The sequence below is a fragment of the Phyllobates terribilis genome, unplaced genomic scaffold (genome assembly GCF_046119375.1).
Source record: "Phyllobates terribilis strain yellow unplaced genomic scaffold, ASM4611937v1 Scaffold_243__1_contigs__length_2969482, whole genome shotgun sequence".
NCBI classification, from domain to species: domain Eukaryota; kingdom Metazoa; phylum Chordata; class Amphibia; order Anura; family Dendrobatidae; genus Phyllobates; species Phyllobates terribilis.
In genome coordinates, this window is record NW_027363003.1 from 305,637 (window position 1) to 377,725 (window position 72,089).

The 72,089-nt window shown below is 49.6% G+C and overlaps 1 protein-coding gene across 2 annotated transcripts; it reads right to left on the bottom strand.

The window, feature by feature from the left end:
* Window positions 1-6,546: 6,546 nt before the first annotated feature.
* On the bottom strand, window positions 6,547-44,993 carry LOC141217693 (isovaleryl-CoA dehydrogenase, mitochondrial-like). 2 transcript variants are annotated; one of them, XM_073665831.1, is made up of 4 exons: window positions 44,692-44,993; window positions 42,171-42,257; window positions 9,270-9,342; window positions 6,547-6,975 (listed from the first exon to the last, which is right to left on the bottom strand). In XM_073665831.1, exons 2-4 carry the CDS (start codon window positions 42,213-42,215, stop codon window positions 6,842-6,844), a joined length of 252 nt encoding a protein of 83 aa, XP_073521932.1. In that variant the 5' UTR covers window positions 42,216-42,257; window positions 44,692-44,993; the 3' UTR covers window positions 6,547-6,841. The 2 variants fall into 2 exon arrangements, 1 of the variants encoding a protein (XP_073521932.1); XR_012286493.1 differs by lacking the exons at window positions 42,171-42,257; window positions 44,692-44,993 and adding an exon at window positions 13,269-13,345.
* Window positions 44,994-72,089: the final 27,096 nt, after the last annotated feature.

The window sequence follows — 72,089 nt, forward strand, 5'->3', positions numbered from 1 at the left end:
CACCCCCCCCTCTGTATAATGCCCCATGCAGGATGTCACCCCCCCTCTGTATAATGCCCCATACAAGATGTCACCCCCCTCTCTTTATAATGTTCCATGCCGGATGTCACCCCCCTCTCTTTATAATGCCCCATGCAGGATGTCACCCCCCTCTTTATAATGCCCCATGCAGGATGTCACTCCCCTCTTTATAATGCCCCATGCAGGATGTCACCCCCCCTCTGTATAATGCCCCATGCAGGATGTCACCCCCCCTCTGTATAATGCCCCATGCAGGATGTCACCCCCCCTCTGTATAATGCCCCATGCAAGATGTCACCCCCCACTCTTTATAATGCCCCATGCAGGATGTCACCCCCCCCCTCTCTTTATAATGCCCCATGCAGGATGTCACCCCCCCCCCCATATAATGTCCCATGCCTCAGCTCCGGACTCCAGCGTCGCCGACTCGCCGGTATATTCCCGCTCTGCGCGGCCTGTGACGGCTCAGGGGAGGGCACGGTGTAAAGACGTCACCGCACCCTCTGACCTGAGACGTCACAGAGAGCATAGAGCAGGAAGACAGCAGATCTGCGGAGGCACGGGGAGAGGTAAGTATCCGGCTGCCGGGGCGCTGAGCAAGCGGCGGAGAAGGGCGGGCGCTGGCACAGCTCTCCTCCGCCCATAGCCCGGCGGGGTGCGCGACCGCCAGTGGGCCCCTCTACCTGCTCAGGGCCCCGGCATTTGCCCGGGTGCGTCGGGTGCTGACGCCGCCCTGATGGTGACTGTGGAGCTATTTTTTTTTTTTTATATGTAAGGAGGTTTGCTATTTACCTGGAGGATGGGCACCCACCCATTTACAAGTTGGTTGTTTGCTTGTGCTGCTCTTTTTCTTTTCTTTTTTTCTATATTATATATATATATATATATATATATATATATATATATATATATATATATATATATATATGTATATGTGTGTATATATATATATGTGTATATGTATATATACATATATATGTATATATGTGTATATATATATATATATATATATATATATATATATATATATATATATATATATACATACATACATACATACACACACACAACCATCAGTATTATTGCAAGTTAGCCCAGCGGATTATTAACAATGCCCCCTGGTCCTAGACCCTCACCATGTAGATCGTTTAATGGGCACACAGAGTTATTTATTCCTGTAGTCTTCTCACATAGACTATGGACTATTTGCAACTTCCAGGGGGTCAAACAAACCCCAATTGCAGCAATTTACAGGGGTCACAGAAACCCCAATTGCAGCAACTTACAGGGGTCACAGAAACCCCAATTGCAGCAACTTACATGGGTCACACAAACCCCAATTGCAGCAACTTCCAGGGGTCAAACTTCCAGTGGTCACACAAACCCCAATTGCAGCAACTTACAGGGGTCACACAACCCCAATAGCAACAATTACAGGGGTCAAACAAACCCCAATTGCAGCAATTTCCAGGGGTCACACGAACCCCAATTGCAGCAACTTATAAATACCATTAATACTGGACTAATAATATTACCTAATTAATAATAATAATACCATTTTTCTTACCCAAATTCAGATGTGGTCGACTCTCAATTCTCCTTGGCCTCTTTTGACGCCAATTCAGGCGGAGGACTTGTTCCACAGAGGGTATTTCCATCCCTCCTCGTGCGCGGTATCAGCACTTACCTCATGTTGGAGGAGATGATGAATTCCGGCTCGAAGGACCAAGATGACAGGAGAATTTCACCTTTTACCAAGAGGATAAGACGACACCTGAATTCTGAAGTAAAACTCTGTTTACCTGTTAACAAGGAGACAAACAAGCTGAGCGGCTGTCTGACCCTAATACATTGTGATCAAGGTTATACAGACAATGCAGAATCAGATAATAGTCAGTTACAATTAATTCTTGCTGCTGACTATAGAGAACATAACTAAGGATTCAAATCTCCACTAATGGACACAGTGAATATATATATACAACATGGATGACATGATATACTCATTACAGAAATTATTATAACTCTCCCTTACAGATCCAGGTCCAAGTCACAAGAAGTTGGACACTCGGTTACAGGGGTTGTTGGTTATGGATGACCCCTAATAGGATAAATCCCCCCTCCCCTCTACCCATCTCCCCACAGCACCCATGAAATTCATAGGTCTATCCATGTTCACCCTGAGGAGAGGGGCTGTATGTAGAGGGTCTCTCTATCCTCTGCTGCAGACCCCCATCTATTATCTTCATACACCCTGGGGGCGTCTAAAGCGGACAATCCCTCCCCCTGCTAGAACCTCCATATTACACCCAGGTGGGTACATTACGTGGGGGGCCGCGCTCCAGGTCCTCGGTCCATCAGTAATGGCGCTGATCGTGGCAGCGCGGCCTTCTCTCACGGAATCTTCTTTATGACATGTGTTTATGACCTCATAACAGTTGTCATGGTGACTACAGGGGCTATTACTGATGCAGGGCCCCAGTATTAACCCTTTCACCACAGGCCATTCTCTTCACTGTAGCGGCCATTAATCTGCACTTGTTACCAGGCAGGCGCCTTATCATTATGGCGTCCCTTACACGGCCTGAGAATACAGGTTACAGGCTCCATGTAGAGGTGTTTAGGTGACCTGTAACGCTGAGGTCCATAGACCGGGCTTATAACCAGCACCAGGGTCGCCGGCCCACCACAAACTCCAGCACAGAACAATACGGCACTTTATCGCCCGCTCTGGAGAAACAATTACATTTTCTGAAGCTGAAGAAACTTCTGCAGATTATTGTGAGTAATTCTCATCATGTTACAGATGACAGTGACTGCAGCTGACGTTACACATCAGGATTATGGGCTGTGGACATTTATCACTTATAATCACAAGCATTTATTATGGTTTTCCAATGTGTCCGTAATAAATATCGTCTGGCCGTGATTTTTTTCATAAATCGTCTAGAAATAGTAAAAGTGCAGTTTGTCATTTGCAAACAGGTAGTAAACTATTTTTTTAATTCAATTTCATTTTATTGCATAAAGTGTTTTAGGCTGCGTGCCCACGATGCGGATTTAATGCATTTCCACCACGAAAGTGCATTAAAAACGCTTGGTAATCTGCATGTGCTGTGCACATGCTGCAGAAATTTCCGCTGCGTATTATCATTGCGGAAAAATCGACAGCACGTCCATTTCTTGTGCGTAATTGCCGCCATTGACTTGCATTGAACTGCATAACATCCGCATGTATGCATGCGAATGTTATGCGGTTCAATGCGTGGATGGTACCCGGGTCTGGAGCAGAGGAGACTCTCATCCGACCCGGGTACCATTAGTAAAAAAAAAAAGAATTAAAACGTAAAAAAAAAAAAAAACATTATACTTACCTCTTCCGCGGTGTCCTCTGTAATTGGCGTCCTGCCGTGTTCTAAAAGGACCTGCGCTGACGTCATTTAGTCATGTGATGGTCACACGACCGCTGATGTCGGCGGTTGCATGACCCGTTTTTTACATGCGGAAATGCATGCAAAAATGCTTAAAAAACGCTTCTCCCTGGCAGAAAAAAACGCATGTAAAATCTGCATGTGTTTTTTTTTCTGCCAGGGAGAGGCAGAAACGCTCAGGAAAAATCTGCATCTATTCTGCATCGTGGGCACATAGCCTAAATCTGATTTTGATGTTACATACATCTACTGGAGTACGGAGGAGTTTCTGTACAATCAGTACCCATTGATAGGCAGAAGTGCTCACGGCAGCCTGCGTTGTAGGACGCAGATCACTCAGGATCCGGTTTATGGTGAATATATAATTATTTTACATTTTTGGGCCCTATTTTTTGTGGGCGACAGTGTCAATATAACTGTAAAAGGAATCCTCAGGGGGGCATTATTAGCAGTTCAGTGGACACCTAAAGGGCATTATTACACTATAGGGACACTCAGGGTATGATAACTTTCCAATGAATCCACAGGTAGCATTCATGTTTCTAGAAGGCAATTTTACCAACTATAGGGCACAACGGGGACATGAATACTATGTGACTCACGGAGAGGAGCACGTACAGTAATAGGGAAAAATAACTGGTATCTACCACTACATGGCCGCTATAGCAGAGACCTCGGTGCAGATACCTGCGAGCTAGTGAAGGCAACAGTGAAATGGACGTACAGACCCCCAAATTCGGCATATACTGCTGTGAGGGAGGCTCCAGATGAGAAATATTAAAACAGGCTGCAAATATTGTTCCTTTGTCAGTGGCCTTTAAAAGGGTTTTTCCTCATCTTCATAGATGGGCACTGTCAGATAGTGTTGGTAAAAACAAGCACTTTTGCATTTCATTGCTTATTAAACTTTTCAGTCGTTCTTGAGTTAACGCTTTTCTTTTGTTTACAGCTTGTTGCCTTGGAGACCGACCACCGCTGTGGTCTACCTTGTGCTGAAACTGGTTAGGAAGTTGTGGTGCGCTTCAGCGTTTCGGGACAGGTTCAATACAGCGCTTACAAGCTCAATGGAAAAGAGCATGTAAGCACTGCTTATGTTCTGCTGTCCAGCAGCAGTGGTCGGTCTCCAAAGCAATGAGCTGTAACTAAAAGAATAAAGTGTTAATATTTCAAGAACGACTGACAATTTTAATAAGCAGTAAATTGCAAAAATCACTTGTATTTACAAGAACTATCCAACAATACCCATTTGGGAATAACCCTTTTAAGGCCACGACCCCACTATCAGTATTCAGTCAGTATTTTTTCTCAGGAGTGGGAGACAAAACCAGGAGTGGGTGATAAATCCAGAATTGGTGACTTGTTTCTATTATACCTTTTCTCTGATTGTTCCTCATCTGGTTTTGGCTCCCACTCCAGAGGAAAGATACTAACCGAATACTGATAGTGGGGCCGTGGCCTAAGTGTGATTTCTGCCCCTGCCGCGGTCAGTCCGTCGGGTGTCTGGCAGGTTATTCATTTACTGCATATTAAACAATTCTGTGGTGATTATTTCCCATGTTAGGAGCATATGTGCTAATGGATAGAATAACTTTCTTTTAGATTTTAATAATATGCCCATAGGGGCGATCTATTAAATGTTTTATTTAGAAATCTGTCTTGTGCTAAAACTTGCAATTGTTTCTTTTTATAAAGTGTCTGTGATTAGGCCTGAGGGGCGGCCTATACATCTGATAGACTTTCTATAATATACCAGAATTCAGCACATAAAGCAGCTCTATGGCTGCTCACAGCAGATGGAGATTTCAATTTGCTTCAAGAACGGCTAAATCTTTACCTTATTTATTACATGGTGTTCCCCTCTTCATAAATCCAGCACAAATCAGACTGGACTGTGACTCGCCTGTCTTAGGAAATTTCCCTCCTTAGTATTTATTGTGAGATGCAGCAAGAATAGAATTAAAATACAATTGAAAACAAATCCCCACCACTACCAGCAGGGGTCACTAAAGTACATTGTGACACCTGCCTGCAATCTACTAAACCTCCACCGGGGGGATATATTTCTATTATTTTACTCCTCGTATCAACTCTTTCCCCATTTATTCCATGTGTATTTTATTTAGGACTACTGCTAAAGAGAACCTGTCGCTTGCTTAAAAACAAAAAATTGAGTTATATTCTTTGTAAAAATTCCAGATCTCCCCCTGATTCTGCCACAGAAGAATCAGTGATTTTTACAAGTAATTTAACTGAAATTTTCTATAATTTTTCTTAAGAGCTTATATTTTCTTAAAGCCCTTCACATAAATCCTGTAGAAAAGCAGAGTGAAGCCGACCACATACACCACAATAAGCTAAAACCGCCACTGGTGCTGATATAGTCTAATATGTCCAAAAACTCTCATACTCTGAATGTGCAGTATTTCATCAGCACTATAGGAGCTGGAACTGACTTCCTTTCACCTCCCAGCATGCATTTCTCCTGCCATTGCCTTCACTGGACTATGCAGGATGACAGACAGGACAGGAATGAAGAGATGAAGCATCCACTTTCTGTAATGCATCTCTGCTCTTACAGGGTGGGTTACACTTAGACAACCCCTTTAAGACTTACATTGGTGACAGGTCACTAATGTATGATTGGTGGGGGTGAGACACCCGGGACTCCCACCAGTCAGCTGTTCCTGATGTCGGCGGCGTCACAAAACTGCTCAGTTATGGATCTGCACAGCGCCTGTATAGTGGCCGCGGCCGGTACTGCACATCCGCCCCCTATTCAAATCAATAGCAGGTGGAGTGCAGTGCCCGGTGGAGTGCAGTGCCCGGTCGCACCCACTGTGCAGCTCTGTAACTGATCAGTCCTGGCCGCTGACACCAGGAACAGCAGATTGGCGGGGGTGCAGAGTGTCGCACCCCCACCGATCAGACATTGATGACCTATACTAAGGATAAGTCATCAATGTTAAATGTTTAAGTCCCAGACAACTCCTTTAACAGGCTGTAGATATCACTATAGACAGCACTGGGGAAAATAATGACAGATGATTGACGTATGCTTTATTTGTTCCTGGAGCAATACACACTCCATAAACAGTGATCAGTGGGGGTGATCAGAGCCCCCCATCTCTTGGATATAACTATACGGTTCATGGTTTCATGTCCCCGGTATAAGAATCTTCACATTCACTTGATAAAGAGTCGGTAGACAGAGCACTGGACCGGTCCGGTCTCCTAACAGTCCAGTCTGTGCGGCCACGAGGCTCGCAGCTACGAGGTAAGTGTTTTAGGCAGTGAGTGCCCATCGCTCCTCATCCACCCGGGTGCAGAGAGATTTTTGCGGATTGAGTTCGGAGTTAGAGCCATGATCGGTGATCTCCAAGGTCGGCAGGTTACTTGTACAGAGCATTGAAGGCTCTTCCTATGACCAGTCTCCGAACCTCGGTAGTACCAGCCCCTATTTCATAAAGCTTGGCATCACGAAGGAAGCGGCCCATCGGGTAGTCGTTTATATAGCCATTGCCCCCTGTGGAGAAATAAACATTTATAAAAGAACAGTGAACATGGGGTGGTCTCAGTCTTCATGGGTAAAATTGCAAAATACGGTAAAAACTTTTCAATTTACTTCTTATTAAAAATCCTCTCAGACCTAGAGAAGAGAGATATTTTTAGGTCACCAGCCACCTCTGCCAGTCTGTCAGAGGTGGTCGGTCTCCTAGGGAAGGAGTGCTGTCCGCTCTGGATCCGGCCGGCTTCATTATGCCTCTGTCCTCTGATTCTCCAGGAGGGAAGGCTGCTTCTGATTGCAGCACTGGAGAGCGCACAGGACGGGTGGCACCTCTGGTCCGAACTGTCAATCATCAGGAGCAAGCAGGAAGCCAGAGGATGGGGAGCAGAGGACGGGAAGAACCTTTTAATGGGAATCTGTCAGCAGGATTGTCTATGTAATCTGAGATCAGAATAATGTCCGGCCAGATTCCAGCAATGTGTTACTACAGGGCTGTGTGCTGCTGTATCAATAAAATCAGTCTTAAATCAGCAGGATATTATCATTACAGCACTAGGTGTCTGATCAGCAGCTTTCTATCAATATATAGTGTACACAGGAAGGTGCCAATCAGTAGTGTGGGTGGGGTTATACACAGCTGCCAATCAGTGGTGTGGGCAGGGGTTATACACAGCTGCCAATCAGTGGTGTGGGCGGGGGTTATACACAGCTGCCAATCAGTGCTGTGGGCGGGGGTTATACACAGCTGCCAATCAGTGGTGTGGGCGGGGGTTATACACAGCTGCCAATCAGTGGTGTGGGCGGGGGTTATACACAGCTGCCAATCAGTAGTGTGGGTGGGGTTATACACAGCTGCCAATCAGTGGTGTGGGCGGGGGTTATACACAGCTGCCAATCAGTGGTGTGGGCGGGGGTTATACACAGCTGCCAATCAGTGGTGTGGGCAGGGGTTATACACAGCTGCCAATCAGTGGTGTGGGCGGGGGTTATACACAGCTGCCAATCAGTAGTGTGGGTGGGGTTATACACAGCTGCCAATCAGTGGTGTGGGCGGGGGTTATACACAGCTGCCAATCAGTGGTGTGGGCGGGGGTTATACACAGCTGCCAATCAGTGGTGTGGGCGGGGGTTATACACAGCTGCCAATCAGTGGTGTGGGCGGGGATTATACACAGCTGCCAATCAGTGGTGTGGGCGGGGGTTATACACAGCTGCCAATCAGTAGTGTGGGCGGGGGTTATACACAGCTGCCAATCAGTAGTGTGGGCGGGTGTTATACACAGCTGCCAATCAGTGGTGTGGGCGGGGGTTATACACAGCTGCCAATCAGTAGTGTGGGCGGGGGTTATACACAGCTGCCAATCAGTAGTGTGGGCGGGGGTTATACACAGCTGCCAATCAGTAGTGTGGGCGGGGGTTATACACAGCTGCCAATCAGTAGTGTGGGCGGGGGTTATACACAGCTGCCAATCAGTAGTGTGGGCGGGTGTTATACACAGCTGCCAATCAGTGTTGTGGGAGGGGTTATACAGGGCTAAGCATTTAGAGCTCTGCAGCAGAGAAAACTGTTTTTGTATCAAAAATGACACATCGCTGGAATCAGGGTCTCTGCCCCTCCACCATGCTGCTCTCCGATTATATAACAAAAACCTACTTAAAGATTCCCTTAAAGTGAATACAGGCAACAATCTAAACCTGACACCTTTACTTGCACAAATCGCAACGCTTGTCAACACTGAATTCCTAAACATTGGAGATGCCTATATATGAAAACACAGCGGTGGTGGTGCGCTTGCTCCCAGAGCCATCCCAGTCTTTTCATACAGGTGAAGACACATAGGGCAAGTTTCATTTGCAGTTAAAATTTAAAGTCCTTTTCTCATTTTTTTTTTTTTTTTACATCTTGGATCATTACTTGATGGGGTTTTTTTTGCACCAAAATAATTCTTCAAAATGGCGCACACAGTACAATGAATTCTTTATTTTCGTCTTTAATCTTTTTTTTTTTGTGACTTTAATGAAAAAAAAATTGGATGCTCCTCTAACACAGCGCAAAATTTTGTGCGAGAAATGTATCATATAAAATCAATTATGGAGGTTATATTTTTCGGGCACAGAGTTTGCTCAATTGATGAATCGGCTGAAAACATTAGGCAAAAAAAAACCAAAAAAAACCCCCACAGCCGTAATGGTGATCGCTTTGTGTTGTGGACTGCTGGAAACATCGAGGGCAAAACTGAAGAATAAATATGTATCAGTAGTGCTGGTGGATTTAGGTGTTGGCCAAAAGGCACAGGTTAGACTCTCCTTACCTAGACACTGAATACCATCGAGGGCCACTTGGGTAGCAGATTCAGCAGAGTAAAGGATAACGCCAGCACAATCCTGTAAGTAAATGACATGTTCCCAATTTATCACATACAATAACCAGAATTGAAGAAGAACAAAAATTCTACTTTAAAGAGGACATGTCACCAAGTCAGAAGTGACCAGTGTTTGCCCTTACTTTATTCCCGCTGCTCCCCCGAGTATTACACTTTTTCATTTTTTTAAATCCACCATACGGTTGCAGAGATATGGGCCTTTTTATTTAGTGTTGATTGTGTGTAATCTTTATAAGGGGGCGTGGCCCACAGGATAATTATGCAGAGCAGCCTAAAGACACGCCCCTGAGGATCCTGTGAGCCACGCCCCCTTTGATATAGATCATAAAATTTAGCAGTAAGTAAAAAGGCCCATATCTCTGGAACAGTATGGCAGATTTAAAAAAAAATAAAAAATCATGTTCAGGGAAGAAGTAGGAATACAATAAAAGAAAGAAAGAAAAAAAAAAGCTCCCTTTTCATCTAAAGACAGGTCAATGTTTAATAAGACCCCTCTTCGGTGGGGTCTCCTCTTCGGTGGGGTCTCCTCTTCGGTGGGGTCTCCTCTTTGGTGGGCCTCCTCTTGGGTCTCCTCTTCGGTGGGGTCTCCTCTTTGGTGGGGTCTCCTCTTTGGTGGGTCTCCTCTTCGGTGGGTCTCCTCTTGGGTCTCCTCTTCGGTGGGTCTCCTCTTCGGTGGGGTCTCCTCTTCGGTGGGGTCTCCTCTTCGGTGGGGTCTCCTCTTCGGTGGGGTCTCCTCTTGGGTCTCCTCTTCGGTGGGGTCTCCTCTTCGGTGGGGTCTCCTCTTTGGTGGGTCTCCTCTTGGGTCTCCTCTTCGGTGGGTCTCCTCTTCGGTGGGGTCTCCTCTTCGGTGCCAATTCTGGTGTTCTTAACAGAAGCATACAGTCTAGATCACGTGAAGTCATTATCGGTCTTTACTCCTCTTTGGTCAGACCTCATCTGGAATACTGTGTACAGTTTTGGGCACCACATTTTAAAAAAGACATCGACAAACTGGAGCAAGTTCAGAGAAGAGCGACCAGAATGGTGACTGGTCTGCAAACCATGTCCTATGAGGAACGGTTGCAGGATTTGGGAATGTTTAGCTTGCAAAAAAGAAGACTGAGAGGAGACTTAATAGCTGTCTACAAATATGTCAAGGGCTGTCACATTGTAGAAGGATCATCTTTATTCTCATTTGCACAAGGAAAGACTAGAAGCAATGGGATGAAACTAAATGGGAGGAGACACAGATTAGATATTAGAAAAAACTTTTTGACAGTGAGGATGATCAATGAGTGGAACAGGCTGCCACGAGAGGTGGTGAGTTCCCCTTCAATGGACGTCTTCAAACAGAGGCTGGACAGACATCTGTCTGAGATGATCTAGTGAATCCTGCTTTGAGCAGGGGGTTGGACCAGATGACCCAGGAGGTCCCTTCCAACTCTACTATTCTATGATTCTATGATTCACATGCTGTTGTGCAAATGGAATAGACAATAGATGGAAATTATTGGCAATTATCAAGACACCCTCAATAAAGGAGTGGTTCTGCAGGTGGGGACCACAGACCACATCTCAGTACCAGTGCTTTCTGGCTGATGTTTTGGTCACTTTTCAATGTTGGTTGTGCTTTCACACACGTGGTAGCATGAGACGGACTCTACAACCCACAGAAGTTGCTCAGGTAGTGCAGCTCATCCAGGATGGCACATCAGTGAGAGCTGTGGCAAGAAGGTTTGCTGCATCTGTCAGCGTAGTGTCCAGAGGCTGGAGACACTACCAGGAGACAGGCCAGTACACCAGGAGACGTGGAGGGGGCCGTAGGAGGGAAACAACCCAGCAGCAGGACCGCTACCTCCGCCTTTGTGCAAGAAGCAACAGGAGGAGCACTTCCAGAGCCCTGCAAAATGACCTCCAGCAGGCCACAAATGTGCATGTGTCTGCACAAACTGTTAGAACTGACTCCATGAGGGTGGTATGAGGGCCCGACGTCCACACATGGGGGTTGTGCTCACAGCCCAACACTGTGCAGGACGCTTGGCATTTGCCACAGAACACCAGGATTGGCAAACTCGCCACTGGCTCCCTGTGCTCTTCACAGATGAAAGCAGGTTCACACTGAGCACATGTGACAGACGTGACAGAGTCTGGAGACGCCGTGGAGAGCGATCTGCTGCCTGCAACATCCTTCAGCACGACCGGTTTGGCAGTGGGTCAGTAATGGTGTGGGGTGGCATTTCTTTGAAGGGCCGCACAGTCCTCCATGTGCTCGCCAGAGGTAGCCTGACTGCCATTAGGTACCGAGATGAGATCCTCAGGCCCCTTGTGAGACAATATGCTGGTGCAGTGGGCCCTGAGTTCCTCCTAATGCAGGACATTGCAGTGTGTATTTTCTTATGTCCATGTATTTACTACTAAAAGTAATTTTTTACATTTAGATTTCATTTTTCACTGGTTATTACAGACTTATTGCTTCCCTGCACATTCAAGTTTCATGTTTTCTTTGGGCATAGATCAGCTAAAAGGCACTCAGGAAAAAAAAACAGATGAAAGATCTACAAACTCTCCCTTAAGACTGTCAGAAGGAGCTCACTGATAGATTCTCAGTTAGCTAATTTTGCAGCCAGGAATAGACAGTGCAGCACAGATGCTACAGAACGCAACATTTTTAATGAAACTCAATAACGGAAATCAATTTTAGCCCCAAATACTTGCATTAAAGTAAAAAAAACAAATGGCCGCAAAGCAGGACAACCGCTTTAACTCCTTACCAACATCTGCCGTACATGTATGGTATAAGTCAGTAGCGGGTGCATGGAGCAGAGTCAGCTCGCCCCGTACATGGCAGATAATGGCTGTGACAAACAACCAGGACCTGCCTCTAAGAGCTGCGAGTGGAGCGAAGATCTGCCCACCACTGTTAACCTGTTCAGTGCTGCTGTCAATCTCTAACAGCAGCATTAACAGCGCGCCGGCATTGGGACGCATCGTTCCATGCGCCCACCGGCGCTCCTGTGACGCGATCACAGGGCACACACGGACTGCTATGACATCCGGGGGTCTGCTGAAGCCTCCATGCCTGTCATCATAAAGCTTCATTTGGGCTGTAAAGAAGAAAGTGATTTTGCTATATGGAGCATTACTGTGGTATCGCTGTATATAGCACAAGCAATCAGATAATGTATACAAATGCAGTGAAAATTTAAAAAAAAAAAAAAAGTCTAAAATATTAAAACCCCACACGTTCAACTCACCTCCCACTAAAAATAAAGATAATAAAAATATACACATTTGTGGTATGGTCTCTTTCAGAGAAATACAATCTATCCAAATATAAAAAACAAACGATCAGAGAACACAGAAAAAAATTCAAAAAGACAAAATTGCATTTTTTTCGTTCGCCACAATACTACAGAAAACCCTGTAAGAAGCGATGACCATGACATATGTGTCCCAAAATGTTATCAATAAAGTCCTCTTGCCCTTCAAAAAATAAGCCCCCACACAGCTCCATCAACCCGAAAAACGAAAATGTTACGGGTCTCAGAAAAACTCTTGGAGAAGTTTGGTCTTGCTGTAATCACACTGAGGAGTAGGATCCTATTACCAGGTCATTTTTACCACACTATGTGCGCCGTTAAAATCCTTCCCAGAAAAACAAGGTCAGGCTTTTTATTTCGCACTTTTACTGCACTTGGAATGTTTTTCCCGTTTTCTAGTACTATGTGGTAAATGAATGGTGGGATTTATAAGTACCGCTCATCCTGCAAAATAACAAGACCTCACACTATGTGGACAGACATGAAAAAGTTATAGCCCTTGGAAAAAGCCAAGGAAAAAACAGAAAAAACCATCAATTGGTTCTGTTGGGAAGAGGTAAAGCTGAAGAAACACATGTAACAGCAGAATATGGAGGAAGGTGAGATATCACAGGCTGGTGGATACTACCTGCTCCATCGCTGGCAGAGTAACCCATCCCCATGGTGGCCGCTGAGATCTTCTCTTGTAGAAACGGATCCAAAATCTATAAAACATGGGGAACAGTCAGCAGAGGGTTTGGTGATTGGCTCATATTGGCGATATACCCAGGGGCATTACTGGGCACAGGGAAGATTGGGAATGAATAGGATTGGCTGTTAGATATGTGATCTCTTCAATTAAAGGGGATGTCTAGTTGGAACAAGTTCTCACTGATCTCTGGATAGGTGATGACTCTTAGATCGGTGGGTTTGGCCGCTATGACCCAATCAGCAGAACAGCACTTATAGATAGAAGTGAGCGAAGTGCAAATGTTCAGCCGCCGGTCCGTTCATTCTCTATGGGGGGCGCTGTACTCAGCTTTCTCCTGCATAGAGAATGAATGGAGCGGTGCTCCGGGGAGGTACTAGCAGGGATTAGTTGGGTTCCCAGCAGATCTAGAAGTTGTCACTTATCATGTGTTGGGGAATAATGACTTCTCCTCTGATAAATGTGCTGATTCCTGTCAGTTGTGGTCGCTGAGTGCGTGTGATGGGATGTGGCTCCGTCCGTTATATTATATCACGTCTTATACCTATAATCTCGCTGATCGCAGGTGTCTGTCTTCACACTCAGATGAGATGGAACAAACTGACCATATAGGACTTTTTTTTTTTCTTCAAATTCAAACCGAGCAATCCTATTGGCTGAGTATGAATGCAGTTACCATGGTGACAGAAGTAGCTGCAGATTTAAAGGGACAAGATACTAATATTGTACTAAAGTGTATTTTATTATATACTTCACATAACTGACTGGGTACACCTTGGTGCTGGTGGGATGGCTTTTTTTTTAATCAAACAACATGTTTACTAAGTACCCTATATTATATATATTTCCTATTGCTTTTTACTTACTTATAGCAGGGTATATGTTCATATTGTTTCTATCCTAAGTTTGTCTATTTTCTAATAAAGACATGACCAGTCCTCTTTAGAATTTTATAGTGACCCCATTGAGGTCATGGACTGATATTGGGGATTGCAGAGTTGGGGCAAGGTGTTGGTGCTAAGTAAGTGACATCAAATGAAGGCTATGGTGCATATGACTCGCCCCCTGGGCCGTGGGGCACTCGGATCCGGGCAGTAGGGGAACGATGGGAGTAGTAGTGGCAACTCGGTTCCGTGGCTCAGGGTGGTCAGGCCAGTGGTAGTCCGTTATGTGCTGATGTTTATGTCCGACTACGCCACCCGTGGATTTGCGGTTATTAGGAACCGCCGCTGCATGCAGACCGCTGGGGCTGATGAGGTGTGCAGCTAGGGTAGTGTGACTCCCCACGGGAAGAGTGCGGCCCCAGGGCAGTATAGTGGATGGTGGGAGTGATGGTAGTGAGGGTCCCAGTGCTGATAGTGCTGGAGAAGCAAGGAGCACACAGACAACAGGTTGCAGTCCAGGGTCTTTACTAGAACAGGTAAATTGACCCATAAACAGTCCCGGCTAGGAGGGGGACCTGGATGTCTGAGAGTAACGGGGAAATTGGCCCTGGTCAGGGTGAGGGTGTAGGCCTACCGTGCTTTCTGCGCTCCTTCTGGCTATCTCCTCCTGATAGGGTAACAGCCCACGTTTCCGAGCTTTCCGTGTATTCTCGCCTGTATGGCCTGCGACGTGGGTTCCTTTCTGCTCCCAGCCTTGTACGGCTTTACTGGTCCCTTCGGTTGTGGCAGGGCCTCCAGGCTTCTTAGGCCAAGGAATATACAGTCCCTTGCGGACTGGTTCTCTGCTGGGGGATGTGGAATCCTTCCAGCCTCAGACACCAAAGTCTGGTAAGGTCAGTCTCTGATTTGCCAAGACAGGCTCTCTTCGCCTCTCGTCTCTGGCTGGTGGCTCTCCTACTGCCACACTTCCTCTTAGGTGCAATCAACTTTCTGTCCCTGCTCCACTCTGGGACACGTCTCAGTGCTGAGACAGGCCATCCATTCTCTCTAACCCTGCCCCCAGTACCAGCTTTTATAGGGGCAGCCAGCTCCCCCTACTGGCCTGAGACAGGAGGCATTGCATGCTAATGTTCCCCTGACTAGAGAACCTCCCCCTTGCTCTCAGACACAGCTTTAATTACACTTGTGGCATCCAGGCCAGGGTGACACACATACATAGTAAATCAGTCTTGTTGTGCCACAGAAATCCTGTTCTATAACACAAAATATCTTCATATGATGAGGAGTTGTGTTGTGTTTTTCTCCATTTACATTCTAGCGTGGTGATCACATAAAATGTAAAATTCCTATTAAATAATTACTGAATGACAGTAGCCTGTATCCCTGGAGGACAAGTCATTTACCGCTTCACCAGGTTTGATGTTCTAATGCATTTAGATGTTTCAGTATTTGTATATATCTTTTTTTTCCCCCCTTAAGGGTATTCAAGCGCAGACTGTGGCAAACTTCTTCCTCGCCTTTGAAGCACAGCTTTCAATTATTCCTATCGTAAACCAGGTAAAAAGCTTCGAGCCGAGCGTGATCAGACTCCTTCAGTCCCGCAGCAGGTAAATCTGTGAACATCGCCGGCACTCCTGCTGTTCCTAGCACCGATCCCTCTATGAGCGGCTGTGCAGTAATGAAGGCAGGATTCACCCCAAACTTGCTCGTCTTTTTTTTCGATTTCCAGTTCTGGTAATTAGTGATACACATGTGTATATCCAGTGGTCAACTCAAAACCTATGTATGGAAAATCAATTGTTTGCTGTATGCATCTCATTTGTAGGATGCACACTATTCATTTCAATATGGAGCGGAGTAGGAGGAGACTTTCATTGCTGTCGCCCTTTACTTCCTCCCTGCTGATAGGAAATGCCATGCTGTTTGCTTGTGTCCTGTGATTACAGCAGCCTGCAACAGTTTTCAGCGTGCACTCCCCGGCTCAGGCATCAAGCAGTAAATGATAACATTAAAACGCTGCTACCCCTTTGTTAGTCACTTTTTTATCTTCTTCCCCTTCTACGAATGCTATAGTCCGTTATTCTAGAACTGCTCTGAAAATGGTTCTCTGGAGTGTTGGGATTTGGGTTTAGGGTGGGTTATGGGAATTGAAGTTCAGAATGATTTGATTAAAAAAAATATGAAATTAAAATTCCTCTGTTCTTGAGAAGGTCAGGAGAAAATGAAAGGATTCATCTAGTCTGTTCAGCGCTCCCAGGAGACAGGCACCAGGCGGAGGTATTAAAAGTCTTCAGAAATTTACTTAGATAAAAATCATCATAAAAAAACGATACATAGAACAACGCGTTTCGGCTATATATTGGTACAGAATAGCCTTCCTCAGGTAAGATATTGCTTTACAGTCTGTTAGAGTTATATAGTCTATATAGGTTCACTTGAATAAATTAATTAGGTTAAATGGTCAAGACCTGGTGGTTCTTCATTAGCTTAATTGCTGCTTGGTGGTTTTCAGTATGCTTGTTTCTTTTGTTGTTACAGGTATATTTGCAGTACATGATAAAATATATGGTGAAAAACACACACACATGAAAAACATTACAAACATTGATTTGCGTGTGTACAGTAGAGATGAGCGGTGTTCTACTCGAACTGTTCGCCAATCTCAAATTCGAGCTGTTTTGGGCGGTGTTCGAGCCGTTCGGCGAACACGAACGATTTGAGAAAAATTCGGCTGTTCGAGGTTATGTTCGATAACTGTTCGTGCACCAAAATCATAACTGGATTTTTTCTCAGTAATGATGAAAATTAATGTTAATACGCAGTTTGAGTGTACAGCGGGGTGGGGGGAGGGGCAGGGGATGGATCTCTGCAGGAATAATGAAGATCTCCATTTTTTTTTCTCTTTCCCGCATTTGCAGTGGGGAGGTGCAATCTGTCAGCCTATCAGCAGCGCACACACGGAGCGAAGTGCTTTTTTTCACACAAGCAAGGGCATGTGTGATTGGCAGTGTATGTCACATGTCCTTGCCCTATAAGACCAAGCCATTTTCCCCGTCGCCACCATTTTCTCACTGCTGCAGCTGCGTGTTAGACGGCACCGCTGTTGCTGTGTGCGCTATACCTTGTTAATTTCAAGCCAATTTTCGCACAAATCTACAGATAGCTTGGGAGTAGGGAATAGTTGTGATTGCAGTCCTTTTAAGGACTAGGTTACAGCATTTCCTACGACTTTTATCAGGCAGGTCTGTGCTCTTAAATAGATAGATTGTGGGAGTAAAGACTAATTGTAATTGCAGTCCTTTTCAGGACTAGGTTACATCAGTTCCTATCAGTTTTTGCCAGGCAGGTCTGTGCCAATGCTGTGCAAGTTTTTTTCACAGCATTTGGCTGAATCTAGCAAAGCTAATCCTTTTTGGCCTATTGCAGAGTGTGTTAGTCAGTGGAGTAGCCTATCTGTGTTGCAAGATATACCACCTGTGTATAGAATACCAATTTTTTTACTGCACCTAGTGAAGTAAAATCTTTTGGGCATAGCATCATTCTATTAGTCCATCTATACTGACCTCCATCAGGTTGCAAATTAAAAATAATTTTTATCTGCATCTACCTCTGAAAAAATATTTGGGCTTCTAGCTGTGTGTGGGACTTGTTCTATTAGTCCATCTATACTGACCTCCATCAGGTTGCAAATTGAATATAATTTTTATCTGCATCTAGCTCTGAAAAAATATTTGGGCTTCTAGCTGTGTGTGGGACTTGTTCTATTAGTCCATCTATACTGACCTCCATCAGGTTGCAAATTGAATATAATTTTTATCTGCATCTAGCTCTGAAAAAATATTTGGCCTTCTAGCAGTGTGTGGGACTTGTTCTATTAGTCCATCTATACTGACCTCCATCAGGTTGCAAATTAAAAATAATTTTTATCTGCATCTACCTCTGAAAAAATATTTGGCCTTCTAGCAGTGTGTGGGTCTCATTGTATTAGGCCATCTATACCAAGCTCCACCAGCTTTGAAATTAATAATAATTTTTAGCTGCATCTAGCCCTGAAAATAATTTTTCCCAATAGTGGTAGCAATAGAAATATGGGGCGCGCGCCTGGCTAACAAAAATATACGCTTAATAACACAAAACACCAGCCTAGCGCACTGCATTAATAAGATGGCATCATCGTCTCTCCCAGTGCTAGGCCTACTACGCAGGCTAGTATTCCTGTGCCTAAAACACAATGTATGGGTCCGCGCTAGCCACTATGTTGAGGGGTATAAAGCTGCTGCTAACGCTTTATAACAATTCAATTGGCAGATTTTCACAGAGCTCTTCCACAACGCCCACCCATCGGGCAACAGTTGCCCACCCTCCCTATGGGATCTAGTGGCGAATAGTTGATGCCATTAATCAGAGCGTCAGTTGCCCCGTCAACGTGGCAAGCATACGGTAAGGCATGGGAAGAGTGGACACGACTAGTAGCAGGCAGACGGGTTGACCAATGTGAACAAGCCAGATCACAAGTCACCATAGAATTTCTCCACCAGCTAATGATGAGGGGCATATCAGGGGCGTCAGCGCAGCGGTGGCGGACCGGAGTAGCATTTCACTTCCAACTACTGAATTGGGGAGATGTGACAAAGATTCATCATCAGACAATCCATAAAAGGGTGGAAAAGGGGTCAGCCAAGTCAGGAATGTAGACGTCCCGTCCCGTGTCACTAAAACTGATTTCTCACATCTTATCCCTAACACCATTAACATGACACTCACAATTTGAAGCAACACTAATGTCTACTGCATTTGTGATCGCCTTCTTCGGGGCGCTATGTATAAGCGAATTAGTCCCTCAATCCAAAATTACCACCAGTGGACGCTTATTACACCAGGAAGTAGTCATAGCCAATAATGCAATACGTGTACGCATACACCAATCGAAAACGGTTCCAGCGGGCAGGGGTACTTGGGTACTTCTACAACCCACAAACGGTACACTGAGTCGGGTAACAATAGTAAAAACATATCTAACCATCAGATCACAAAGTAATTTCTTCGTATCACACATTGATGGAACGCCATTATCAAGATACCTGTTCCAAGCTATATTTAATAAATGCATAACATCGGCAGGGAACCACCCCAAAGATTACGGGACACACTCATTTCGCATAGGTGCGGCCACGGAAGCAGCAAGAGCAGGACTGTCAGAAACGGAAGTTCAGAGGATAGGGAGATGGCGATCCACGTGTTTGGCGAGATACATAAGACCGGACTTGTTATCCTAACGTGGTTTGTTTCTTTTACAGGTGACGATAAGCCAACAGTGTGAGTGATAGGCCACTCGTATATATATTGGGCACAAAAAAGGGCGAAAGTCCGCCCAGGCGGGAGGAAATTAGAGTTTCATAACACATATTTCAACTGGAGAGGTATTAGAGGCCTGCTATGGCCACAGGTACTAATGGAGGTAATCAAGGTAGGGAGAGAGGCAAGAGGTCCGGTCATCTTAGTTATACAGGCCGGGGGAAACAACCTAGGTCATCACAAGAGCGCATAACTAATGGCAATAATGAAACTAGACACTGAGCGCTTCAGAGAATTTTTCACAAAATTAGCTATAGTATGGTCAGAGATTGTGCCGATAGCGGTATGGCAAGGTGCGCGAGACATCACGGCCATCGAATGGACAAGGCGGGTAATAAATATTCGGATGGCAAAATTTAGAAGAGACAGAGGCGGTGTAGTGATACGACACCGACAACTGGAAGGAGATAAAGCAGGCCTCATACGGCCCGACGGTGTTCACTTAATAGATATTGGACTGGACATATTCCTGTCAGGACTCCAGGACAGAGTGGAACAAGCGTTAAGAGTGATGGGTGGGGGTCAGAGTCCTGCATACGAGTACGCTGGATCCTCCGTGGCCTGGAAATAGAAAGGACATGTTGGAGAGTTACACTTGTTGGCCAACTTGCCGGAGTGGGGACCCAGGGCATGCTGCAACAAGCTGAATTATTTTAGAAATAAAATGCCTTTCTAATGGAATGAGTATAAAGAGTTAATAAAGCTGTGACCGATCCTCACCTATCCAGTTGTAAGAGTTACATTATTGGGTTGTCCATAAAAGGGGGGCGGTAGGGGGGCTGAGCATCTGGGTTTGGTTGGGGGTCCCCACAGTCTGCCTAGGCTAGATTAATTTAAAAATTCTTATTAGATACACAGGCGGTGCAGCTTGCTTCGCAGCTGGGCTACTATGCCCAAAGTATTGCCTAGGCTAGATACAGTTAAAAATTCTACGCTGACTAGCAGACACTGAAGATTTGGAGCAGACCTCTGAGTAAACAGCTCTTCAGACTCAACCATCTGTGTTACCCCAAGCCATAGTGTATGTAGTTTCTTACAGTTAAAAGGGGGGGTGCGACCCAACCCACCTGGAATTGACGATGCCAACGTCACGTAAGACACAGCAAGGGGACTCCCAAAATTGTGGCACAGACACCACTTAACCCTAGAACGCATACCTGTGGCCTTGCAGGCCCGCCCAGTTAATTGTTTTCTATTTTCTGCAAGATTGCTTTAGTTAGAATTTTGAAACTCTAGGTATTCTTCATGTATATAGTTGTTTGTCATTTGAGTTTGAGTTATTCCATGTTATTTGCACACGGGCCTAAAGGGCCCCAGGTATGTGAAAGTGTAGATTTTTATGGTCATGCGTTCTAGGGTTAAGTGGCATCAATTGCCCCACTGTTGCTTAAAACGGTTGGTGAGGTGATTTTACCAAATCCCCAAGCTTTTAGTCTCCCAAGGATGACACAGGGGTAGAAATGTCCTTGCGAATCCATGATTTGATCATCTTTATGAACGTGAGTCTGTCTACATTCTCAGTGGACAGCCGCGTGCGCTTATCTGTCAGCACACCACCAGCAGCGCTGAACACACGTTCAGAGAGAACGCTGGCTGCATGGCATGACAAGATCTCCAAGGCGTGAGTGGCGAGCTCCGGCGATTTTTCAAGATTGGAATACCAAAATGAGCAAGGGTCCAGTGACACAGTCATGGCTTCGATGTTCACATGGAGATTCTCCTGTACCATCCTCTCTAGGCATTGACTATGTGTCAGACTTCTTGTCTCCTGTGGCCTTGCAAAGGATGGTCTAAAAAAGTGGTGAAACGATTCCACAAAATTGCTGTTACCAGCAGATACTGTGTTACTGTTACTGTTTGAGTGATGAAGACTCGACAGTCCCACCGTTGGCAAGTTAGAACTGTGAGATTCACTACGTGCACCACTGGTGTTTTGTGGAAAAGCACATGTAAGATTCTGCAACAGATACTCCTGCATTCGTCAATACCTTTTTATGGCAGGAATTATTTCGGCAAATATACTTTTGTACCGGGGATCTAAGAGTGTGGCAACCCAGTAGTCGGGATTACTTCGAATTCTGACAATCCGGGGGTCATGTTGCAGGTAGTGCAGCAAGAAGGCACTCATGTGTCTTGCGCATCCAGAAGGACCAAGTCCTTGTTGTGTTGGTAGCGAGGTAAGAATCATGCTTCCTTCCTCTGCCCTCTCCCTCCAACCTCGCACAACAGAAATGTGATCAAGGTCTCCCTCATCTGATGAGTCTTCCATGCCCATTGCCAGTTCGTCCTCCACTTCTTCCTCGGCTCCTGCACCTTCCTCAACAGTTTGGCTGCTACCATGCGCCCTGGTTAATCCCTCTCCCCCACCCTCCCATGCCTGCCGCCTTGGTGCTGCCAACCGTCTGGACCTTGGAGATGTTATCCCTTCCGCATACGACTCCTCCTCTACTTCCTCCACCTCCTCTTGTCCCACCACCTGACTCCGAATTCTGTTTAACATGTGCTCCAGCATGTAAATCACCGTAATAGTCATGCTGATAATGGCATCGTCAGCACTAAACATCTTCGTCGCCATTTCAAGACTGTGCAGAAGGGTGCATAGGTCCCTGATCTGAGACCACTCCTCCAGCGTGATTTGCCCCACCTCTGGATCTCGTTGGCCCAGGCTATACGTCAGAACGTATTGCACCAGGGCTTGTCGGTGCTGCCACAGTCGCTGCAACATGTGCAGAGTTGAATTCCACCGTGTCGGCACATCGCATTTCAGCCGGTGAACTGGCAGGCCCAACGACTTCTGTAGAGATGTAAGTCGTTGAACTGCGGGATGCGAACGGCGGAAGTGAGCACACAGCGACCGTGCACTCTGCAGAAGGCCATCTAGTCCGGGATAATGGGCTAAAAATTGCTGGACAACCAGGTTCAACACGTGAGCCATACAAGGCACGTGTGTGACATTGCCCCTGCGAAGGGCCGCACCCAGGTTTGCAGCATTGTCGCACATGGCCTTCCCTGGTTGCAGGTCCAGTGGAGACAACCTTTCATGAAACTGGGTCTCCAGAGCTGACCAAAACTCCTCAGCTGTGTGACTCACATTTCCCAGACATTTCAAAGTAAACACTGATGCGTTGAGCCCAGCTGCCAGCATAGTAAGGAGGTGTGCAGGATTCCTTCTGCGCAGTTAGAAAGCAGGTGGCATTACCAGACAGGCTTTGGGTGCAGGTGGAGGACCGAGAGGAGGTTGAGGAGGCAGAAGCAGTGGAGGAAGTTTGAGATAAAGAGGATTAACACACAACTCGTGGGGACGGTAAGACTTGGACAGCAGCCCCTTGTCCTGCTGTCACCATAGTTACCCAGTGCCCAGTCAGCGACATGTAACGCCCCTGTCCATGCCTTCTCGTCCAAGTGTCTGTGGTGAAGTGCACCCTGTCACACACAGAGTTTCTCAAAGAAGCGGTGATGTTGTGTGCGACATGCTAGTGGAGTGCAGGCACACCTTTCTTTGAGAAGTAGTGCCGACTGGGCATCTGGTACTGGGGCACTGTGACGGACATAAGGTCTTGAAAATCCTCTGTGTCCTCCAGGTGGAAAGGCAGCATTTCTGTAGCCAACAGCTTGCAGATGGTGAAATTCAACCTCTTAGCTTTCTCATGGCTAGGAGGAAATGGTCTTTTACTTTTCCACATCTGAGGGACCGAGGGCTGGCTGTTGTGCTTAGACGGTGTTGAGTAGGGTGTCCCCGGCAACTGCCGATCTGTGAGAAAGATGCAGGCGGACATGTTAGGTTGCCTTGATCCAAAGGTGGTGCTCTCGATGTCGGAGAGCGCTCAACACTAGCAGGTGTTTCCACTTCCCAATGAACTGACGACCTGCCAATCACACTGGCTGTTGCGGGTAAAGAGGTGGCAGGTCTGCGTCCAAAAACATGTGTGACTGCTGTCCCCCCAGTCACAGAGGATGAAGAGGCTGCGGATGCACAAGATGGGGCAGACGGTGGTTGGCCCAGCCGGCTAGGCCGCATTGTAGCACAGTGAGCTTCCCACTGCAACTTATGCTTCATATCCATGTGACGGTACATGCATGAAGTACTCAAACTATGGATTTTTTGGCCTCTACTTAGCTTTTGCTGACAAATATTACAGATAACACGAGTTGGGTCATCCTTATCGATCTGAATAAATGCCCAGGCTATGCAAGGCTTAGAGCCCATGTGACCTGAAGAGCCACTACGACTTGTGGTCAGAGGCAGAGTTGTGGTTGAGGATGCAGTTGTTGACGTGCTTCCAGTACTCCGTCTCTGTTCAGGAAGGCGCAACCTAACCTCGTCGTCAATAGCATCTGTGATGCCCCGCTGCGCTTGGTATCACAGATCCTACAAGAGTGCATTGATGGAATCCTCCACATGAGGCCCCCATAAACATTTGTAGAGCCCCGAGGGCTCGGCCGCTACAGGGGTATTGCACCTCTGCCAGAGGTGTGGTATTCCACTCCCGGGTAAGGATGGAGTGTGGACCAGGGCTCAGTTAGCTGCATGCAGCACACACACCCCATTTCCGAGGGACAGCTCAACGGTGCTCCCACTAGACATAAGTGCAGGCACGACCGACCATGTCCCTGCTGGAGTGGGGAGGGAGGGGTGGAACACCCAGTGCTGTAGGGGCAGATAGTAGGCGGTTCCTGAGTGTAGGAAGGAGCCCATTGGTTGCTGGTCACCTGGGCTCATGGCTAGAGGGAGGTATAAAAGGTGGACACCATCTTAGTTCTGGGTCAGTTCAGCCAGAGGAGAAGACAGGGAGTAGAGGCTCTGTAGGAGCTCTACTCCAGGAGGGCCTAGTGAGAGGCCGAGGAGGAGGTGAAGGGGAGCTGAGATTCTGGCTCATCTCAGCTCCAAGAGAAAGGAACAGAAAGGAACAGAACAGGAACTGCAAAGAAGGAGAGACAGAGAAACAGAAGGGCTCAGGAACAAGAAGGTGGAAGGGACCCTAAGAACCCACGAGAATCCAGGGTGCAGGGTCAGGCAGATTAAGGGTACCGGATCCCAAGTTGGTGGAGGAGAAACAACCCTCAGCCAAAGACCGGTCGTCGTGATCATCTATTGGTGCGACACCTCATCAAACCTGCTAGGAAGGCACCATATAGGACAGCGGAGGACGGGGCCCACGTTTAACCGCACAAGTCCGCGGCAGCTGGACAAAAGTGGGTCACTGGTGAGGCAGGCCAGAGAAAGGATTAAAGGGGGTCCTGTGCCATGCTCCTGAGCTGCCTGGGAGTTGACCAAGCCCCTCACCTGGTGGACGCAGCACGGCTCGGGCGGTCACTGCTGACAGAAGTGACCCGGAACAAATGAACTGTGAGTAAAGACCCTGGACTGTAACTTGTTGTCTGTGTGCTCCTTCGCGCCTCCAGCACTATCAGCACCGGGACTCGCACTACCATCACTCCCACCATCCACTACACTGCCCTGGGGCTGCACTCTTCCCGTGGGGAGTCACATCACCTCAGCTGCACCCATCATCAGCCCCAGCGGACTGCCTTGCAGTGGCGGTTCCTAATAACCGCAATCCACGGGTGGCGTAGTCGGACATTATCTAAAGTACAGTAGCAGACTACCATTGGTCTGACCACCCTGAGCCGCGGGACCGGGCCGCCACTACTACTCCCAGCATCTCCCTATCGCCCGGATCCGCGTGCCCCACGGCCCAGGGGGCGAGTCAGCTTTGGCGTAGTCGGCAGGATTTCGTGCCCGCTAACCACGGGTACTGCGCGCCTGAAAAGAGACTGTTTCACGGTACTAAAGATGGCGCCCGCCCCAGAAGAACGAGCGCCATAATGTGCGCGCCAAAAGACCACAGGAGGCCGCCTCCCATCGTGGGCCGGGTCCCAGAATGGCGCCAAAGAGGAAGCCCGCCCCCAACAACCATGAGCACTGCTGTGGAAATGTCCGTCAACGTGGGGGGGCTGCCCCTGAGAGTGATTGTCAGCAGAATGCCCCAGGACCACCCCCCATGGGGGCGGATAGGAAAGAAAACTGCGGGGCAGGGAGTGGTCTGGATCAGTCCAGACAGACCGCACCCGGGAATGGACGCCCTGAGCAGCACCAGCCTCCTGGCCCGAAGCCTGCTGCAGGCCGAACCGTTCTGCAGCCTAGCAGAAGTCCTGGCGCAGCTCCCCAGAGATCCGGAGCGTGCGCAAGCTGCACTGGAGGACCTAGAGCGGAGGATGGTCCGGGCGCAGCGGAGTGCACTCACCGAGTGGAGAGAGGAACTGGCCCGGCAGGCCGAGACCCACCAGCGACAGGCTTCAGCCGCACCCCGCGGTTTGCCTGCCTCGGAGGACGGCGCAGGAGGAGAGAGGACCGGAGGCGACGCCGCAGAGGGAGCCACGAGGACTGAGGCAAGTGAAGGGGACGTCACCACCCCAAGCCCAGCACCCGCAAGCCTGCCCCAGCCTCCCGTCGCAGCACCAGAGGCCCCACTCACCGCACCTGTTGCCGCGCCGCCACTGCTCCCGGCTAGGCCTCAAGCGGCGAGCGCCGCGGCCACGCCCCGCCCAGCGCCATGCCCCTTGACCCCGGGTGCCGTAAAGCAGGAAGCATCATCGGCCCGGTCGCAAGGCCTGGATCATAGAATCATAGAATGTAGAGTTGGAAGGGACCTCCTGGGTCATCTGGTCCAACCCCCTGCTCAAAGCAGGATTCACTAAATCATCTCAAACAGATGTCTGTCCAGCCTCTGTTTGAAGACGTCCATTGAAGGGGAACTCACCACCTCTCGTGGCAGCCTGTTCCACTCATTGATCACCCTCACTGTCAAAAAGTTTTTTCTAATATCTAATCTGTGTCTCCTCCCATTTAGTTTCATCCCATTGCTTCTAGTCTTTCCTTGTGCAAATGAGAATAAAGATGATCCTTCTACAATGTGACAGCCCTTGACATATTTGTAGACAGCTATTAAGTCTCCTCTCAGTCTTCTTTTTTGCAAGCTAAACATTCCCAAATCCTGCAACCGTTCCTCATAGGACATGGTTTGCAGACCAGTCACCATTCTGGTCGCTCTTCTCTGAACTTGCTCCAGTTTGTCTATGTCTTTTTTAAAATGTGGTGCCCACATTTTATGACCCGGGCGCCATCGCCAAGCCTGCGCCCCTGTCCCGGATGGGACTGCCACCTAGCGCAGCCACAAGACCCCCGGCCTGGTCGCAAGGCCGAGTGCCCCCGGGCGCTGCTCCCAGATCAGGTCCCCCCACTATACCATCGCTGGGCGTGGACCTGTTTGCCCATCACACCGGTCCGGATGGACTGCCGCTGGAGTGGCCGGCTGAAGTGACCGGCAATCATCCATGGAAGGCCCAGCCCCCGCGCGAGCCTCTGATACCGGCTCCTGAACCCGTCGAGGTCACCCTACCCCCACTAGAAGACGTCCAATTTGCGTGGGACTCCACCGGCGAGAACTTGATGGGGTTCTCTCAAGAGACCCGGACAGACGCGGTCCGTCGTCTGGAGGCCTGTCACCAGCAACTGGCGACCTTTGAGCGGGAGCAACGAGAGAGGCGCGTCAGGGAGGAACGGCTCCAAGCCCAGAGTGCTGAACAAAAGCGCAAGGCCCGCCAAGACCCCCAAGCAGCCCGTGGTCCCCGAATCACCGGGACCGTAGTCAAGTTCCACATGGAGAACGGCTGGGGCTTCATCAGGGGCCCAGAAACCGCAGGCGATGGTCTTTGTGACCCGCAGGGACGTGGAGAGTCATCTACCTGAGGGGCATCGTGGCCGTGACCTGTACCCTGGTGATGTGGTCGCCTTTACCCGCCACGTGGGTGCAAAAGGACCATACGCCCTACATGTTCATCGGCTCACCGAGGAGGAGCTACAATACCGCGGCTATGAGGAGAGCCAAGAGGACCCGGACGGGTCTGAAGAACCATATGAGGAGGAAGAAGGAGCATATGGAGGACACCGCTACTAGTAAGTAGCAAAGTACCCGTGTACATAGTTACCCGTCAGGGTATCAGAACTGTTTTTGGGACTGTTCCCGTCTTGAAAGTGTGGTCCCCGTTGGGACAAATATTGAACTGCTACCTGTGTGCCCCTCATCCCCTATCAGGCTGAGGACTGTGAGCAGCCATTCCCTTCCCAAAACTGGCCGAGGACTGAGAGCGGTCAACCCTTTGTATATAGTTGCGCTTCCTAAAGCGCCCCCTACTGGTTTTATACAAAAACCGCAACGTCTACCTCAAGATTTACTGGACTGTTGCACCTTTACCTGGTTGCAAGTTGCACCGCAGCCAAGAATCCAAGAATGTGCTTTACTTAAAAATGTGTTACATGAGAAAGTTTTATATGCTGCTAGAAAATGTTTTACATAATTTTGAGACCGTTTTATATGATAAGTGACAAAAGAGTTCCAGAGGCATTAGCAAAGTGTTTTGTGGTAGTGGCAAGAGAAGAGGAGTGTTTCCCATAAAGGGAATTGAACCATGTTACCTGTTTTCTGATGTGAAAAGTTATTGAAAAAGTTTTTGCATGTCCTGTAATTATCTGTTTTTGCTCTTTTCCAGCCCGAGGACGTGCTGTGGTTTACCGGGGGGGAATGTAGCGCCCCGAGGGCTCGGCCGCTACAGGGGTATTGCACCTCTGCCAGAGGTGTGGTATTCCACTCCCGGGTAAGGATGGAGTGTGGACCAGGGCTCGGTTAGCTGCATGCAGCACACACACCCCATTTCCGAGGGACAGCTCAACGGTGCTCCCACTAGACATAAGTGCAGGCACGACCGACCATGTCCCTGCTGGAGTGGGGAGGGAGGGGTGGAACACCCAGTACTGTAGGGGCAGATAGGGGGCGGTTCCTGAGTGTAGGAAGGAGCCCATTGGTTGCTGGTCACCTGGGCTCATGGCTAGAGGGAGGTATAAAAGGTGGGCACCATCTTAGTTCTGGGTCAGTTCAGCCAGAGGAGAAGACAGGGAGTAGAGGCTCTGTAGGAGCTCTACTCCAGGAGGGCCTAGTGAGAGGCCGAGGAGGAGGTGAAGGGGAGCTGAGATTCTGGCTCATCTCAGCTCCAAGAGAAAGGAACAGAAAGGAACAGAACAGGAACTGCAAAGAAGGAGAGACAGAGAAACAGAAGGGCTCAGGAACAAGAAGGTGGAAGGGACCCTAAGAACTGACGAGAATCCAGGGTGCAGGGTCAGGCAGATTAAGGGTACCGGATCCCAAGTTGGTGGAGGAGAAACAACCCTCAGCCAAAGACCGGTCGTCGTGATCATCTATTGGTGCGACACCTCATCAAACCTGCTAGGAAGGCACCATATAGGACAGCGGAGGACGGGGCCCACGTTTAACCGCACAAGTCCGCGGCAGCTGGACAAAAGTGGGTCACTGGTAAGGCAGGCCAGAGAAAGGATTAAAGGGGGTCCTGTGCCATGTTCCTGAGCTGCCTGGGAGTTGACCGAGCCCCTCACCTGGTGGACGCAGCACGGCTCGGGCGGTCACTGCTGACAGAAGTGACCCGGAACAAACGAACTGTGAGTAAAGACCCTGGACTTTAACTTGTTGTCTGTGTGCTCCTTCGCGCCTCCAGCACTATCAGCACCGGGACTCGCACTACCATCACTCCCACCATCCACTACACTGCCCTGGGGCTGCACTCTTCCCGTGGGGAGTCACATCACCTCAGCTGCACCCATCATCAGCCCCAGCGGACTGCCTTGCAGCGGCGGTTCCTAATAACCGCAATCCACGGGTGGCGTAGTCGGACATTATCTAAAGTACAGTAGCAGACTACCATTGGTCTGACCACCCTGAGCCGCGGGACCGGGCCGCCACTACTACTCCCAGCATCTCCCTATCGCCCGGATCCGCGTGCCCCACGGCCCAGGGGGCGAGTCACATTCACACATCTCCACCTTCCACCTCAGTCCAGCAGAGGGAGCCCGTTAGGGATATAAATAGGGAAGGTGGAGCTAGGCAGTTCAGTTCCTCTGAAGAGTTCCTGCAGTAGAGAAGCCTAAGAGAGGTCAGTCTGCAGTGGAGCTCAGTCTAGTCTAGAGAACGCAGTTAATAGTTCAGCAGTGGAGCACGAAGCTCCTGCTTGCTAGATTCAGCGAGCCCAGATAGAGCTTAAGGTGTGCCGGTGCCGTAAGATCAATGAAGCGCGGCAAGCTGCCGTTAGTGTGTATAGCCTAGTGAGGGCCCGAGTAGGCCGAAGGCGAGTGGCGAGTTAGTACATAAGGGGCAGAGGAGCTTAACCAGCTCACCCCGAAGCATTTACCGGACACAGGATCCGAGCTTACCGGTATCTCTATGACCCAGTAAGGCATAACCGGAATCCCTGGAGAACTACAAGTCCCAGGATCGCTAAGGTGCTGATATGTAACAGAGCCAGGAGACGCTTAGGCCCCGCATACTGGGAGCGTGAACTCCAAGAGAAGGCCCTACCACAAGGTCAGCCAGCGCAGGACAGAGACAAAGTTAGGCCTAGCTCCAGGCAGGTCAGAAACTTACTGCGCAGAGGCAAGAAACAGGAGGCCCTACACCCGCTCATTGGGGAGGATCCTGATATGCACCCTTCACCCTACAGTGCTCCGGGATGTGCCTGAATTTCCACCAGTAAAAGGTACTGAAGTGACTACCGTGTCCGTTCCCGTTCTTGCTCTGATCCAGCTGGGTCTCGCCTGTCCTGCATTCCCCCTGCATACGCTGCCCTGAGACCTAGCTCCACCTGTGGGGAGCTATACCATCGAGCTGCCTTATCACCGGCCTCAGTGGACTGCTGCAGCGCTGGTGCTTGTCACCAGATACCACAGGTGGCGTCATGAACTCTTATAAAATTAACAATTATCCACCCTTTTAAAGAGAGACCCCAGGGTACGGGCCAGGGAGCCGACCACCGCGACATCCCCAAGGCCAGGCAAATGTCCGGGTACCGAGTCATCCCCATCCCCAGGGCTAGTCACATCCTCCTCCACCTCCTCTGCTGACCTCATCGACTGTCTGACTGTGGGTTGACAGTAAGTGGGATCTCCAACCTCGTCATCATCACCCTGTGTGTTATCACACCCGTCGCCCTCAGAGCCAACCTCTTCCTGCCCTGACCGAAAAGTCAAGTTGTCGCTCCAATCAGGTATTTGAGTCTCATCATCGTCTTCATCATTGTCTCCACCAACAGGAGTTACAGTTTGGGAACAAGGGTCTACATTATGCTCAGAACCTTCTTCATCTGGTCCTGGATCCAACTTATAAAGATTCTGGGCATCGGATCAGATCATTTCCTCATCTGGATTAACAGAAGCTCTGGAGCAGACCTCCGTTTCCCAGGCTATAGTATGAGTAAACAGCTGGGCAGACTCAGCCATCTGTGTTATCCCATACTCAGACGGGCAGCTGGAGACTTGGGAGCTGTGAGGAAGCAAGTGCGATTGGGGTGACACCTCTGAGGACTGGAGTATTTGTGATGTTGAAATTGAGGTGATGGAGAGCCCACTTGAAGGAGCACTTGATATCCGTTGAAGCACCTGCTGTTTTTGTGCCTCATCTAGAATTTGTAGCGATGGGCGTGTCCGTAAGAATGGGATCGTATCACATTGTCCACGAAAAGAAGTCGACATCTTAGTTTGGCTGGAAGATGGTCTTTCTTCTGCAGATGTTACTCCCCCCCCACCGTGGGGGGCCTCGACCCACCGGCGGACAGGCACCAGTATTGGGATAGGGGGGCTGGCCGTCAGGGTCCACCGCGGCTCTGGCACAAACCCGGCGACACGGAGGTGGCACAGGCAGGAACGGACTGGCCGTGTCGGCTTCTCACTTTTTGGATTTTAGAAGGGCATGACATGCCTATATCTGTGTCTCCCCCTCCTTTTACTCCTCCACCTCTTTTCTTTTCACATGACTATATGTACTTGTCACTTTTCCATGTGTTAGTTGTGTCTTCTGAGCAGTTTGTCAGCTTTTGGACACCTTTGAAGGTGTTTTCTATGTGTTTCTATGTGTTTTTGTTTGCCTGCCATTGGTTTTAACAGTGTTCGAAGGTGTTCGACGAACAGTTCGACGAACACACGGGTGTTCGACGAACCGAACCGAACTCGAACACTACGGGGGTGGCTCAACACTAGTGTACAGCATGAGTGGATGTATAAAAAAATGTAAATCTATGGCATTATCCACACATACAGCATATATTCAATGATCATATTAGGACTATTATATTATACTTCTTTTACTAGAAAAACTTTTCTTATGAGAGAAAACACAACACAAAAAAAAAATAATTAAAAAATAAAAAGAATAATCATATTACATTAATCTAATCATATTGTGAGTTCTATATCTTTAATTGCTGTGGGAACTTTTTAGATAAGTTAGTTTTTTCTATTGGGATTGAACTCGTGTAGTCCACACTCCAGGGTCTATTGTGTTTCTCTCATTGGTATTTACTTCTATGCTGTGGATGTCCTCATGATGCTGGCTTCACTAGTCAGGGGTTTATGGGCAAACCCAAGAATATATCATAAAAAATATCTAGCCTGGGTTACCATATATTCCATTCTTTCTATATATTTCTATTGGTCAGCATCGCTGTCCTGATCTAATTCGATGTTCTATATGTTCTCCAGTCTATCATTGAGGCCGTCCGGATGTAGAGAGCGCAATCTGTACATCCAGAAAGCCTCTTTCTTGTTCAGTAGATGGATTCTGTTTGATATATTCTGCGGAATTTCTTCGACAGGAGTCAAACTTATCTCAAAGCTCTTATTATGATTTAGTAAGAGATGTCTCGATAGGCTATGTGATAGTAGCCCAATTTTTGCATTATGTCGGTGTGCGTTTAAACGTGATCTGACCATCTGTGTCGTCCGGCCACCATATTGCATTCCGCAACTACATGTAATTACATATATAACATAGCTGCTAGTGCAAGTCAGGTGATGTTTTATGGGAAAGGTTTCTCCTGTACTATTGGAGGTGATAGATTGATGGCCATGGGTTATTGTTTGGCAGCATTGGCACTTTTTCTGGTTGCATTTAAAAGTGCCATTGAGTGCATTGGTTGTCTTTTTTATTATAGGATTAGTAGTTTTAGATTGGAGAGACGTTTGTTTTTTTCCAGAGCTTTTCACTACAGATTTTTTCAAGCGACTAGGTGCTATAATGTTTCTGAGTGTTTTACCCCTTCTAAAGGTGATGCCTGGTCTCTCTGGTAGTACATCCCGTAGAAGGGGATCTTGTCTCAGTATGTACCAGTATTTTTGTAATATTTCTCTAATTTTTTGGTTACCTTTATTACAAAGGTGAGTGTAACTTTTTTTTTTTTGTTTTTTTTTGTGTACAGTGTGAAAGGGATGAGGGGGCCACACATAAAAGGATTGTGAGGTGAGGGGACCATGTATATATCAGGATTGGGGGGTGAGGGGTACCACGCATACCAGGATTGGGGGGTGAGGGGTACCACGCATACCAGGATTGGGGGGTGAGGGGTACCACGCATACCAGGATTGGGGGGTGAGGGGTACCACGCATACCAGGATTGGGGGGGGTGAGGGGTAACACGCATACCAGGATTGGGGGGTGAGGGGACCATGCATACCAGGATTGAGGGTGAGGGGTGCCACCCATACCGGGATTGAGGGGTGCCATGCATACCGGGATTGGGGATGAGGGGTGCCACGCATACCGGGATTGGGGATGAGGGTTGCCACGCATACAAGGATTGGGGATGAGGGGTGCCACGCATGCCGGTATTGGGGGTGAGGGGTGCCACGCATGCCGGGATTGGGGATGAGGGGTGCCACGCATACCGGGATTGGGGATGAGGGGTGCCACGCATACCGGGATTGGGGATGAGGGATGGAATGCCATGCATACCGGGATGAGGGATGGGGTACCATGCATACCAGGATGAGGGATACCATACACACCAGGATAGTGATGATGGGTGCCATACATACCAGGATAGGGATGAGGGGTGCCACACATACCGGGATGAGGGGTGCCAAGCATAACGGGATTGGGGGTGAGGGGTGCCACGCATACCGGGATTGGGGGTGAGGGGTGCCACGCATACCGGGATTGGGGGTGAGGAGTGTCACGCATACCGGGATTGGGGGTGAGGAGTGCCACGCATACCGGGATTGGGGGTGAGGGGTACCACGCATAACAGGATTGGGGGGTTAGGGGTAACACGCATACCAGGATTGGGGGGTTAGGGGTAACACGCATACCAGGATTGGGGGGTTAGGGGTAACACGCATACCAGGATTGATGGTGAGGGGTGCCAAGCATACCGGGATTGGGGGTGAGGAGTGCCACGCATACCGGGATTGGGGGTGAGGGGTGCCACGCATGCCGGGATTGGGGGTGAGGGGTACCACACATACCGGGATTGGGGATGAGGGGTGCCACGCATACCGGGATTGGGGATGAGGGATGGAGTGCCATGCATACCGGGATGAGGGATGGGGCACCATGCATACCAGGATGAGGGATACCATACACACCAGGATAGTGATGAGGGGTGCCAAACATACCAGGATAGGGATGAGGGGTGCCATGCATACCGGGATGAGGGGTGCCAAGCTTAATGGGATTGGGGATGAGGGGTGCCACGCATACCGGGACTGGGGGTGAGGAGTGCCACGCATACCGGGACTGGGGGTGAGGGGTGCCACGCATACCGGGACTGGGGGTGAGGGGTGCCAGGCATACCGGGACTGGGGGTGAGGGGTGCCAGGCATACCGGGATTGGGGATGAGGGGTGCCACGCATACCGGGATTGGGGATGAGGGATGGGGTGCCATGCATACCAGGATGAGGGATACCATACACACCGGGATAGGGATGAGGGATGGGGTACCATGCATACCAGGATGAGGGATACCACACACACCAGGATAAGGATGAGGGGTGCCACGCATACCGGGATTGGGGGTGAGGGTGCCACGCATACCGGGATTGGGGGTGAGGGGTGCCACGCATACCGGGATGAGGGGTGCCATGCATACCGGGATTGGGGGTGAGGGGTGCCACGCATACCGGGATTGGGAGTGAGGGATAGGGTGCCAGGCATACCAGGATGAGGGATATCATACACACCAGGATAGGGATGAGGGGTGCCACACATACCAGGATTGGGGGTGAGGGGTGCCACGCATACCAGGATTGGGGGTGAGGGGTGCCATGCATACCAGGATTGGTGGTGAGGGGTGCCACGCATACCGGGATTGGATGGTGGGTACAGGATGGGGGCAGCACATACCAGCATGGGAGATGATATACCAATAAAAATGCTCACCACCAGGGCGTAGAACGGGTTCAATAGCTAGTATGTATATATATATATATATATATATATATATATATATATATATATATACACACACACACACAGAGTTGAAATCAGAAGTTTCCATACACTGTATAAATAGACACATCTGCAGGTTTTTCTCAATATCTGACATGAAATCAGAATAAATCTTTCCCGTTTTAGGTCAATTAGGATTACCATAATTTTTAATATTTGCTAAATGCCAGAATAATGAGAGAATGTTTTAAGGCATCATTTTTATTAGTTACTGCAAAGTCTGTAACATCTGTCCCTGCTGAAAAGACACTATGATTATCATCTTTATATATAAGTACAAAGTCAATAGGCTATAACATAATTGTGTGACAGGAGCCATGCAGTAATCATCAGTAACTGTAATAGGAGTTTTTAACCCCCTCGGTGGAGAACTTCAGTGGCCCCATATGGTGCCCCACAGCGTAATGGACCTATATGGTGAGCCACAGCGTAATGGCCCCATATGGTGAGCCACAGCGTAATGGCCACATATGGTGAGCCAAAGGCGTAATGGCCACATATGGTGAGCCAAAGGCGTAATGGCCGCATATGGTGAGCCAAAGGCGTAATGGCCCCATATAGTGCTCTACAGCGTAATGGTCCCATATATGCCCCACAGTATATGCCCTCCCCATACTTGTATATGGCCACATCTTCGTATATGGTACATGGTCCCCATCCTGGTTAGGTGTATATGCCCCTCCATCCATCCATTCTGGGTAGGTATATATGCCCTTCCATCCATCCATCCTGGGTAGGTGTATATGCCCCTCCATCCATCCATCCATGCTGGGTAGGTTTATATGCCCACCCATCCAGGCTAGATGTATATGCCCCTCCATCGATCCATCCATTCTGGGTAGGCGTAGATGCCCCTCCATCCATCCATCCTGGGCAGGTGTAGATGCCCCTCCATTCATCCATCCTAGGTAGGTGTAGATGCCTCTCCATCCATTCTGGGTAGGTGTATATGCCCCTCCATTCATCCTGGGTAACTGTTAATGCCCCTCCATCCATCCAGGGCAGAAGTATATGCCCCTCCATCTATCCTGGGTAGGTGTATATGCCCCTCCATTCATCCTGGATAGGTGTATGTGCCCCGTCATCCATCATGGGTAGGTGTATATGCCCCTCCATCCATCCATCCTGGGTAGGAGTATCTGCCCCTCCATCTTTCCTGGGTAGGTGTGTATGCCCCTCCATCCATCCATCCTGGGTAGGTGTATATGCCCCTCCATCCATCCTGGGTAGGTGTATATGCCCCTCCATCCATCCATGCATGCTGGGTAGGTTTATATGCCCCCCAATCCATCCATCCTGGGTAGATGTATAAGCCCCTCCATCGATCCATCCATTCTAGGTAGGCGTAGATGCCCCTCCATCCATCCTGGGCAGGTGTAGATGCCCCTCCATCCATCCTGGGTAGGTGTAGATGCCTCTCCATCCATTGTGGGTAGGTGTATATGCCCCTCCATTTATCCTGGGTAGGTGTTGATGCCCCTCCATCCATGCCGGGCAGAAGTATATGCCCCTCCATCCATCCATCCTGGGTAGGTGTATATGCCCCTCCATTCATCCTGGGTAGGTGTATGTGCCCCGCCATCCATCCTGGGTAGGTGTATATGCCCCTCCATCCATCCATCCTGGGTAGGAGTATCTGCCCCTCCATCTTTCCTGGGTAGGTGTGTATGCACCTCCATCCATCCATCCTGGGTAGGTGTAAATGCCCCTCCATCCATCCATGCTGGGTAGGTTTATATGCCCCCCCATCCATCCATCCTGGGTAGATGTATATGCCCCTCCATCGATCCATCCATTCTGAGTAGGCGTAGATGCCCCTCCATCCATCCATCCTGGGCAGGTGTAGATGCCCCTCCATCAATCCTGGGTAGGTGTATATGCCCCTCCATCCATCCATCCTGGGTAAATGTATATGCCCCTTCATCCATCCATCCTGGCTAGGTGTAAATGCCCATCCATCCATCCTGGGTAGTTGTAAATGCCCCTCCATCCATCCATCCTGGGTAGGTGTAAATGCCCCTCCATCCATCCATCCTGGGTAGGTGTAAATGCCCCTCCATCCATCCATCCTGGGTAGGTGTAAATGCCCCTCCATCCATCCATCCTGGGTAGATGTATATGCCCCTCCATCCATCCATCCTGGGTAGATGTATATGCCCCTACATCCATCCATCCATTCTGAGTAGGCGTAGATGCCTCTCCATCCATCCATCCTGGGCAGGTGTAGATGCCCCTCCATCAATCCTGGGTAGGTGTACAGTACAGACCAAAAGTTTGGACACACCTTCTCATTTAAAGATTTTTCTGTATTTTCATGACTATGAAAATTGTACATTCATACTGAAGGCATCAAAACTATGAATTAACACATGTGGAATTATATACTTTACAAAAAAGTGTGAAACAACTGAAAATATGTCTTATATTCTAGGTTCTTCAAAGTAGCCACCTTTTGCTTTGATGACTGCTTTGCACACTCTTGGCATTCTATTGATGAGCTTCAAGAGGTAGTCACCGGAAATGGTCTTCCAACAATCTTGAAGGAGTTCCCAGAGATGCTTAGCACTTGTTGGCCCTTTTGCCTTCACTCTGCGGTCCAGCTCACCCCAAACAATCTGGATTGGGTTCAGGTCTGATGACTGTGGAGGCCAGGTCATCTGGCGTAGCACCCCATCACTCTCCTTCTTGGTCAAATAGCCCTAACACAGCCTGTTGTCCTGTTGAAAAATAAATGATGGTCCAACTAAACGCAAACCGGATGGAATAGCATGCCACTGCCAGATGCTGTGGTAGCCATGCTGGTTCAGTATGCCTTCAATTTTGAATAAATGCCCAACAGTCTCACCAGCAAAGCACCCCCACACCATCACACCTCCTCTTCCATGCTTCACGGTGGGAACCAGGCATGTAGAGTCCATCCGTTCACCTTTTCTGCGACGCACAAAGACACGGTGGTTGGAACCAAAGATCTCAAATTTGGACTCATCAGACCAAAGCACAGATTTCCACTGGTCTAATGTCCATTCCTTGTGTTCTTTAGCCCAAACAAGTCTCTTCTGCTTGTTTCCTGTCCTTAGCAGTGGTTTCCTAGCAGCTATTTTACCATGAAGGCCTGCTGCACAAAGTATCCTTTTAACAGTTGTTGAAGAGATGTGTCTGCTGCTAGAACTCTGTGTGGCATTGACCTGGTCTCTAATCTGAGCTGCTGTTAAACTGCAATTTCTGAGGCTGGTGACTGGGATAAACTTATCCTCAGAAGCAGAGGTGACTCTTGGTCTTCCTTTCCTTGGGCGGTCCTCATGTGAGCCAGTTTCTTTGTAGCGCTTGATGGTTTTTGCAACTGCACTTGGGGACACTTTCAAAGTTTGCCCAATTTTTTGGACTGACTGACCTTCAGTTCTTAAAGTAATGATGGCCACTCGTTTTTCTTTACATAGCTGCTTTTTTCTTGCCATAATACAAATTCTAACAGTCTATTCAGTAGGACTGTCAGCTGTGTATCCACCTGACTTCTGCACAACACAACTGATGGTCCCAACCCCATTTATAAGGCAGGAAATCCCACTTATTAAACCTGACAGGGCACACCTGTGAAGTGAAGACCATTTCTGGTGACTCCCTCTTGAAGTTCATCAAGAGAATGCCAAGAGTGTGCAAAGCAGTCATCAAAGCAAAAGGTGGCTACTTTGAAGAACCTAGAATATAAGACATATTTTCAGTTGTTTCACACTTTTTTGTAAAGTATATAATTCCACATGTGTTAATTCATAGTTTTGATGCCTTCAGTGTGAATGTACAATTTTCATAGTCATGAAAATACAGAAAAATCTTTAAATGAGAAGGTGTGTCCAAACTTTTGGTCTATACTGTATATGCCCCTCCATCCATCCATCCTGGCTAGGTGTAAATGCCCCTCCATCCATCCATCCCTCCTGGGTAGGTGTAAATGCCCCTCCATCCATCTATCCATCCTGGGTAGGTGTAAATGCCCCTCCATCCTTCCATCCATGGTAGGTGTAAATGCCCCTCCATCCATCCATCCTGGGTAGGTGTAAATGCCCCTCCTTCCATCCATCCTGGGTAGGTGTAAATGCCCCTCCATCCATCCATCCTGGATAGGTGTATATGCCCCTCCATCCATCCTGGGTAGGAGTATCTGCCCCTCCATCTTTCCTGGGTAAGTGTATATGCCCCTCCATCCATCCTGGGTAGGTGTAAATGCCCATCCATCCATCCTGGGTAGGTGTAAATGCCTTTCCATCCATCCATCCATCCTGGGTAGGTGTAAATGCCCCTCCATCCATCCATCCTGGGTAGGTGTATATACCCTTCCATCCATCCATCCTGGGTAGGTGTATATGCCCCTCCATCCATCCATCCTGGGTAGGTGTATATACCCCTCCATCCATCCATCCTGGGTAAGTGTATATGCCTCTCCATCCATCCCGGTCAGTATATGCCCCCCTCCATCCATCCATCCTGGTGGGTATATCCCCCCCTCCATACTGGTGGGTATATGCCCCCCCTCCATCCATCCTAGTGGGTATGTGCCCCCCCCTACATCCATCATGGTGGGTATATGCCCCCCCTCCATCCATCCTGGTGGATATATGCCCCCCCTCCATCCTGGTGGGTATATGATTCCTCCTCCATCCTGGTGGGTTTATGACTCCTCCTCCATCCTGGTGGGTTTATGACTCCTCCTCCATCCTGGTGGGTTTATGCCCCCATATATTCAATGCAAAGGAGAAAAAAAAAAAACAATAAACGCTTCTACTCACCTTCCACGTTCCCACGCAGCGCTGTGTCTGTGTTGCCTGAAGATGTCGGCAGTGATAACAGCAGAGAAGCTGAGATCACCGCACGGCGCCGCCGCAGATACTCACTCGGGGCCTCCACTCCCAGGCATTTCCTCCCCGGCAGCTCCTGTCATGGCACGCTCTGACTGAGCAGTGCGTGCGACGACAGGGGGAATGTACAGCTTACACTGCAGGCTCCACAAAGATGGCTGCAATCTCCTCCCACGGCTGCGACCTTAACAGCCAAGGGGGCGTGCCCAGGTCACAGCTAGAGGCAGGAGGAGCGGCCTCTAATGTTAGAGATGGGGTCGGTGACAGACTACTGTCTCTTATGGCCAGGGCTGCTGTAAATGAGGTGTGTAAGAGCACTTTTTACACCCCCCCCCAAATAAAAATGGCAGCCCCCAGTGGCCAATGTCAGCATAAATAACTAAAAAACTAATAAAGTCGGACATTTAATTTTGTATTAAAAATAATTGATTACATAATCAATAATTATTAATACAAAACATAAAATGGTGGCCCCTTCCCTGTAAGAATAGCACATGGCTCTTTTCACGTCTGGTTATTTCTCTAGCAGGTAGAATATGCTCCGTTATAGACCGGGGACAGGTTTACAGCTCTATTTTTTGTGGACGATTGATCTGTAAATCAGAACTGAGACCGGTCCGATTTTCATCCGATTTGTAGATAAAGATCATCTATTGAAGTCAATGAGTCTGTCAGAAAAATGGCCAGAACCAACCATGTTGCCTGTACTGCTTGTTTTCCAGGGTCTATAGGCCGGGCAAGCGAGGCTAGGAAACCTTTAGCTTTTTACTTTACATATAAAAAAATATGCCCCACTGAGGAGAAAAACTGCCACACTGACCAAAATCAGATGAAAATGAGAAAAAAAACACTGATTAAAACCTGACATGTGAACGGGGCCTTAGGCCTTAATCAGATGTCAGCAGGGTCGGACTGGGGCGTCTGGGGCCACAGGGGACATTGACTCTAGGGGCCACCTACAGCAATATGCAGATGTCTTTTCTCTGCTCTCCCTGTTATAGTGGAGCAGTGACTGGCGGCTCCTCACATCTACTGTGCACAGACTAGAACAGGGACGGACAATTTCTGGAGTTTGCATGAAAGAGCTTCTGTGGTTAAAACAAGTGATCACAGATTCATGGGCTGCACAAGATAGGTGATCACTTATTGATTGGAAGAATGGGGAAGTTTTATCCCTGACAGGACACTTATCCCCATTTTACAATGCAGCGACAGGTGGGACGTATGACCACAGCCTCATTCGTTCTCTTGGGGGCTTCCAAAAAAGGGCTTCTTTGGTGAAAACAAGTTATCACCGATCCATGGGCTCCTCAGGATTGGTGATAACTTAATGATCGTTTGGGTCCGACCATTGGAAACTGCACTGATCAGAATTGGGAAGTTTTATCCCTGACAGGACACTTTTATCCCCATTTTAAAATGCAGCGGCAGGTGGGATGTCTGACCGCAGATTCATTCATTCTCTTTGGGGCTTCCAGAAAAAAACAAGAGCAGCGCTCGCAGCCTCTGAGGGAATGAATGGATCAGTGGTCGAGTCGCACATGAGCTCCAGTCTAATGGGGAGAAAAGCTCCACATTCTGCCGATCGGTGCAGGTCCCAGTAGTCAGACCTCCACCAATCAATAAGTTATCACTTATCCTGTGGAGAGATGATGACTTGTTTTCACCGGAGAACCCCTGTAAGTGCATCTCTGACGCTCTGCTCCAAGTATTTCATCTCTAAGGCCACAGCCCCACTATCAGTATTCAGTCAGGATTATTCTAAGGAGTGGGAGCCAAAACCAGGTGAGGAACAATCAGAGAAAGAGAATAATAGAAACAAGTCACCAATTCTGGATTTATCACCCACTCCTGCTTTTGCCTCTCACTACTGAGAAACAATACTGACCAAATACTGATAGTGAAGCCGTGGCCTCATGGAAAAAAATCTTTTCCTAGTTAATCTCAGCGAGAACAAATGACCGCCATACACAACATAATCCACTATAATAACACCAATAATACCACATACAAAAGGGACAAATATCGCCACACCATGACCAGACGACATATTACCACCACATAGTGACCAAATACTACAATACTGATCAGGAATACAAACCACAATACTAACAACACTGTCACTATACATATGAGCTCTGTATATAGTGTCAGTGTACAGGTAATACAGTGATCACCGGTGACATTATACACAGGAGCTCTGTATATAGTGTACAGGTAATACAGTGATCACCGGTGACATTATACACAGGAGCTCTGTATATAGTGTACAGGTAATACAGTGATTACCGATGACATTATACACAGGAGCTCTGTATATAGTGTATAGGTAATACACTGGTCACCAGTGACATACACAGGAGCTCTGAATATACTATATAGTGTAAGTGTACAGTAATACACTGACTCACCAGTGATGTCTCTAGGTGAAGTTCTTCATCTTCGCTTTTCTTCATCTGGCACAGTCCGCCATCACTTCTTCCAGCGAGGAATCATCTCTGCAGAAAATAACACACAGTTATCAATAACTGATCTCTTTTAGAGCACATTCCCACTTTTCCCCAGGCTTCTACACTACACCAGTTGAAGAAATAAAGCGACATAGTGGCGCCCTGCACAGTAACAGGACCCCCCTTTTGTCCCCTCTTATGGAAAACAGTTTCCTAAAAAGTAAATTATATTACAGAAGTAATAATGTCCCTAATTGGACTTTAAAGTAATAATGTTCCCCACTCGCCATCATAAACTAATAAAGTTCCTCAATCTGGCCACTAAACAGTAATAAAGTCCCTTGTCCAGCGAGGCCACCCATCTATCCATCCTGACCCCCCCCCACCCATATATCCATTCTGGTCTCCATGTGTCCAGCCTGCCCCTCCCATATATCCATCCAGGCCTCCATGTGTCCACCCTGTCCCCCCCATATATGCATCCCACCCCACCCCATATATCTATCCAGGTCCCCATGTGTCCAGCTTGCCGCCCTTCACCTCCATGTGTCCATCCAGGTCCCCAACTTGGCCACCTTCACCTCCATGTGTCTCCCCATGCGTCCAGCCAGCCCCCTCTTCAGCCCCGTGCCTCCATCCATAAGTCCCCCCATGCGTCCAGCCAGCCCCCCCTTCAGCCCCGTGCCTCCATCCATGTCCCCACGCGTCCAGCCAGCCCCCCCTTCAGCCCCATGTCTCCATCCATGTCCCCACGCGTCCAGCCAGCCCCCCCTTCAGCCCCATGTCTCCATCCATGTCCCCACGGGTCCAGCCAGCCCCCCCTTCAGCCCCATGTCTCCATCCATGGCCCCACGGGTCCAGCCAGCCCCCCCTTCAGCCCCATGTCTCCATCCATGGCCCCACGGGTCCAGCCAGCCCCCCCTTCAGCCCCATGTCTCCATCCATGGCCCCATGGGTCCAGCCAGCCCCCCCTTCAGCCCCATGTCTCCATCCATGGCCCCATGGGTCCAGCCAGCCCCCCCTTCAGCCCCATGTCTCCATCCATGGCCCCATGGGTCCAGCCAGCCCCCCCTTCAGCCCCATGTCTCCATCCATGGCCCCATGGGTCCAGCCAGCCCCCCCTTCAGCCCCATGTCTCCATCCATGGCCCCATGGGTCCAGCCAGCCCCCCCTTCAGCCCCATGTCTCCATCCATGGCCCCATGGGTCCAGCCAGCCCCCCCTTCAGCCCCATGTCTCCATCCATGGCCCCATGGGTCCAGCCAGCCCCCCCTTCAGCCCCATGTCTCCATCCATGGCCCCATGGGTCCAGCCAGCCCCCCCTTCAGCCCCATGTCTCCATCCATGGCCCCATGGGTCCAGCCAGCCCCCCCTTCAGCCCCATGTCTCCATCCATGGCCCCATGGGTCCAGCCAGCCCCCCCTTCAGCCCCATGTCTCCATCCATGTCCCCATGGGTCCAACCAGCCCCCCCTTCAGCCCCATGTCTCCATCCATGTCCCCATGGGTCCAGCCAGCCCCCCCTTCAGCCCCATGTCTCCATCCATGTCCCCATGGGTCCAGCCAGCCCCCCCTTCAGCCCCATGTCTCCATCCATGTCCCCATGGGTCCAGCCAGCCCCCCCTTCAGCCCCATGTCTCCATCCATGTCCCCATGGGTCCAGCCAGCCCCCCCTTCAGCCCCATGTCTCCATCCATGTCCCCATGGGTCCAGCCAGCCCCCCCTTCAGCCCCATGTCTCCATCCATGTCCCCATGGGTCCAGCCAGCCCCCCCTTCAGCCCCATGTCTCCATCCATGTCCCCATGGGTCCAGCCAGCCCCCCCTTCAGCCCCATGTCTCCATCCATGTCCCCATGGGTCCAGCCAGCCCCCCCTTCAGCCCCATGTCTCCATCCATGTCCCCATGGGTCCATCCAGCCCCCCCTTCAGCCCCATGTCTGTCCCCATGGGTCCAGCCAGCCCCCCCTTCAGCCCCATGTCCCCATGGGTCCAGCCAGCCCCCCCTTCAGCCCCATGTCCCCATGGGTCCAGCCAGCCCCCCCTTCAGCCCCATGTCCCCATGGGTCCAGCCAGCCTCCCCTTCAGCCCCATGTCCCCATGGGTCCAGCCAGCCCCCCCTTCAGCCCCATGTCCCCATGGGTCCAGCCAGCCCCCCCTTCAGCCCCATGTCCCCATGGGTCCAGCCAGCCCCCCCTTCAGCCCCATGTCTCCATCCATGTCCCCACGGGTGCAACCAGCCCCCCCTTCAGCCCCATGTCTCCATCCATGTCCCCACGGGTCCAACCAGCCCCCCCTTCAGCCCCATGTCTCCATCCATGTCGCCACGGGTCCAGCCAGACCCCCCCCTTTAGCCCCATGTCTCCATACATGTCCCCACGGGTCCATCCAGCCCCCCCTTCAGCCCCATGTCTCCATCCATGTCCCCATGTGACCAGCCTGCGACCCCTCCATATATGGATGATGACCAATGCTGGGAACACTCACCCAGAAAAATGTGGCTATTGCACTTGACTTGAAGTTGAAGCAGGGAGAGCTGTAGCCGGGGCCGGCAGCCTTGTTTCCAGGGTGATGGTGAGAGAGCAGAGTGCAGGTCACCGCATACTCAGCCCAGGAGCCGGCTTAAAAGGCCAAGAGAGCAGGAGAGAAGAGGGCGGTGCGCGGTGCTGGTGCGGTGTTACATACCCGGACGGGAGCCGGTGTTACAAGGCCAATTCCAAGGGAGCAGGAGCCGGGACTGGAGAGCAGAGCGCGGCGTCGGCGTATCAAAAACCGGCAGGGGAGCAGGGAGAGGAGAGCGTGACGTCAGCGTGTCACCTGACACCACACAACTGCCAGCCACCAGCGGGAAAGCAGAGCGCGGTGCGTGTCACCGCCCACCAAGAACACGTCCTCCTGTCATGTGACTATGCGCGTCACCCGCTGTCACCACTGAATAGTAGGAGCGCCGCACGCGACGCTACATTTCCTTCGGCTGCGCTTTTAAAGGGCCCGCACTTTTTAAGAGCCCCCGTTACCAATTCTCTCACTCTCTCATCGGGGCCCACCGGGAATTTATCACACCAGGCCAGTCCGAACCTGCATGGGCCCATCAGGTAAAGTGATGGAATGAAGTTTTCTCTCCTCATGTTGTAAAATGACATTTTCTGCCACCTATTGATGAGAGAAAAAAAGTGATGAAGATTTACAAACTTCTAACATTAGTCAGTGAAAAACATACAGAACAAGGATACAAATGGATCTTTTTTTGGCAATCCAATCATTTGAATGGGCCAGTTTTATCTGCAAATCAGATTACAATCAAACATGTCTCAAATTTCTTTTGTGAACCATCAGCATCAGAAAAGGTTCATAGACTATAATTATTATGTTTTTATAAGCTAAGAAAAGGAACACAATGCAAACTCTAAAATCAGACATTTAAATGGATCAGTTTGGTGGGCAAACAGGGTCTGACTGGAGCACCGGGACACTGGACGATTATCCGGTGGGCCAGGGTCCTTGGCAGGACCCTGAGCAGGACGTAGAGGGGGCCCACTGGTTTCAACTGAATGTGCATCCGAGGACATTTCATTAATGATCAGTATTGTAATATTCGGTCACTATGTTGTAATATCTGGTCCGGTCATGGTGTGGTATTTATCCCTGTATGTGTTATTATTTGGTCACTATGTGGTGTGGACATGGTGTGGTGGTATTTCTCCTTTGTATGTGGAATTATTTGGTCGCTATATGTTGGTAATATCTGGTCTGGTCATGGTGTGGCGATATTTCTCCCTTTTACAGTATGAGGTATTGTTCGGTCACTATGTGGTGGTCATATGTGGTCTGCTCACGGTGTGACGGTAGTTCTCCCTTCTATGTGGAATAATTTGGTCGCTATATGCTGCTAAAATCTGGTCTGGTCATGGTGTGGCGATATTTGTCCCTTATACTATATGTGGTATTGTTCGGTCACTATGTGGTGGTAATATGTGGTCTGGTCACGGTGTGGCTGTATTTCTCCCTTCTACGTGGGATTATTCGGTCGCTTTATGCTGGTAATATGTGGTCTGGTCACAGTGTCACGTTAGTTCTCCCTTGAATGTGGTATTATTGGTCTTGAAAAAGTGGATTGTGTTGTGTATAGCAGTCAATTGTTCTCTCTGATATTAGGAGAATAATCTTTATTTAGATTTGTGATTAAATACTTGGAACAAGATGCACTTACAGGAATTCTACTGTGAAAACAAGTAATCACCTTTCCAAAGGATAAGTGATAAGGTATTGATTGGTGGGGGTCTGACTGCTGGGACCCGCACCGATTTGTAGAATGTGGAGCTTTTATCCCCACTAGACTGGAGCAGCATGTGCGACTTCACCACTGATCCATTCATTCCCTCAATGGCTGCGAGCGCTGCTCTTGTTTTTTTCTGGAAGCCCCATAGAGAATGAATGGATCTGCGGTCAGACATCCCACCTATAAAATTGTCCTGTCAGGGATAAAACTTCCCAATTCTGATCAGTGCGGTTTCCAATGGTCGGACCCAAACGATCATTAAGTTATCACCAATCCTGAGGAGCCCAGGGATCGGTGATAACTTGTTTTCACCAAAGAAGCCCTTTAATGCAAACGACCGTAATTGTACATCCCAGTTGTGCTGTGCGCACAGTAGATGTGCAGGAGCCGCCTGTGTTTTACAGTCGAGGTCCCACTATAACGGGGATAACGGCTAACAGGTATCTGCATCTAGCTGTAGGGTGGGCCCCAGTCTCCCCAGTCCGACGCTGTGGGCAAATATAACCTGTCTGGGCAATTGTAGCCAATTTTGCTGCAAAAAAAGAAAAGTCTTTTTACCTTTTTAACCATAACTTTCAATGTCTTGGATAAATGTGTAACCCTTTATTAAATTCTGCCTTTATTATGGGGATCTCATGGTAGTAGAGCATACCAGAGGTTGACTATATTTTATTTTTTATTTATTTATTTTTTACAGATCCACGTAAAGAAAAAAAAGAAGAAAAGTAAAAAAAAATGGAAACCAAAAGAAAATAAACAGAACACACCTTTTTGGTAAATTTTTATACTCTGAGCAGCCCCATGATATAAGCTGGTGCAGGTCACTAATCAGACAAATCCACATGAATGAGTGTAAGAAGTGAATGCGGCACTCACCGCTATAATAAAACATTGTATTCCATCATTAATAACCATCAGCTTCTCACAGAGGGAGGTCAGCGAGTGGTAGATACAGGGCATTGTGAAAGGATTTGGCCCCCTTGAACTTTTCCACCTTTTGCCACATTTCTGGCTTCAAACATAAAGATATAAAATTCACATTTTTTGGGGAAGAATCAACAAGTGGGAATGAAATTTATTGGATATTTTAAACTTAAAAATAAAAAATGAAAAGTGGGGCGTGCAATATTATTCGGCCCCTTTACTTTCAGTGCAGCAAACTCACTCCAGAAGTTCAGTGAGGATCTCTGAATGATCCAATGTTGTCCTAAATGACTGGTAACGATAACTAGAATCCACTGATCCAATGTTGTCCTAAATGACTGGTAACGATAACTAGAATCCACCTGTGTGTAATCAAGTCTCTGTATAAATGCACCTGCTCTGTGATAGTCTCAGGGTTCTGTTTCAAGTGCAGAGAGCACCATGAAGACCAAGGAACACACCAGGCAGGTCCGAGATACTGTTGTGGCGAAGTTCAAAGCCGGATTTGGATACAAAAAGATTTCCCAAGTTTTAAACATCTCAAGGAGCACTGTGCAAGCGATCATATTGAAATGGAAGGAGTATCAGACCAATGCTAATCTACCAAGACCCGGCCGTCCCTCTAAACCAGTGTTTCCCAAACTCCAGTCCTCACGGACCACCACAGGTCATGTTTTCAGGATTTCCTTAGTATTGCATAGGTGATGGAAGTATCATCAAGGCATCAGGAATTTTCTCACCTGTGCAATACTATGGAAATCCTGAAAACATGACCTGTGGGGTCTGTGAGGACTGGAGTATGGGAAACACTGCTCTAAACTTTCATCTCGAACAAGGAGAAGACTGATCAGAGATGCCGCCAAAAGGCCCATGATCACTCTGGATGAACTGCAGAGATCTAGAGCTGAGGTGGGTTAGTCTGTCCATAGGACAACAATCAGTTATACACTGCACAAATCTGGGCTTTATGGAAGAATGGCAAGAAGAAAGCCATTTCTCAAAGATATCTATAAAAAGTCTCGTTTGAAGTTTGCCACAAGCCATCTGGGAGACACACTAAACATGTGGAATAAGGTGCTCTGGTCAGATGAAACCAAAATCAAACTTTTTGGCCACAATGCAAAACGATATGTTTGGCGTAAAAGCAACACAGCTCATCACCCTCAAAACACCATCCCCACTGTCGAACATGGTGGTGGCAGCATCATGGTTTGGGCCTGCTTTTCTTCAGTAGGGACAGAGAAGATGGTTAAAATTGATGGGAAGATGGATGGAGCCAAATACAGGACCATTCTGGAAGAAAACCTGTTGGAGTCTGCAAAAGACCTGAGACTGGGACGGAGATTTATCTTCCAACAAGACAATGATCCCAAACATAAAGCAAAATCTACAATGGAATGGTTCAAAAATAAACATATGCAGGTGTTAGAATGGCCAAGTCAAAGTCCAGACCTGAATCCAAACGAGAATCTGTGGAAAGAGCTGAAAACTGCTGTTCACAAACGCCCTCCATCCAACCTCAATGAGCTCGAGCTGTTTTGCAAGGAAGTATGGGCAAGAATTTCAGCCACTCGATGTGCAAAACTGATAGAGGCATACCCCTACCACTACAAAGTATTAACTCAAGGGGGCCGAATAATATTGCACGCCCCACTTTTCAGTTTTTAATTTGTTAAAAAAGTTTAAAATAGCAAATAAATTTCATTCCACTTCACGATTGTGCCCCACTTGTTGTTGATTCTTCCCCCAAAAAATAGAATTTTATATCTTTATGTTTAAAGCCAGAAATGTGGCAAAAGGTAGAAAAGTTCAAGGGGGCCAAATCCTTTCACAATGCAGTGTATAGGCGACGGCAGTACTGTGTATCTACAGGATTCCAGGCCAGTATCTGCCACCCGCTGGATTTCCCATGTGAGAAGCTCTGGGATTTTATTACAGGGAAACTGTCATCAGGTTTTTGCTATGTAATCTAAAAGCAACAAGTCGGGGCAGAGGACCTTATCCCAGCGATGTGTCACTTGCTGGTCTGCATGATGTCATTTTGATATAATCCCTCTTTTATCTGCCGCAGATCTAGCAGTTCCCTGAATTCACAGATCATGTAGAGACCAATGCGGGAAAGTTACCCCAAATGTTCTAGAAGTCAGCACTGGATTTTCTGCTTTCAGATCACCTCACAGACCAATGTAAGTTAAGGGACAAGTTCAGATGACTGTTTATCCCACTGTTTTTTGAAAGAATTTCGCCATTAAAACTCATGCATACAGTACAAAAAGAAATAGATGCCACAACCAGGGCCGCTCCAGGATTTCATGGGCCCCGGGCAAAAGTCTCAGTGGGCCCCTTTCACACCTACCACGATTCATGATGCACAGAAATATAGGTATAGTACAATGCTAAAGATTTCACTGACTTCTCACATTACATGAGTGATATCTATTGTAAAGTCTACAACAGCTCAGAAACCGGCGAATCCTCCCAGCGCACAGTTCAGACCAGACAATATAGTCCTCTATACAGTATTATGGGCCCCACGTAGTCCTCCATATACAGTATTATGGGCCCCACGTAGTCCTCCATATACAGTATTATGGGCCCCACGTGGTCCTCCATATACAGTATTATGGACACCACGTGGTCCTCCATTTTCAGTAGTATGGGCACCACGTGGTCCTCCACATACAGTATTATGGGCACCACATGGTCCTCCATATACAGTATTATGGGCACCACGTGGTCCTCCATACAGTATTATGGGCACCACGTGGTCCTCCATATACAGTATTATGGGCACCACATGGTCCTGCATCCAGTACTATGGGCACCATATATTGCTCCATACAGAATAACGGATCGTATATAATGCTCCATACAGTATGATCCCCATATATTGCTCCATTCAGTATAATGGATCCCATATATTGCTCCATAAAGTAAAATGAGCCCCATATATTGCTCCATACATAATGGGTACCATATAATGCTCCATACAGAATAATGGAGCCCAAATATTGCTCCATACAGTATGGGCCCTATATATTGCTCCATAAATAGTGGGACCAATATATTGCTCCATAAAGAATAGGCCCCATATAATGCTCCATAGATAATGGGCCCTATATAATACTCCATACATAATGGGCCCCATATATTGTTCAATAGATAATGAGCCCCATATAATACTACATACATAATGAGCCCCATATATTGTTCAATAGATAATAAGCCCTATATAATACTCCATACATAATGGGCCCCATATATTGTTCAATAGATAATGAGCCCCATATAATACTCATAACATAAAAAAAAAAAATCAAATACTCACCGCTCCTTGCTGGAAGCAGGCCTGTCTCATCAGCGTCTTCTGACTCTCTGCACTGGGACTGCTCAGCAGAGGGTGCTCTGTAGTGACGTCATTGCGCCCTCTGCCCTGAGATGTCACAGAGTAAGAAGACGCAGAAGACAGAGGAGCAGCAGAGGAACAGGGAGAGGTAAGTATTGCAAACAGTTTAAAGCACTGGGGAAGTCCCAGTGCAAGTGCCCATTCGCTGGCATCAGGCCCCGCCGACTCATGGGCCCCATAGCGCGCTGGTGTCCCAGAGGGTGAGTGGGCCCCCTGCTCGCTCAGGACCCAGGCACTTGCCCGGGTGGTGATGCCGGCCCTGGGTACAACACATACGGCACCCGTTTTTAACTGATCCGCTGCAATGATTATGTAGGAAACTGTATTCATTTACAATCATCCACAGCGTGAGAGAAAACAGCTACAACATTACTGAATAAACAGAAACCCTGCAAGTATACGAAAATGATTTTATTAAAAATATTTTGCATATCAATCCAGTTTGAAAAAAAATAACTCATTAAGCATTTTTTGGAACGTAGCAGTCCACATCTGACAGACTCCTGTAACTCTGGACACAGTATAATAGTGTGGCCGCTGTTCTCTAGCAGGACCCTCTAATGATAGAAGCAGGACGGCATACTGGATCTCGCACAACGCTACCTGCATGCCATCTGATTGGCTACTGTAAGTGCTCCAGCCGTATAAAGATCACTATGTGTACAATATACTCCGAAAAGATGTCAGTGATTACTGTGAAGTAAAAATATTGTGGCCCCCATTGAGCAGGAATGATTAGAGATGGACAAGCTCCAGTTGGCAGACAGTCAGTGATGGCGGAGAGCTGATCATCTTTACTCGCTGCTCATTAGGAAAGTGCTCGCTTTCTGAAACCATTTGACTCTGAACTCGGCGTCAGACGGCATTATGTAAGAGGCCAATGTCTGAGTGGTTTTTGTGTCCGTTTGTCCTTCCTCTGTTCTTTCTGCCAAAAGATCCTCACCCATAACCTAAGGATTAAAATAAAGTTGAATTGTTACTAATATTTTTTTACATTTATCACATGAATTGAATTTCATAAATTAAAAGAAAACTTTCCCTCCGATGTCCACAAAACTGAGCGCCACTACATAAGCCACAAATAGTCTCCCCTCTCTCTCCCAGTCTGTGCAGCGGACGGGAACCATTTAAATGGGTGCCGGGTCGATTTTAGATAAAGTGGGGCCCTGGGGAAAAGTTTAAAGTGGGGTCCCAAATGCTGACATACAGCACCACACAAACATTTAGCTTGTATGTACATGCGCTGAGATCAGGCCGCTAAACGAGCGCAATCCACAATACTGAAGCCGTTCGACGCTTGTTTCCCGACCTCTTTACACCAGCTGAGGAAGAATGATGGATACAGAACAATCACTAATAGATCAATCTGTCCCCATACAGCATCATGTTATCAGCAGCACATCTGCAGGTTACACCGGCCGATGTGCTGCTGAGAACAAGGATTTTTGTTCTGGCATAAACAATCCAATTACTCGATGAATAGGCAGCATTTTGCTTGTTTAGTATAATACATGCCATAGTCCTCCATATTTTATAATGTGCACCACACCCCCCCATATTGTATAATGAGGCCCATAGTCCTCCATATAGTATAATACACTCCCGATAGCCCTACATATAGTATAATGCACTCCCCATAACCCTCTATATAGTATAATATACTCCCCATAGTCCTCCATATTGTATAATGTGCCCCACAGCCCTCCATATTGTATAATGTGGCCCATATTCCTCCAAATAGTATAATACACTCCCCATAGCTCTCTATATAGTATAATGCACCTCATAGTCCTCCATATAGTATAATGCACCTCATAGCCCTCCATATAGTATAATATACTCCACATAGTCCTTCATATAGTATAATGCACTCCCCATAGTCTTTCATATTGTATAATGTGCCCCACAGCCCTCCATATTGTATAATGTGGCCCATATTCCTCAATATAGTAAATACATTCCCCATAGCTCTCTATATAGTATAATGCACCTCATAGTCCTCCATATAGTATAGTACACTCCCCATAGCCCTCCATATAGTATAATACACTGCCCCATAGCCCTCCATATAGCATAATACACTGCCCCATAGCCCTCCATATAGTATAATACACTGCCCCATAGCCCTCCATATAGTATAATACACTGCCCCATAGCCCTCCATATAGTATAATACACTGCCCCATAGCCCTCTATATAGTATAATATACTGCCCCATAGCCCTCCGTATAGTATAATACACTCCCTATAGTATAATGCACTCCCCCAAAGTCTTCAATATAGTATAATGTGCCCCACAGAGCTCCATATTGTATAATGTGACCGATATTCCTCCAAATAGTATAATACACTCCCCGTAGCCCTCCACATAGTATAATGCACCTCATAGTCCTCCATATAGTATAATGAACCTCATAGTCCGCCATATAGTATAATACACTCCCCATAGCCCTCCATATAGTATAATGCACTCCTCATAGCCCTCCATATAGTATAATGCACTTCATAGTCCTCCATATAGTATAATACACTCCCTATAGCCCTCTAAATAGTATAATGCACTCCCCATAGTCCTCCATATAGTATAATATACTCCCCATAGTCCTCCATATAGTATAATGCACTCCCAATAGTCCTCAATATAGTATAATGTGCCCCACAGCCCTCCATATTGTATAATGTGGCCCATATTCCTCAATATAGTATACTACATTCCCCATAGTCCTCCATATAGTATAATACACTTCCCATAGCCCTCCATATAGTATAATACACTCCCCATAGCCCTCCATATAGTATAATACACTCCCCATAGCCCTCCATATAGTATAATGCACCTCATTGTCCTCCATATAGTATAATTTACTCCCCATAGTCCTCCATATAATGGAATGCACCTCATAGTCCTCCATATAGTATAATGCACTCCCCATAGCCCTCCATATAGTATAATACACTCCCCATAGCCCTCCATATAGTATAATACACTCCCCATAGCCCCCCATATAGTATAATGCACCTCATAGTCCTCCATATAGTATAATACACTCCCCATAGCCCTCCATATAGTATAATGCACCTCATAGTCCTCCATATAGTATAATACACTCCCCATAGCCCTCCATATAGTATAATGCACCTCATAGTCCTCCATATAGTATAATACACTCCCCATAGCCCTCCATATAGTATAATATACTCCCCATAGTCCTCCATATAATGGAATGCACCTCATAGTCCTCCATATAGTATAATACACTCCCCATAGCCCTCCATATAGTATAATATACTTCCCATAGTCCTCCATATAATGGAATGCACCTCATAGTCCTCCATATAGTATAATGCAATCCCTATAGCCCTCCATATAGTATAATGCACTCCCTATAGCCCTCCCTATAGTATAATGCACTCCCCATAGCCCTCCCTATAGTATAATGCACTCTCCATAGTTCTTCATAGTGTATAATGCACTCCCCATAGTCCTTCATATAGTATAATGCATTCTCCTCAGTCCTTAATAGAGTATAATGCAGCCTCCCTATAGTATAATGCAGCCAAACATATAGTACATATAATATAATGAAACCCATAGTCCTCGTAATGTATAATTCGGCCCCAACCATAGAGTATAATTCAGCCACTCCATACAGTATAATGCAGCCCCCCAGTTCTGCAGTATTATGGTCACCACGTATAAAAAACAAATACATACAATACTCACCTCTCCTCGTTCTCCAGCTGCTCCATGCTCTGCAGAGCGTCTCAGCAGCTCCACTCTGCAGGCACAGTCATTCCCCCGCTACCGATACAGTTCAATGCCCAATGCGGGGGAACGAACTCACGGGCCCTATAGCGGCACGCCACGGGCTGGAGGCCCCAGGCAGATGCCTAGTCTGCCTGCCCTTACATCGGCCCTGAATGGGTGTCTCATATTGGGGACGTGTTTTTCTGCTTTTTTTCTTGCCATAGTACAAATTCTATTCAGTAGGACTATCAGCTGTGTATCCACCAGACTTCTGCACAACAAAACTGATGGTCCCAACCCCATTAATAAGGCAAGAAATCTCACTTATTAAACCTGAAGTGAAAACCATTTCCGGTGACTACCTCTTGAAGCTCATCAAGAGAATGCCAAGAGTGTGCAAAGCAGTCATCAAAGCAAAAAGTGGCTACTTTGAATAACCTAGAATATAAGACATATTTTCAGTTGTTTCACACTTTTTGTTAAGTATATAATTCCACATGTGTTAATTCATAGTTTTGATGCCTTCAGTGTGAATGTACAATTTTCATAGTCATTGAAAATACAGAAAAATCTTTAAATGAGAAGGTGTGTCCAAACTTTTGGTCTGTTACTGTATATATCCAGGATGTGTGATCAAGGGGTGCCATACATACCAGAATGGGGGATCAAGGGGTGTCATGCATACCAGGATGGGTGATCAAGGGATGCCATTCATAACAGGATGGGGGATCAAGGGGTGCCATGCATAGCAGGATGGGGGATCAAGGGGTGCCATGAAAACTAGGATGGGGATCAGGGGGTGCCATGCATACCAGGATGGTAGATCAAAGGGGTGCCATGAATACCAGGATGGGGGATCAAGGGGTGCCATGCATTCCAGGATGGGGATGAGGGCCACGTATACCAAGATGGGATGGGAGCCACATATAACCAGGAAGGAGGGACCATACATACCAGGATGGAGGATATTAACAGAATTGGGGGACATTACCCCAATACCAATGTCAGCAGCAGACTCCTATTAGACAAAGATAGCACAAGTATACAGAAAATGCAGTTTTTAAAAGGAAGGTTTTTATGATTAAGGGAAAAGGAAATCCAAACCTACAGGGCCCTGTGTGAAAAAGTGATGCACCTCCCTCCTTAAAACATAAATTAACTGTAATTTGTCACATCTTTGGGAAGCTGAGTTCAATTTCCGTAGCCCCACACAGCCCTGTTTACTCCCACACGTGTTCTCAATCAAGAAATCACTTAAATAGGACATGCCTGACAAAGTGAAGTAGAACAAAAGATCCTCTAAAGCTAGACATCATGCTGCGATCCAAAGAAATTCAGGACCAAATGAGAAACAAAGTAATTGAGATCTATCAGTCTGGAAAAAGTTCTAAAGCCATTTCTAAAGCTTTGGGACTCCAGCGAACCACAGTGGGAGTCATTATCCACAATAGGCGAAAATATGGAACAATGGTGAACTTTCCTAGGTGTGGCCGGCTGATCAAAATTACCCCAAGAGCGCAGCAACGACTCATCCAAGAGGTCACAAAAGACCCCACAACAACATCCAGAGAACTGCAGGTCTCACTTGCCTCAGTTAAGGACAGTGTTCATGACTACACCATAAGAAAGAGACTGGGCAAAAATGACACGTATAGCAGAGTTCCAAGACGAAAACCACTGCTGAGCAATAAGAACAAAGGCTCATCTCAGTTTTGGCAGAAAACATCTTGATGATCGCCAAGACTTTTGGGAGAATACTCTGTGGACTGACAAGACAAAAGTTGAACTTTTTGGAAGGCGTATGTCCCATTACATCTGGCGTAGAAGTAACACTGCATTTCAAAAAAGGAACATCATACCAACAGTAAAATATGGTGGCGGTAGCTTGATGGTCTGGGACTGTTATGCTGCTTCAGGACCTGGAAGACTTGCTGTGGTAAATGGAACCATGAATTCTGCTGGTTAACCAAAAAATCCTGAAAGAGAATGTCCGGCCATCTGTTCATGACCTCAAGCTGAAGTGCACTTGGGTTATGCAGCAGGACAATGATCCAAAACACACTATTAAGTCCACCTCTGAATGGCTTAAGGAAAACAAAATTAAGACTTTGCAGTGGCTTAGTCAAAGTCCTGACCTTAAGAAAGCGGTTCATGCTTGGAAACCCTCCAATGTGGCTAAATTACAACAATTTTGCAAAGATGAGTGGGCAAAAATTCCTCCAGAGTGTTGTAAAAGACTCATTGCCAATTATCCCAAACACTTGATTGTAGTTGTTGTTGCTGAGGGTGCTTCAACCAGTTATTAGGTTTAGAGGGCAATCACTTTTTCACACAGGGCCCTGTAGGTTTGGATTTCTTTTTCCCTTAATAATTAGGATCTTCATTTAAAAACTGCATTTTGTGGTTACTTGTGTTATCTTTGTCTAATATTAAAATTTGTTTTGAGATCTGAAATATTTAAGTATGACAAACATGCAAAAGAATGAGAAATCAGGAAGGGGCAAACAACTTTTCACACATACACATATACATATATATATATTCATCCCACAATGTCCCATTCATGGTAGAAGAGAGGGATTGGTAAGATGGGACAACCATTACAAACCAGCCACCTGATCAGACGTTATTGAACACCTTTCCAGAAGCTTTAATCAATCTTATCTACTGTTATTTTCTGAAGAGAGGAAACAAATGTCCTAAAAATAAAAAAATATAAAAAAAAGTTAAAAAATAAAAATAAAAAAAAATAATCGGCTCACCTCCACTATGAGCATTTTTTGCTCTTCTAATAATCCAAGCTTTCCTAATTGTTCTTCTATTTGCTCCTGCGTCTTCATATTCCTCTCCAGCACAAATGATGCATGCTGGGGCTGTAAGAGCTGTAATAGAAGCCTAGAAGAACCATCAGAGGTCAGGCCCATCTGGTTACAGAAAGAACACAGATACACGCTGTATAAGACAATGGGATGGAAACAAGATTTATCAAACACTTTTATACTCCACTGGATAGGTCATTAATATAAGATAGGTGGGGGTCCAACCATCGGCCCCCCGATGATCAGCTGTCATCACCTCTGGCAAGATGCAGGCAATGTTCAAAGTGGAACAAAACCGCTCCGTACACTGCGGCCGCTGCCGGGTGCAGACCAGCTATTGAGGAGTACCGGAGGTGATCTGCAGCACCAGGCAGTGGCCACTGGGGTGCGCTCTGTTCACAAGTTACATCCGGCCGTTGCCAGAGCTATAAACAGCTTATTGGTGGGGAGCCAAGAGTCGGACCTACAACGATCTGATATAGACCACCTATTTTATGCATAAATCATCTGCATTAAAGCATTAGAGAACGTCTTTAAGAGCCCTGCATTTTCAGAGCCAAACTTCAGTCAACATCTAATAACCAATTCCAATGTCTTTCTTAGGACTCGTTCACACGAATGTATTTTCAGTAGGAAAGTTGTCTGTGGAACAAATGGACGGCACTCAGACCAATGGGATTCAATGGGAAAGTGCAGAGGAGTCATTTTTCTTTTTTGTCACTGATCGAATCTGTGTGTGAGCAAAAAATAAAGAAAGAAAATGGCAGCATGTCCTCGTTTCATCCGTCAGACAAGATTCACCCATTCAAGTCTATGGGTACAGAAAAAAATCTGCTTTTTACAGATACATTGCAATCCTGTAGCCCTGGAAACTGTAAATGGTTAAAAAGCCAGATTAGATCTGGACTGCACATGGATGACAAGTGAGAAAAGAATTCTCCCACTTTTCTGGATGAAACTCTGAATGATATTTTATCTGCTTGTGTGAACCGGCCCTTAGAGGTCTCGACAAGACGGAGGAGCTGATCCAGAGTGTCCAGGTAAAGCTAGCAGTCCAGGTAATGGCGGATACGGAGGCAACCATCCACATCGTGCTCCATGCCCTTCTAATCTGACCTCCGTGACAGTGATGCTCAGTGTAAAGCCTGAGCTCAGGAGATGTGGGCTCGGACCCTGTTCAGACACACTGGAACTGATCAATCTCCATTCAACATTATGAAGGTAAACCTGGAGCACTGGCCCCACTCAAATATATTGTATTATGGTCAAATCATTCCCTTTAGGAGCTGAGTGCTGTGTAATAGAGGAGGATAAGGCCCCCCGTATACAGCCATCTATTCTCTGATAGGCGAGAGGGCAGAGACGTCATCTCCTCCTTTCTGATAATGTCCCCTGTATCCTGCTGACAGTGATTGTGCCATCCCAGCAGGTGACACTAGAGCCGCTCCCCGCTCTTAGGCTATGTGCCCATGTAAAACCGTCTGCCATGCAAAGCAATGTGAATTGGGATGTGCTGTGCACATGATGCGCTAATTAGAGCGCCGAATTCGCATTGCGTTGCAAAACGCAGCATGACCATTTCTACCGCGATTACACGGCCATTGAAAAGCAGCAAACCCGCAGGTATATGTGGATTTACTGCGTTTCAATTAAATTCAATGGCCGAGAATTTGCAGCGTAATCGGGGTGCGTGTGGTACCCAGGATGAAGAAGAGACTACAACTCCTCTTCATCCCGGCTACCAAGCGGTGAAAAAAAGAAATAAATAAGTTAAAAATAAAAAACCCTGTATACTCCCCTCTCCGGTCTGCTCCCGGCGGCGATCCTCTCTCCTCGGCGTCCAGCGGTGTACTGGCAGGACCTGCGGTGACGTCATCTAGTCAGCTGATGGTCACTCGACCGCTGACGTCAGAGGTCAGGTGATGGTCGCGTGACCATCAGCTGACTAAATGACGTCACCGCAGGTCCTGCCAGTATACCGCTGGACGCTGAAGAGAGAGAACGCCGCCGGGAGGAGACTGGAGAGGTGAGTATACAGGGTTTTTTTTATTTTTAACTTCTTTTTTTTTTTTACTATAGATGCAGCATTTAAAGCATCTAAGTTGGTCACACAATATAAATCCATGCCGGTTGCCGGTTCCATGGATTTATATTGTGTGACCAACTTGTCAAGCACTTTCCAGGTGATGCTCAAAATCACTTGGAAAAGTGCTTGAAAAAACGCTGAAAAAATGCTGAAAAAACACTTCTCTCTGGCAGAAAAAATGCATGTAAATCTGCTACGTGGGCACATAGCCTTAGCGTGTATGTGCTGTACTTATCATTCAGGACTGTGCAAAGACCTGCCTGTGACCAAAAGAACAACAAGGCTGTGTGCACACGCTGCAGATTTGGTGCGTTTTTCAATGGAACAGGCTGCCACGAGAGGTGGTGAATTCTCCTTCAATGGAAGTCTTCAAACAGAGGCTGGACAGACATTTGTCTGAGATGGTTTAGTGAATCCTGCATTGAGCAGGGGTTGGACACTAGGACCCTGGAGGTTCCTCCAATTCTAATGTTCTGGGATTCTATGTATAAACACCAGCTGCAATCTTCCATGGAGAAGTAACTGTGGTTTCAGGAGAACTTGCAGCAGAAGGTCTGTGCCTTCCGCTAGCTCCTCCCCCTTCCACTAGCTCCTCCCCCTTCCTTCTGTAAAGAGTATTAATAGCACTAACTGTCATTTATCTCACTAATAGGAAAGTTTGTCTTCACTGAATACAGATTTTACAGATGTTACCGCGAATTGAGACTGAAAGATCAATCCAGCAGGAAAAAGAAGACTTCTCTGATAAGATTATAAAATTACTTATTTTCATGTGTAATATTAATTTACAGAACAAAAATTAAAACAACGGTTATTCCTTAACTAATAAAGCACTTAGGACAGGGATTCATTAAGACTGGCCATATTCAAGCTGCTCTTGATGAGGGAGCGTGCTGGAGTCAGACGGTCCAGATTCATTAAGTGGAGCATGAATTATGCACTTCTGACAAGTGGTGTGTGCACCTTGCCACAAATCTTACTCCAGTCACGGACTGGAGTAAGATTTCTGGTGTAAGGGAAGCCACAGTTCGCTATGAATTAGACAAGCTGTGGTGCCACACTTCCATCCTGCCCCAACTCTGCCCATTTTGGTGAAGCTGGGCAAAACTGACGTGAAAACACCAAACGTCACAACATTTTTGATCAACTCAACAATGTACGAGGTGTATGAAGCGGAGCCGCGCGTGTACGAGGTGTGTGGAGCGGAGCCGCGCATGTACGAGGTGTGTGGAGCGGAGCCGCGCGTGTAGGAGGTGTACGGAGCAGAGCCGCGCGTGTACTAGGTGTGCGGAGCGGAGCCGCGGGTGTACGAGGTGTATGGAGCGGAGCCGCGCGTGTACTAGGTGTGCGGAGCGGAGCCGCGCGTGTACTAGGTGTGCGGAGCGGAGCCGCGCGTGTACGAGGTGTGCGGAGCGGAGCCGCGCGTGTACTAGGTGTGCGGAGCGGAGCCGCGCGTGTACGAGGTGTGCAGAGCGGAGCCGCGCGTGTACGAGGTGTGTGGAGCAGAGCCCCGCGTGTACGAGGTGTGCGGAGCGGAGCCGCGCGTGTACTAGGTGTGCGGAGCGGAGCCGCGCGTGTACGAGGTGTGCGGAGCGGAGCCGCGCGTGTACTAGGTGTGCGGAGCGGAGCCGCGGGTGTACGAGCTGTACAGAGCAAAGCCGCGCTTGTATGAGGTGTGCGGAGTGGAGTCGAGCGTGTACGAGGTGTGCGGAGCGGAGCCGCGCGTGTACGAGGTGTGCAGAGCAGAGCAGCGCATGTACGACGTGTAAGGAGCGGAGACGCGCGTGTACGAGGTGTGCGGAGCAGAGTCGCGCGTTTACGAGGTGTGCAGAGCAGCGCATGTACGACGTGTAAGGAGCGGAGACGCATGTGTACGAGGTGTGCAGAGCAGAGCCGTGAATGTACGAGGTGTACGGAGCGGAGCCGCACGTGTCCGAGGTGTGTGGAGCGGAGTGGAGCCGCACGTGTACAATGTGTACGGAGCGAGGCCGCGCAAGTACGAGGTGTACGGAGCGAAACTGCGCAAGTACGAGGTGTACGGAGCGGAGCCGCGTGTGTACGACGTGTACGGAGCAGAGCCGCGCGTGTACGAGGTGTGCGGAGAGGGGCCGCGCGTGTACGAGTTTTACGGAATGGAGACGCGCGTGTACGAGTTGTACGGAGCGGAGCCGAGCGTGTATGATGTGTGCGAAATGGAGCCGCGCGTGTACGAGGTGTATGGAGCAGAGCTGCGCATTTACGAGTGTGCGGAGCGGATCCGCGCGTGTTCAAAGTGTACAGAGAAAAGCCGCGCGTGTATGAGCTGTACGGAGCGGGCCGCACGTGTACGAGGTGTACGGAGCAGAGCAGCGCGTGTACGAGTGTGCGGAGCGGAGCCGCGCGTGTAAGAGTGTGCGGAGCCGAGCATGTATGAGGTGTGCAGAGCGGAGCCGCGCGTGTACGAGGTGTGTGGAGCGGAGACACGCGTGTACAAGGTGTGCGGAGTGGAGCTGCGCGTGTACGAGGTGTGTGGAGCGGAGCCGCGCGTGTACGAGGTGTATGGAGTGGAGACAGGTGTGTACAAGGTGTGCAGAGCAGAGCCGTACGTGTACGAGGTGTGTGGAGCAGAGCCGCGCGTGTAAGAGGTGTGCGGAGCGGAGCCGCGCGTGTACAAGGTGTGCGGAGCAGAGCCGCACATGTACGAGTGTGCGGAGCGGAGCCAATCGTGTACAAGGTGTGCGGAGTGGGGCGGATCCACACGTGTACAAAGTGTACAGAGCGGAGCCGCGCGTGTATGAGCTGTACAGAGCGGAGCCGTGCATGTACGAGGTGTGCAGAGCGGAGCTGCACGTGTAGAAAGTGTATGGAGCGGAACCATGCGTGTACAAGGTGTACGGAGCAGAGCCAATCGTGTATGAGTTGTATGGAGCGGAGCCGCATGTGTACGAGGTGTGCGGAGCGGATCCGCCCGTGTACAAAGTGTACAGAGAAAAGCCGCGCGTGTACGAGCTGTACGGAGCAGGCCGCACGTGTACGAGGTGTACGGAGCAGAGCAGCGCGTGTACGAGTGTGCGGAGCGGATCCACGCATTTACAGGGTGTACGGAGCGGAGCTTAGCGTGTACGAGGTGTGCAGAGCGGAGCCGTGCGTGTACGGGGTATGTGGAGCAGAGCCGCACAAGTACGAGGTGTGGAGAGGAGACACGCGTGTACGAGGTGTGTGGAGTACAGCCGCGCGTGTACGAAGTGTGCGGAGCGGAGTCGCGCGTGTACGAGGTGTGCAGAGCAGAGCCGCACATGTACGAGTGTGTGGAGCGGAGCCAATCGTGTACGAGGTGTGCGGAGCGGATCCGCGCGTGTACAAAGTGTATGGAGCGGAGCCGCGCGTGTATGAGTTGTATGGAGCGGAGCCGTGCATGTACGAGGTGTGCAGAGCAGAGCTGCGCGTGTACAAAGTGTATGGAGCGGAGCCGCGCGTGTACGGGGTGTGCGGAGCGGATCCGAGAGTGTACAAAGTGTACGGAGCGGAGCCGCGCGTGTGCGAGCTGTACGGAGCGGAGCCGCGCGTGTACGAGCTGTACGGAGCGGAGCCGCATGTGTACGAGCTGTACAGAGCGGAGCCGTGCATGTACGAGGTGTGCAGAGCGCAGACATGCGTGTACGAGGTGTGCAGAGCGCAGACATGCGTGTACGAGGTGTGCGGAGCGGACCCACGCGTGTACGAGGTGTGCGGAGCAGAGCCGCAAGTGTACGAGTGTGCGGAGCTTAGCCGCTCGTGTAGAAGGTGTACGGAGTGGAGCCGCGCGTGTACGAGGTGTATAGAGCGGAGACACGCGTGTATGAGGTGTGTGGAGCGGATCCGTGTGTGTACAAGGTGTACGGAGTGGAGCCGCGCGTGTACGAGCTGTACGGAGCGGAGCCGCGCGTGTACGAGCTGTACGGAGCGGAGCCGTGCGTGTACGATGTGCAGAACGGAGCTGCGCGTGTACAAAGTGTATGGAGCGGAACCGTGCGTGTACGAGATGTGCGGAGCAGAGCTGCGCATGTACGAGTGTGCGGAGTCACGCGTGTACGAGGTGTGCAAAGCGGAGTTGCGCTTGTACAAGGTGTGCGGAGCGGAGCCGCGCATGTACGAGGTGTGTGGAGCGGAGCCGTGTGTGTATGAGGTGTACACAGCATGGCAGCGCGTGTACGAGTGTGTGGAGCGGATCCGCGCATGTACGAGTGTGCGCAGCAGAGCCGCACGTGTACGAAATGTGCAGAGCGGAGCCGCGCATGTACGAGGTGTGTGGAGCGGAGACACGCATGTACGAGGTGTGTGGAGCTGAGCCGCGCGTGTACGAGGTGTGCGGAGCGGAGCCGCACGTGTACGAGTTGTGGAGCACAGCCGTGCGTGTACGAGGTGTGCAGAGCGGAGACACGCGTGTATGAGGTGTGCGGAGCAGATCCGCACGTGTACAAGGTGTACGGAGCGGAGCCGCGCATGTACGAGCTGTACAGAGCGGAGCCACGCGTGTACGAGCTGTACGGAGCGGAACCTTGCATGTACGAGGTGTGCAGAGCGGAGACACGCGTGTATGAGGTGTGCGGAGCAGATCTGCAAGTGTACAAGGTGTGCGGAGCGGAGTCACGCGTGTACGAGGTGTACGGAGCAGAGCCACACGTGTACGCGGTGTACGGAGGGGTATTGCGCGTCTATGAGGTGTACGGAGCAGAGCCGCACGTGTACGAGGTGTATAGAGCGGAGCCGCGCTTCTACGAGTTGTACGGAGTTGAGCCGCACATGTACAAGGCGTACGGAGCAGCGTCGTGTGTGTACGATGTGTGCGGAGCAGAGCCACCCATGTACGAGGTGTACAGAGCAGAGCAGCATGTGTACGAGTGTGCAGAGCTGGAGCGGATCCGTGTGTGTACAAGGTGTACGGAGTGGAGCCGCGCGTGTACGAGCTGTACGGAGCAGAGCCGCGCGTGTACGAGCTGTACGGAGCGGAGCCGTGCGTGTACGATGTGCAGAACGGAGCTGCGCGTGTACAAAGTGTATGGAGCGGAACCGTGCGTGTACGAGATGTGCGGAGCAGAGCTGCGCATGTACGAGTGTGCGGAGTCACGCGTGTACGAGGTGTGCAAAGCGGAGTTGCGCGTGTACAAGGTGTGCGGAGCGGAGCCGCGCATGTACAAGGTGTGCGGAGCGGAGCCGCGCATGTACGAGGTGTGTGGAGCGGAGCCGTGTGTGTATGAGGTGTACACAGCATGGCAGCGCGTGTACGAGTGTGTGGAGCGGATCCGCGCATGTACAAAGTGTGCGCAGCAGAGCCGCGCGTGTACGAAATGTGCAGAGCGGAGCCGCGCATGTACGAGGTGTGTGGAGCGGAGACACGCGTGTACGAGGTGTGTGGAGCTGAGCCGCGCGTGTACGAGGTGTGCGGAGCGGAGCCGCACGTGTACGAGTTGTGGAGCACAGCCGTGCGTGTACGAGGTGTGCAGAGCGGAGACACGCGTGTATGAGGTGTGCGGAGCAGATCCGCACGTGTACAAGGTGTACGGAGCGGAGCCGCGCATGTACGAGCTGTACGGAGCGGAGCCACGCGTGTACGAGCTGTACGGAGCGGAACCTTGCATGTACGAGGTGTGCGGAGCGGAGCCGCGCGTGTACGAGTTGTGGAGCACAGCCGTGCGTGTACGAGGTGTGCAGAGCGGAGACACGCGTGTATGAGGTGTGCGGAGCAGATCCGCAAGTGTACAAGGTGTGCGGAGCGGAGTCACGCGTGTACGAGGTGTACGGAGCAGAGCCACACGTGTACGCGGTGTACGGAGGGGTATTGCGCGTCTATGAGGTGTACGGAGCAGAGCCGCGCGTGTACGAGGTGTATAGAGCGGAGCCGCGCTTCTACGAGTTGTACGGAGTTGAGCCGCACATGTACAAGGCGTACAGAGCAGCGTCGCGTGTGTACGATGTGTGCGGAGCAGAGCCACCCATGTACGAGGTGTACAGAGCAGAGCAGCATGTGTACGAGTGTGCAGAGCTGGAGCGGAGCCGCGTGTGTACGAGATGTACGGAGCGAAGCAACGCGTGTACGGAGCGGAGCCACATGTGTACTAGGTGTACGGAGCAGAGCCACGCATGTACAAGGTGTGCGGAGCGGAGCCGCATGTGTACGAGGTGTACAGAGCAGAGCAGTGAGTGTACGAGTGTGCGGAGCAGATCCGCGCTTGTACTAGGTGTACAGCGCGGAGCCGCACGTGTACTAGCTGTACGGAGCATAGCTGTGCATGTACGAGGTGTACGGAGCATAGCCGCACGTGTACGAGTGTGCACAGCGGAGCCGCGCGTGTACGAGGTGTACAGAGCAGAGCAGCGTGTGTACGAGTTTGCGGAGCGGATCCACACGTGTACAAGGTGTACGGAGCGGAGCCGCGCATGTACAAGCTGTACGGAGCGGAGCCACGCGTGTACGAGCCGTACGGATCGGAGCCGCGCGTGTACGAGGTGTATGGATCAGAGCAGCGCGTGTACGAGTGTGCGGAGCGGAGCCGCACGTGTATGAGGTGTACGGAGTGGAGCCGCGAGTTTACGAGGTGTACGGAGCGGAGCCACGCATTTACGAGGTTTACAGAGCGGAGCCGCGTGTGTACGAGGTGTGCGGAGCCGCACGTGTACGACATTTAAGGAGTGGAGCCGTGCGTGTACGAGCTGTAGGGAGAGGAGCCGTGCGTGTACGAGGTGTGCAGAGCGGAGCCCAGCGTGTATGAGGTTGTGGAGCAGAGCCGCCCGTGGACGAGGTGTGCGGAGCGGAACCGTGCGTGTGCGAGGTGTACGGAGCGGAGCCACGCGTGTATGAGGTGTACGGAGCGGAGCAGCAAGTGTACGAGCTGTACGGAGCGGAACCGTGCGTGTACGAGGTGTGCGGAGCGGAGCCGCACGTGTACGAGGTGTGTGGAGCAGAGACACGCGTGTACGAGGTGTGTGGAGCAGAGCCGCACGTGTACGAGGTGTGTGGAGTGGAGTCGAGCGTGTACGATGTGTGTGGAGCTGAGCCACGCGTGTATGAGGTGTGCCGAGCGGAGCCGCGCGTGTACGAGCTGTACGAAGCAGAGTCGGGCGTGTACGATATGTGCAGAGCGGAGCCACGCGTGTATGAAGTGTACGGAGTAGAGCCGCGCTAGTACCAGTGTGCGGAGCGGATCCGCGCGTGTACAAGGTGTACGGAGCAAAGCCACGCGTTTACAAGGTGTGCGGAGCGGAGCCGCACGTGAACGACGTGCAAGGAGCAGAGCCGCGCGTGTACGAGGTGTACGGAGCGGAGCCACGCTTGTACGAGGTGTACGGAGCGGAGCCGCGCGTGTTCGAGGTGTTCAAAGCGGAGCCACGCGTGTAGGAGGTGTATGGAGCAGAGTCTCCAGTGTACGAGTGTGCGGAGCGGAGCCGCGTGTGTACGAGGTGTACAAAGCGGAGCCACGCGTGTAGGAGGTGTATGGAGCAGAGTCTCCAGTGTGCGGAGCGGAGCCGCGTGTGTACGAGATGTAAGGAGCAGAGCCGCGCATGTACGAGTGTGCGGAGCCGCGAGTGTACGAGGTGTACAGAGCAGAGTCACGCGTGTATGAGGGGTACGGAGCAGAGCTGCGCATGTACGAGGTGTACGGAGCAGAGCCACGCATGTACGAGTGTGCGGAGCGGAGCCATGCGTGTACGAGTGTGCGGAGCGGAGCTGCGAGTGTACGAGGTGTACGGAGCAGAAACGCGCGTGTACGAGGTGTACGGAGCAGAGCCGCGCGTATACGAGTGTGCGGAGTGGAGCCGCGCGTGTACGAGTGTGCGGAGCCGCGGGTGTACGAAGTGTACAGAGCAGAGCCGCGCGTGTACGAGTGTGCGGAGCGGAGCCGCGTGTGTACGAGATGTAAGGTGCAGAGCTGCGCGTGTATGAGTGTGCGGAGCGGAGCCGCGAGTGTACGAGGTGTTCGGAGCAGTCACGCATGTGTGAGGTGTACGGTGCAGAGCCGCGCGTGTACGAGGTGTACGGAACAGAGCCGCGTGTGTACGAGTGTGCGAAGCGGAGCCGCCCATGTACGAGTGTGCGGAGCGGAGCCGCGCGTGTACGAGGTGTACAGAGCAGAGCCGCACGTGTACGAGGAGTACAGAGCAGAGCAGCGAGTGTACGATGTGTAAGGAGCGGAGCCACACGTGTACGAGGTGTATGGAGCGGAGCCGCACGTGTATGAGGTGTGCAGAGCGGAGCCGCGCATGTACGAGGTGTGCAGAGCAGAGCCGCACGTGTACGCGGTGTACAAAGCAGAGCAGCGAGTGTACGACGTGTAAGGAGCGGAGCCACGCGTGTACGAGGTGTATGGAGCGAAGCCGCACGTGTATGAGGTGTGCGGAGCAGAGTCGCGCATTTACAAGGTGTGCAGAGCAGAGCAGCGCGTGTACGAGGTGTACGGAGCGGAACCGCACGTGTACGATGTGTGCGGAGCGGAGTGGAGCCGCACGTGTAAAAGGTGTACGGAGAGACGCCGCCAAGTACGAGGTGTACGGAGCAAAGCTGCGCAAGTACGAGGTGTACGGAGCGTAGACGTGCGTGTACAAGGTGTGCGGAGCAGAGCAGCGCGTGTACGAGTGTTCAGAGTGGAGCGGAGCCGCGCATGTACGAGGTGTACGGAGCGGAGCCACGCTTATATGAGGAGTACGGACCGGAGCCACGCGTTTACGAAGCGTACGGAGCAGAGCCGCGCGTGTTTGAGGTGTACAGAGCGGAGCCGCGCGTGTACGAGTGTGCGGAGCGGAGCCGCGTGTGTACGAGATGTAAGAGCAGAGCAGAGTCACGCGTGTACAAAGCAGAGCTGCACGTGTACGAGGTGTACGAAGCAGAGCCGCGCGTGTACGAGTGTGTGGAGCGGAGCCGCCCGTGTACGAGGTGTACGGAGCGGAGCCGCACATGTACGAATTGTACGGAGCTGAGCCGCGCGTGTACAAGGCGTACGGAGCGGCGTCACACGTGTACGATGTGTGCGGAGCAGAGCCGCCCGTGTACGAGATGTGCAGAGCGGAGCCGCGCATGTTCGAGGTGTACAGAGCAGAGCAGCACGTGTACGAGTGTGCCGAGCTGGAGAGGAGCCGCACGTGTACAAGGTGTACGGAGCGAGACCGCACAAGTACGAGGTGTGCGGAGCCGCCCGTGTTCGAGGTGTACAGAGCAGAGCGTGTACAAGTGTGCAGAGCTGGAGCGGAGCGTGGCGTGTACGAAATGTACAGAGTGAAGCCACGTGTACGAGGTGTACGGAGCAGAGCCGCGGGTGTACGAGTGTGCGGAGCGGATCCGCTTGTGTACAAGGAGTACGAAGCGGATTCACATGTGTACAAGGTGTACGGAGCGAAGCCACGTGTGTACGAGGTGTACGGAGCAGAGCCGCGAATGTACGAGTGTGCGGAGCGGATCATCATGTGTACAAGGTGTACGGAGTGGCGTCGCGCGTGTACGATGTGTGCGGAGCAGAGCAGCGCTTGTACGATGTGTGCGGAGCTGGAGCGGAGCCGAGCGTGTACAAGATGTATGGAGCGAAGCCACGTTGTACAGAGCGGAGCCACAAGTGTACGAGGTGTACGGAGCAGAGCCGAGCGTGTACGAGGTGTACAGAGCAGAGCAGCGCGTGTACGAGTGTGCGGAGCGGATCCGCACGTGTACAAGGTGTACGGAGCGGAGCCGCGCGTGGACGAGCTGTACGGAGAGGAGCCGAGCGTGTACGAGCTGTACGGAGCGGAGCTGAGCGTGTACGAGGTGTATGGAGTGGAGTCGCGCGTGTACGAGTGTGCGAAGCGGAGCCGCGTGTGTACGAGGTGTACAGAGTAGTTTGCACGAGTTGTACGGAGCGGAGTTGAGCTTGAATGATGTGTGCGGAGCGGAGTCGCGTGTGTACGAGGTGTATGGAGCAGAGCCGCGCAATTACGAGTCTGCGGAGCGAAGCTGCGCGTGTACGAGGTGTGCGGAGCCACGCGTGTACGAGGTGTACAGAGCAGAGCAGTGCATGTACGAGGTGTACGGAGCGGAGCCGCATGTGTACTAGGTGTACAGAGTGGAGCCGCACATGTACGAGTTGTATGGAGCTGAGTCGCGCGTGTACGATGTGTGCGGAGCAGAGCCGCGCGTGTACGATGTGTGCAGAGCAGAGCCACGCGTGTACGATGTGTGCAGAGCAGAGCCACGCGTGTACAAGATGTGCAGAGCGGAGCCGCGGGTGTACGAAGTGTACTGAGCAGAGCAGCGCGTGTACGAGTGTGCGGAGCTGGAGCGGAGCCGCGCGTGTACGAGATGTACGGTGCGGAGCCACGCGTGTACAAGGTGTGCGGAGGAGAGCCGCATGTGTACGAGGTGTACAGAGCAGAGCAGCGCGTGTACGAGTGTGCAGAGCGGAGTTGCACGTGTACGAGGTGTAAGGAGGTGTGCGGAGCCACGCGCGTACGAAGTGTACGGAGCAGAGCCACGCGAGTACGAGTGTGCAGAGCCGCGTGTGTACGAGGTGTGAGGAGCGGAGCCGCGCGTGTACGACGTGTAAGGAGCGAAACCGCGCGTGTACGACGTGTATGGAACGGAGCCATGCGTGTACGAGGTGTGCGGAGCGGATCCACGCGTGTACAAGGTGTACGGAGCGGAGCCGCGCGTGTATGAGGTGTGCGGAGCGGAGCCACGCGTGGACGAGGTGTACGGAGCAGAGCCGCGTGTGTACGATGTGTGCGGAGCGGAGCCACGCGTGTACGAGGTGTACGGAGCGGAGCCGCACGTGTACGAGGTGTGCGGAGCAGAGTCGCGCGTATACGAGGTGTGCAGAGCGTAGCTGTGCGTTACGAGGCTTGTGGAGCGGAAACACGCATGTACGAGTTGTACGGAGCGGAGCTGCGCGTGTATGAGGTGTGCGGAGCGGAGCGGATCCGTGCGTGTACAAAGTGTACGGAGCGGAGCCGCGCGTGTACGAGCAGTACCAGAGCGGAGCCGCGCGTGTACGAGCTGTATGGAGCGGAGCTGCGCGTGTACAAAGTGTATGGAGCGGAACCATACGTGTACGAGGTGTGCGGAGCAGAGCCGCACGTGTACGAGTGTGCGGAGTGGAGCCACTCATGTACGGAGCATAGCCGCGCGTGTACGAGGTGTATGGAGCAGAGACACGCGTGTATGAGGTGTGCGGAGCGGAGCGGATCCATGCGTGTACAAGGTGTACGGAGCGGAGCCGCGCGTGTACGAGTTGTACGGAACGGAGCCTGCGTGTACGAGCTGTACGGAGCGGAGCCGTGCATGTACGAGGTGTGCAGAGCGGAGCTGCGCGTGTACAAAGTGTATGGAGCGGAGCCGTGCACGTACGAGCTGTACGGAGTGGAGGAGTGCGTGTACGAGGTGTGCAGAGCGGAGCTGCGCGTGTACAAAGTGTATGGAGCGGAGCCGTGCGCGTACGAGCTGTACGGAGTGGAGCAGTGCGTGTACGAGGTGTGCAGAGCGGAGCCGCGTGTGTACGAGGTGTGTGGAGCAGAGCCGCACGTGTACGAGGTGTCTCTGCATACAGCTGAATTTTACCACCACAAAAGGACTAGGTGGACTCTGGCTAGCAACAGAAAAAAAATTATATTTTTTTTACTGTGCATACAAATCAATTTCACCCCCAAAAACTGATAAGGTGGGCTGCGCCATTTTCTGGGAGCGGTCTGACGGCTTGGTGTTTCTAGCCTGGAGGGGGCCAATATTCATGGAACCCTTCCTGGGCTATTAATATCAGCCCCCAGCTGTCTGCCTAGCCTTTGCTAGCTATTAAAATAGGGTGGACCCCACGTCATTTTTTTGGGGGGTCCCCCATTTTAATAGCTAGTAAAGGCTAGGTATTCCGCTGGGGGCTGATATTAGTAGCCTGGAAGCTCCATGGGTATTACCCCCTTCCCAGGCTTCAAACATCTGCCCCAGCCGTCTGCTTAACCTCCGCTAGAAGACTAAAATTACAGGGAACCCCACGCCAATTTTTTTTTAAATAAATCCTTTATTTTAACACTAAATGACAAGTACAGGCTCCACAGAGGCTTATATATATATATATAATAAAATGCATGAAATCCGCACAGTTCAGCAGCGTCTTTAGACTCACTGCAGGCGTAGATTTCATTAAATCACATCCACTGCACTTGCACATTTAGGCCGTGTTCAGATGTAGCATAAGTGCTGTGTTTTTTCAGCTGCTTTTTTGGAACAGTCATTTTGCAGCATTTAAATGGCCAAGAAAAGTGGATGTGATTTCATGAAAACGGCTCTGTGGTCTGAAGACGCTGCTGATCTGTACGGTTATGGTTTATTTTACGTCTGGAGGCTTCTATGTGGAGCCTAAAAAGAGAGAAAACGCAGGTAAAAAGACTGCAGGTACCTTAAGTGCAGAATCAAAGCCATTCTGTATTATAACAAAAAATGAACAATGCGGCTTCACATCTGCACCAAAAAACATCAAATAAGGGGGAAAAGGCATAAAAAATACAGCAAGTACGCAATAATCAGAGAAGATTGTTATTGTGTAGTTTGGTGTGGACATCTGCAGAAAACAAAAAAAAAAATACAGTATTTATTCAACATGTGAACACGGCCTTGCAGACACAAAAAAGCCAATGTCAAATAGTGAAGCTACATA

Excerpts from the sequence above, each read along its gene's own strand:
- LOC141217693 (XM_073665831.1), bottom strand. The coding sequence starts at position 42,215 with ATGAAGAAAAGCGAAGATGAAGAACTTCACCTAGAGACATCACTG. Across the intron at positions 9,343-42,170 it reads TTCACCTAGAGACATCACTG|GATTGTGCTGGCGTTATCCT; the intron begins GTGAGTCAGTGT and ends ATTTACTTACAG. Across the intron at positions 6,976-9,269 it reads CGATGGTATTCAGTGTCTAG|GGGGCAATGGCTATATAAAC; the intron begins GTAAGGAGAGTC and ends ATTTCTCCACAG.